The sequence below is a fragment of the Seriola dumerili genome, unplaced genomic scaffold (assembly GCF_002260705.1).
Source record: "Seriola dumerili isolate Sdu_G_001 unplaced genomic scaffold, Sdu_1.0 BDQW01000017.1, whole genome shotgun sequence".
NCBI classification, from domain to species: Eukaryota; Metazoa; Chordata; class Actinopteri; order Carangiformes; family Carangidae; genus Seriola; species Seriola dumerili.
The window spans coordinates 10,705,611-10,772,947 of NW_019174272.1; the positions used below are offsets into that span (position 1 = coordinate 10,705,611).

The window sequence follows — 67,337 nt, forward strand, 5'->3', positions numbered from 1 at the left end:
CAAGGATGGCGTGTAAATTGGGGAACGGTGGCTTGAGCCGCATTGTGATCACTGGACCAGGATATTACACCTGCCGCCTATCTGTTATTTTAGCCTGAAAGACCCGTGGTGCGGTCGGTCCGGACACATACTGCTCTCTGAAGTAGCAGGGCACCAGAGAGCTGCATCAGCTCCGTGATCTGTGACCGTGGTCTGTGTGTCAGCAATCAACTGACAGTAATGATTATGTGCATGGGTGGTTGTCTTTGCAGGGACTGTGTCAATCTAATTTAAAGGATGGTGAGCTGCGGGACAAGGGAATCTAGAGCTACATTTTTGGATGGTAGTAAGATGTAATTTTGAAATGTAAGAATAGTAGGTGGTGTTTCATATCTCCTGTGAGTGGAGAAAAGGCCAATAAACATTTGTTCTGAAATAATAGTTACAAAACAATGGAAATGTCAGGGCCAGGACGTGTCTGTGGAAAGACACTTAAAATTTGAAGTCAAGTTTTTGAGCGCTCTTTTTACTCTTACATTTAGCCCTGTGAAACTTTATTCTTTGGGAATTATGTCTAAAGTCATTTTTAAAAAATGTATAATATACCGTATAACACACATATGTTACCCACTTTAAGGATAATATGGAGAAATTTGTATTCTCATTATTTGACATTTGTAAATATACAAAGCTTTATTTGGGCAGGTCATTTTTTGTTTGCATGTTTGTTTTCTGAAGGGCTTTCAGACAAAGCAGTAAAATAATTAAACTAAATAAGTGAATGGCTGCTGTCCTGTGGGGGCCACTATTCTCCAAATGTAGTGATTTTGAATTTTTTTTTTGGTAGGATTGAAGGAGAGAGTCCTTCCATGTGAGTTAAGATAATTTACTATTTTCTTGGGCCAAACAGACCATTTATCAGCTCACTGGATTACCTGGAAAGTGCATTTCCACGAACTTAAAACAGGGCTGTTTTTCCAAGCTTTAAATCCTGCTGCAGGGCAAGAAGGACAGTTTACATGCTTTGTTGTTCAGTAAAATGTACGATGACACATTCTAAACTGTTGAAGCCTTTTTCCAAACTCATTGAGGAGTTGCTGGACACACACACACACACACACACACAAACACACACACACACACACGTAAATAGCCCTTGTGGATTTGTTTCACCCTCAGCATCAGGTTTTATTAAACCTTCAACATACACTCAATGTCAGTTTATTTGGAACACCTTGCTAAAAACAATCTGTGTGTGTGTGTGTGTGTGTGTGTGTGTGTTTGTGTGTGTGTGTGTGTGTACGCTCACTGATTTGAATGGCATGCACAAAATGATAAAAACTTGTCAACATAACGAATGGCAGTTCAATAGCACCACAGACTCTTGGCTAAAAACACACTTCATTCATCCATAGAATTCATTTAAAGATTATATACAGTTGCCTCAAGAAAACACTGGAATTCAATTATAAATAAATATTTTACTCTTCTATCGCTGCCTTTCAGAAGTGAACTGCATTAATTGAAAAACAAAAAATTGGTGTGTGCCAATTAAATAATCATGCCTGAAGTCATTAAGAATAATGCCTGCACTTTCCATACTCCACACTTAATTATAAGTGCCTCAGGTTATAATGGAGGTTCTTCAGGTTGTTGAGTGCAATCATCCCACACTTCACTGGAGTGACACTGTTCAGAACAGAAGCTCCTTCCTGCACCATGTTGGAAGTGAACAGCATGAGTTGGCTGGTATCAAATAAAAATGTCAGCATCAGCCAGAGATATCATCAAATCTGAATACACAGTATATTGTTGCAACCCTCCAGGGGTGTGTGTGTGTGTGTGTGTGTGTGTAGGGGAGAGTGGAGGATGCTGGTACTCCTTGCTAGTATGTGATTATGTCTTCAATGTGCAAGGCGGCGATGCTGCTGACAGTGAAGTGAAATGATAGTCCTTCAGTTTGTCTCAGGAGACTCATGCTCCGGGATCCAAGACTCCACTCAACTCTCCACCACCTGCCTCCTCTCTCTCTCCCACACACACACACACACACACACACACACACATTTTGACACACACCTGCGTTAATGCGTTAATAATCTCAAAATTAAATGTGGTGTATAGACGCACATTTGCAACACTAGCTTTGTGAGGACCGTCACTGACTGCATGTCATTGTTCAGCCCTGGCCGTTCCAGCATTTCAGACTGAGAAAGTAGGTTTCATATATTGCAGTGGAATATTTGATCAGTAGATTTGCTAGCAGGGAAGAAACTACAAAAGGAGGCAGAGGCAACAGAACACAGGTGAAACACATAAGGCAGGGCAGACAACCAACCTGGAGGGAAACAGAACAAAGACAGGAAGTAAAAACAATTGGACAGACACACAAGGAAAGCTACTTCCTTAAGGCAAACCATGACATCAGCTGCTAAGTGCTGCTAGCTCTGAGAGCATTTTTTCTCCCTTAAGTATTTTCTCTTTATTGAATGAAATGATGTCCAACCAAGAAAACAATAAAATGAAGCACAGAGCATGTGACTCTGGGCTCTGTTCTACATCGAGAAAACCTCATTCAAAATCCAATTATACTTGTAATAACAGAAATAACTAAAAACCCAGCCTTGGAACATTGCCTCACTAAACAGCATATCATGTGGTTGACTATAGTTTTGATAAGGATGGTATTAAATAATAGATAAATATATAAAAGAGCAGTGATTCCCATGAACTGCTTGCCATCTTGGGCTAAATATTACATATTGCGAGTCCATGGTCGGGTCGAGATGTTGGGGTAAATTCAAAGGTCAGAGATGTATCTTATCTACTTGTGAGCTGCTGAAACGAATGAGGACATAACAAAAAATGTCACCGAGGAGGGTTTTTCCCATGTGCCCCCCCCCCTCTTCTCTTCCTCTCCGACTCTCTATCTCTTGTGCATCTCTTTTCTCTTAAGCTCACCACTGTATTTATCCCTCATCTGCCCTACCACTAACTTCCTTCTCCTCCCTCTTCAGTCGTCTCCTGCACTTGTCTCCTGCCTCCTCTCCCCTATCAGCCCTCCAATCTCCTGTAGACTTTCACCTCGTCATTAATACTTTTGATCTCCTGTTATTTTCTTGCCATCGTCTCATTTTGCTGCTCTTCCCTCTATTTTATGTCTCGTCTATTTTAATTGTCCCTCAGTGCATTTGTTATGCAGCCTTGACTAATAGTCAAACACAGGCATCTAATTACCATCCAAAAGCTGATTAATGTCTAAATAATGACTGAACTTTTCAATTACAGAGATGGAATTGTTATAAATTAAAAAAGAAAAAAATGAACCATGTTGTTTTTTTAATATCAGACTGGCTTCATGATTTCAGTAAAGGCTGCTGTGTTTCATTACAATAATATATATTCTATGGTACAACTGTTACAGAGTTGAAAACATCAGCCACATGATGCAGCTTTCATATGATGTGACTTTCTTCTTTCTGGTTCTGAGACCGAGCCAGAGTCAGCAGTTGAGTGAGACAAGATAAAGTGACCTTTACTTATCATCTGCCTTTTCTAAGTTTTTTCATCTTCAGCATTTAGCTGAAGACCAAATGACAAATATCTGGGTGTGTGCAGTTAGAAAGACCTTTGTTGCCTGCTCTTCCCCTCTGATTGAGATGAGAGGATCGGGACCATGAAATTGATCTGTGAGAGATGTCAGTTCACATTGGAAATGTTGACTTTCACATATGTCATGACCCGGCTCATAGGCCATGACAAGCGGAGGGAAATACGCACAATTTAACTCGAACTGAAGAATAAATCCTTTACTTGGGCATGGATGGTCTTAATTGCATTCTGGATGGAGTGGTCAGGTGCAGCCAGTTGCACTAATGCCAACTCTGCCTACCAGGACCTGAAGGGAAACAAAACAGAAGCAGCAACCAAGGACAAGACAACCCTAGAGGCCATGACAGAGCCAGAGGGCTGTCACACAAGTTTGCATTCAAATCGTGCCTTTGATGACATGTGGAATCACAACATCACATGTGAATGTTTCATTTTCACATGTGAAAAGTTTCACTTCACGTATGACGCTATCCTATTCGCATGATTTCCCCACGTGAAACTGCATGTGTGTCACCATCATTTTCACATGTGAAGCTTGTATTCACAGGTAAAGCTAAAAACATGTCTTTTTCCACATGTGAATTTTAATATACACCTGAAACACAAATGTGATATCACAGTTCACATGTGAAATATTGAATTTCAGGTGTGTTTTTTTCATATGGGATAGCCACTACTAACATAATAACACAGCTGAATCTGTACAGTTGAGTGAGTCAACCTGAGTTTCAATGCGGGAAACGTAGGCGCCAGGTTTTCACAAGAAAGTGGAACGCACGGAGACGAGATCTCTGACTCTGCTGCTTTGATTTTGATTTTTTTTTTTTTTTTTTTTTTTTGAATATCTGTCTTCAGTCAGACAGAGTTGCAGCAGTGTAAAACAAAATCTGTGAAATAATCTTGTGATGTTAGTGTATTTAAAAGGAAGTGGATATGATGTCAGTCCCTGCGGTGCTGCTCAGTGTTTCCTTGTGGAAACAGGTGAATTGAATAACTGAAATAACTATGTAGTGTTAGGTTAGAAGAATCTCATATAAAACCATTTTAAGGAAAATGCATGTTTCTCAAAATAGTCAAAATACTGAGGTTATTTTTGTCACATGATTAAACCTACTTTCTTTCAGCCCCCACCTCCTGAGTAAAGTGTTTAATATGGAGAAAGGAGAAGAAGACATGAAAAGAAGCACAGATGGTGCTACCTGGAGGTTGTGGTTCCTCTGACAGACTTTAGACGTTTTGCTCGTTGAATCGCTCTCCACTGGTTTGGAAAACGACAGGAACCAGATGCACCAGAGCTGAACTTCCCGAAGGCTGACAGCAGACGTGATTATTATGACCTTTTATTTAAAAAAAAAAAAATCATACATTGGCTGTGGTCCACTTCTCAAATGATTAGAGTTCCTGCCTGATCACAGCCGGTGATCAGGGAAGGTTATGTCTGTATCATGTGTCTGAATATTATTCCAGTCCTTGGTACCTGCAGTAACATGTCCCCTCCCATGCTTTAATGAGCTGCTTCCAGTGGAGACACCTGTGTCAGCTTGGTCTCAGACAATAACACTATTCTAGTCCAACACTGAGGAATTTTAGGGGAAAAGATGACCATATTTAATTACATCAAACACTAACACAAAATGAATCAGCAGCTTAGATGACTGCACCGGTGGTCTAGCTGTTTCAGATAATTTACTACACATTTTGTAAAGCCACACTACTGCCGTTTTTTAGATATTTTAATTAATCTTTTTCTGTCTTTCCAGGCGGCCAGTGTTTTTCAATTATTTCAAAATCAATGAGGCTCAATGTGCTGGAGATTTTTAATCCATCAGGATGAACATAAAGTCGGCATGTAATAAGCAACCCAGGGATGACTTTAAAGAAATCAACATGCTCTCAAAGGTACAGTTAGAGCTTTGGTGAATTTTGCTGATTCACTTTCTTGCTGAGAGTCAGATGAGAAGATCAATACCACTGTCATGTCTGTAGGTCAGCGGTTCCCAACCTTTTCCATCTCATGGCCCACTTGAAAATCTCACAAACGCTGGCGGCCCACATCCGACTCGGTGACAATACGGAGGCCAAATAACATGTTCTCAGAGCACTTTCTAATTTAATGATAATGACTGAACATTCAGGACAGAACCGAGCGCAGGGGAAGCTCAATTTTTCTTTTTGGTTTGATAGGGGGTCACATGTGGATTCACCATCTGTCTCTTGACTCTCTTTCCTTTTCATTTTTCCAGTTGCCAACCAGCTGCATGTATCTATTTTGATCCTGCAGTTTTTCCATGGATGTAATCTTTTAGCACACAATCAGACTGAGACAGCAAACAAGTGGATGATGTGGTCCAGCTGGTGACAACATAAAAGTTCATCATTGGCTTATAGCTATATCAGTGACAGACTTTAATACGAGAAAGAAACAAAAAACAATGAAAGGACTAGTGAGATCATTTCATTTTAAAGCATTTGAAAACATTATTTACTTTATTATCATTATTTCTTTTATAATTGCAAATACACACGTTTCCAAAAATCTCAAACTAATACTTTAAACTGCATCATCACACGGTGACACTTCAGTTAATAAATCAATGCAGATTTGACGTTCACTGTGAGGGATCACACAACATGAACAAGTAGAATCTGCTAATTGATTTGGATGCAGTGGCTAGCTGTTTCCACCTGCTTGCAGTCTTTATGCTAAACTAAGCTAAGCTAACCATTTGTTGACCTCAGCTTCATACTGTATTTACCATACTGTCATGACAAGTCTCTCATCTAACTGTCAGCAACACAGTAAATTAGAGCATTCCCCAAACTCCTCCAACAATTCCTTCAATTCAAGTATCCAACTTCAGTAACACCGATTTACGGAATTCTACTGGTGCGAAAATATTAATACACAGTCACAAATTCAGGTCATATTCACAACAGACTGACAACTGAGAATACTTTTGGTCAGACGATAGAGACTCAGGTTTAGGAGGACTCAGCAGCATGACTCAGAGACACAGGTAAACACTGAAAACAGTTCACCTTTATTAAGGCTCGGCACGCAGAAGCAGCCAAGGACAATCAGTAGGTGAAGTTATGGCGTGGGCAGTGGCCGGTAACGGACTGGCAGATAAACCAGGTGGCAGGAGCAGGTGAAGGCAAAATCCAAAAATGGGCAGGTAGTCAAAAACAGGCAGGCAAAACAGACACAGAAAGGCATGATAGGTAATGTGGCAGGGGAATGAATGGAGATGGGCCAGTATAAATACTGAGAGCTGATCAGGGAATTGGGAATTGGGAACAGGTGAGTAGGTGGGTGGAGCAGAGAGAGGTGGTTGAAAGGCAAGAGAGCCGGGGTTACTGCAGGGCGTGGCAGGGTCTGACATGACAGCAGTCAGTAATGTAGAAAAGGCAGAGAATGAATCAGTGAATGAACTGTGACACCTCAGAACCTTGACACTGACGCTGGTGCTGTCGAGGTGTCGAGGGGCTTCAACAGTTATTTTCATGTAACTGTTGCTTTTCAAAGAAACAAATTGAAATTCAAGATCAAACTGAATCTTGTCGTTGCACCTTCATGACAGGGAATCTCTCTGTATGACAGAAGGTTCAGCCACATAGAGGCAGCTCAGCTGTGCCTTATTATGCATGCAGTGTGCTCTAGCTGAAGGTCCAGTGCAGCACACAACATGGTTTTATCTGACAACTGGCAACACACTCGCCCTCTGTTGTTTTTCGCCTGTTTAACCACACATACACACACACACACACACACACACACACACACACACTGTTTGCTGTTTCTTCCTCGCCCTCCTCTCTCTCATCTCTGGGCACTCGCACTGCAGGTCAGGATTCACAAAGAGAGAGCGCGAGCCGTGGCAGACACATCTACAAAGTAGACAGTTTTTTAGTGTCTGCCCTCTCTGAACATTACTGAAGCTGAACAGCACTTCCTGTGCCAGATGCTTGTTTCAATCCCTTTGTCACAACTGTTGTTTGATCTGGAGAAGAAAAAAAAAAAAACAACAACAACAAAACCAACCCACACACACACACTCACACACTCACACACCCTGTGTTACTTGAAATGAACATATGTGATGAATTGCAAATCAATGCTTTCATGACTGTTTTTCTTTAATAGAAGACATTAAAATTGATATCCCAATCTTGGCACAGATAAAAACACTCACTGTACAGTAAATGTGACACCACAGGTAACGATCGAGGCAGAAACAGATACACAGTCACCTCAGAGCAGCACTCACATTGAAAAAATACACAAGGTTAACTGATGTTTTCTTTTCAAATGGGTAAAGCATGATTAAACTTTTACAGAAACATTTAAATTCTCTTTCAGGAATAAATAAGCATGATAGAAGCAAGCAAAACACCAATACAAGAGCGGGCTCATACACGGCTATGTCTGAAAAGTCTGTAAGATATTTTAATCCATCCATACAATATTAATGTTCAGCCACGTTTATGATCAGAAATGTTTTTTTTTTCACAGCTCGCAGTATCAGTGAGCTCTTTATCCCAGCACACTCTAATGAAACACTGACTGTGAGGTTGAAGTGCTGACCTTTCAGCTTTAAAGGTGTTTTAGGGATTAAAAAAAAATATTGAGGGAACAGAAGGAATAGTAGCTCTGTACCCATGAAAAATATTAATTCAAAGGAGAGCAAGTTCTGCATGGTTGATTGGATTTGAATGTACCGAAATCACCCTCTAATTAAAGCTGAGAGTCAGCACTTTAAAGGATGAGGCTGTGCTATATATTCTTTTTATTGTCAACAAATCCCCAAAACCAACAATGCATTAATCCTTCTTGCAATACTTTGACTTTTTTAAGCTCTCTGTGGCACCCACTCAGCTCCAAACCTATTTGTTTCTACTGCAATTGTTCCTACAACTGTCCATTTTTTAAAACCTGGTTCAAAAGAAGAAGGTGCACTTTTCTGAAAAAGTTCAGTAATTTCCTAAAACAGCTGTAAAACCCTGTGGCAGTCAGCCTTACTCAAACAGGACTAAACAGTGTATTTGTTGGGGACTATATTCTGTGGATTCATACACAGTTGGTGAGTGAGTGAGTATTTCCAGCAGTAGGATGGTGTCAGGTGTCTGACTTTAGTCAATCCTGATATGAATTATTTAAATATTTTTATTTAGTCAAATTTGTTTCTATTGTTTTTGAATGCTATTTTAATGTCATCTTAATGTTCTATTTTTAATTTCCATGCCTCTGTAAAGCACTCTGACTCGTGTCTGAATGGTGCTGTATAAATAAACTTGCCTTGCCTGACAGTGTGTGTCTGTTCATGGTAATGAAGGAACACGTCACCCAGTTCAACGGTGAAGCTGGTGTGTGTTTTGGACAACAATGACACAGAAGAATGAATTATATCAGAGAGATATAATTAGTACGTAATTAGTAGGATACATTCATTGTTGTTTTTGGTGTTTTCATGAGATTTGTTTAGCCTGGTCCCAGAATGAAATGTTGTTCCTATTGATGGCTGTTTCTGCTGGTTGGAGGGACAGAAAACCAATCAGAGCCAAGTAGGTGTGATTAATAATGGAAACATCATCTGCCCACATACTTTGTTAGAGACCTATAGCAGCCAGATCCATAAAAAATAACTTCACGACAATGGCAACAAGCACGGATGAGACTGATGCAGCTGTACAGGCTTTTGAGACGTACAGAAATGACAACTTGAATAATGTCTAAGTCAGCTGCTCCTAACACTATCACAGCTTCTGTGTTGACTGAAAATAACATTAATGGAATGAATACACCACTCGCTACATAGTCAGGCGAAAAAAAAGGAGAAAAAAAAGAAAGAAAATAACTCCTCTCCAAACAGGAAACTAGGAAAAAAAGGTAATTCAGTCAGATTACCAGACGGGGGACTTGATGATAATAAGAAAAATATGGAACAATGTCAGCCTCATCCTTTAACCTGAAGTCTTATTTCGGAGGAGTACAGAGACAAAAACAGAATTACTTGAACACATATGGAAACACTGACTGTCAGTCTCCTGATTGACAAATAAATATTGTTAAGCTGTAGCGTGGCAAACCCAGTACATCTGTTAAATGCCAAGGCTAAAGTAAGGCTAATGCATGTGGATGTGATTACACTAATAACTGGAGGCTCACCCTCACTCACGTGGCAGGTTCAGCAAAAACAGTGGTATTTAGTTTTCAGACACAGCGTGCAGCGGGGCAACGCAGAGGTATATGACCATTTGTATTGTAACAGGCACTCGCACTGTAAAGAAGATGTCTCTTAATGGCACAGAGTCGGCATCTTTCCAAGGACACACAGTCCAAAGTCCAACGTGCTGCGATGCCATACTGTACATCTTTCCATGGATGAATTAAATTTACAACACAACACAGATACAGATATTTCTATGTCACAATTCAAGGTAAGTTCTCTTTTCAGCTCAAAATGTCACATTCAGAATAAGGTTTACAAAAGAGACCAGGGGGAAAGGTTTGGCATTTGTACAGGATGAGTGTTTTCACAAAGCAACAATACTGAGGCTGACTGCAGCAGTGCACATTTTTACATATATTGCAGAGACTGTTCTTCACTGCAGTTAAGTTTGCAGGGTGTTTATACACTGGCTCACATGATGTATTTACTCTGGATGAAGCGTCATCTTAATATGTAGACATTCTTGTAAATAACATATATTTCTCGCAGTGAAGTGCACAGTTAATGACCCATCGGTGAACATGAGGACACTGAATGACTTGAATGACTCTCAAAAATACTTAGAAAAAAAAGGTCACTGTAGCAGACAAGTACGACAATCTGTTCTCACACATACACACACACACACACACACACACATACACACACACACACAAACACACACACACACAAACACACACACACACACGCTCACTGATGTTACAATCTTCCTATTTTCACCCCATTTAATGATGAGACCTGCAAGCACATGTGTGTGTGTGTGTGTGTGTGTGTGTGTGTGTGTGTGTGTGTGTGTGTGTACACTTGTGTGTGAGGTGCTTGTGTATGCGTTTGGCTGGGTGCCCTCTCCACTTCGCTGCTGTAATTAGCATGATTGGAGAGCGAGGGATGGATAGAAACACAGGAAGAGATGCTGCTGATGAGGCTATTCACCCCGCTGCGTCGCCTGCCTGGCGCCTCTTCTCAGCAACAAGCTGGCATCTTTTGTCTCCATCACTCCATCAACTACATCAGTGACGGCTCTGGGAGAGGGTGTGTGTGTGTGTGTGTGTGTGTGTTAGACCAGCAAGACAGCGAAAGCCTGCTGTACGTTCATTTAAGCAAAACTCGTTGTACAAAGTTGATTACACATTCATTAAAGCCCCAGACTCCCATTCATCCGCTCTACTTGACCTGTCCAAGTGATGGGAGGATGCGGGAAATAAGCTTTGCATTTGGGATGCACGGTGGGGATTATTCCTGGCTTGCCGGTTGTGATTAGTGTACCGCAGTCAAATTAAAAATAAATAAATCAAAAGATGATGAGATAATAAGATGGGTTTTTGGAGTGTACGTTCATAGTGCTCGCTCCACTCCTACATTCCTCTCTCTGGTCCAGACAGCTGATGCCACATTGTAATGGATACTTTGGTCATCATATCATGTTAGGCCTGTCATTTATGCCCATAACAACTTGCGTGGGATTCAGATTCAATATTATTTTAAATCTTAATAAGAGTGGCTGAATCATGTCCTCTGTAGTTTAAAAGAAAACAGCTGCTTTACACTTGCAGGAAGGTTTGTATTGCTATCCTTGTGGGGACCTTTCATCAATTACAGCCCTGAAAGCCTAAACCTAATTATAACCTATCTTTGTTACTCCTCTGATGAAGGCTCTCTGTGAGAAAATCAAACCCTTTAGGAGCCTGTGGCGGTAATCAGACATTTCACCCCCCCCCAAACAAAGTCACAACATTAAGCTAAAAGGTCAGATATGGCCTCTCTGGCAGAAAATAGAAAAAAACAAAATTGTCTTCTCTAATCTTTGCTTTGCTTTCTTTTAACAAGGTAGTTTTACCTCAGGTCTACAAAAAATACTCAAATGAAACCATCTAAGAGGAATCGTACTTCAAATGCTGTGCTAACACCTTCTACAAGTGTCATGGGGGGGGGGGGTTCACATATAAAAAAAAAAAAAACACGTATTCTACCAGTAGTCACTGTACGTGACCACGGCATGAGTGAGCATGTCCTGTCCCGTGGCTGGCTGTGGGGGTAAGTGCAGGTGAGGCACTGAAACAAAACTTAGCTGGCATTTAAAGCAGTTGTATCAGGTAAAAGTTTATGACAAAGTTGTCACGCCGACCTAATGATAAATGCTATTTCATAGTAAAAATATTTTATTAATGTTTGTGATTAATCATATTGTGGTGTCCATGGTCACTTGGCTGGAAGTCTTGCGGCTAATGTTAAGATAACCGTAGGCTAATTATTATGACTGACTGCAGCCCTTACTCTGATTGTGGCTCTGCACACGGCTATAGCTACTGACATTGCTATAATCATTGCTGTGGCTGGTATGACTGTTGTGGCTGTGACACATCATTTTTTTAATGGTGTAACACTAATAACATGCAGGTGCAGTGAAAATGGTTATTTGACTGGGTTGTGGTGAAGCTTTTCCCAAACTCCTGTGGTGTATTAGCAACATCTGTCATATCTGATACAAGTTCACATTCTGGTGGGAGTGTTTGGCTTTACAGCTCTGCCTTGGTCAAGGTTAAAGATTAGTCAGCCAGTAACGATCACAGCAACAGCTGACATTACAGCTACAGCTAAGTAGACATGTAGTTAGAGCCATGGCAATAACTATAATCACAGCACTGGTAGCATCCACTCAGCACCATAGCTTGGTGAAAAAGTTATTTACACATTAATTTAGAGCTAGATATATTTTAAATAAGATATCTTAATCAATATTTACTGATACTGATACTGCTGGGTGCCACAAAACGCTACTAAAAATAGCAAATCTCCTACAATAGAGGATGGTCCTCATCTCATTGTCCTCCAGAGGGCTGTTGGTCCTCACAAGGAAACACAAACAGGAAACACAAATGCTCTCTTGAACACTTACTGCATGAGCTAATCTACTTACAGCATTATACAGACAGAATATTTTCCTATCCAGCTCACTGACTCCACATCATCCCATCAGGGCAGGAGGCATCACGGCTCTCGTTTACAGTGTAAACAGATGAGTGTGTTCTAATAACATCAACCACAATGCTCTTGCTCTCTCCAGGCTCTCTCTCTCTCTCTCTCGCTCTCTCGCTCTCAGCCTCTGTGATTGAACTATAACTAGAATATCTGCATTTCTTGAAGAAAATGCTTGTGACTGCTGCATCTGCTGCTGTTGCCTTTATCTGACATATTGAGGAAACAATTCGACAGACTTAACTTTTCGCTTTTCACTTCCTCCTGCATTATTGATTCAGGGATGCAGCTTGAATCACCCCGAACAGCCGCAAATCTATTCTAAAAAAAACATAATAGTTTTGTAAGTGACCACAACAGTTAGGTGAAGCATTTTACCAGTGGACAGCCGTCTGTCCAATTTCACCTCTTAAGCACTTCTCATTAAAACAATAATAACTCATTGACTGTAAGTGATACCAAGCTGTCTACAATCTCATAAGGACTTGTCATGCTTGATATTCTAAAAGTGGAGCCATGTTTCTGGCCAGCACTATCTGAAGGCAGTACCGATTTGTATTGCTTTTTGTCTTTTTTTGTTATGTCCCTTAGTGGCAAAACTGCATGAAAGAAGGTTGAATTGATTTGACTATACCTACAAAGGTTTGTCAGCCAATCACGGATGGACGGTTGTATGCCTCCGCCAAAACACTTTATGTCCTCTTGAGATATTGCGTTCACAAGGCCAAAACCTCATTTTGTGAGGTCACTGTGACCTTCATGTTTGACTCTGGACCACCAAAATCTAATCAGTTCATTCTTGAGTCGAAGTGAACTTTTGTACCAAATTTGAAGAAGTTCCTTCAAGGCGTTACTGAGATATCGCGTCCACGAGAATAGGATGGACATACGTACAGCTCGTAAACAATATGCCAGTCAATTAGAGAGATAGAGAGAGAGAGAGCGAGCGAGCACTGCAACTATGAACAGAGAGCCATTTCCTCTGCAGAGGAAAGCATTCCGCCATTATAACAGCAATCCGCCAAGGTGCAATCACCTGGATTTTTAAGGGAATGGGAGATGGCACTCTGATTGGTTTATTGCATGATACTCCCAAAACACGCCCATGAATAATAAAGGGACTAAGCACAACCCTTTTGAACCACATGTCTCACACAGCCACAATTTTTTTCTGCCATTAAATGATCAGAAGTGGATATGGATACGCCCTAAATGCACGTGCGCCACACGCTTTAGACCTCGAGCTTTGGACTGTTGTAACAGAGTCCATGATCCTGATGTCCTCATCACTGAACTGACTTGGCCAAGATATTAATCTCCTAAAAGCTCTACTTTTATATTCAAGCCTCGATGAAAAAGTGGAATATCAACTGTGATGATGAAAACATTTTTTACGCCATCTAATGTCTGTTGTATGTCCCTCGTTTTCTCTCTTCACTGAATGCGACCTCCTGTTGTCCCTCCGCTTAGTGTTGTTGATATGTTTCCATGTCACTTACAAAAAGTCCCGTAAGCCTCGTACTTGGTGAATAAAGTGATACAATACTGATCGTCATTGTAATTCCAATGAAGTCATGTAGCTTCGCATCTGCTCTTCGGTTTCATGTCAGCTGACAGTGGAATTTATAACAACAGGCTTTGTGTGCTGAGAATAGACCAGGCGTCAGCAGGGTGAATGTGCTCTGTGTGTGTGTGTGTGTGTGTGTGTGTGTGTGTGTGTGTGTGTGTGTGTGTGTGGAAGGAGACTGATGGGTGTCAGGTGATCATTCTCTGTATGTGTTGTGCAATGCACACTGCAAAGAATATCCATCTTGAAATATGATTTGATTTGAGAGTGAGTCTCATAAATCCTTCCTGATGATGATGTGAGACTATTGAAATTATTTCCAAGGCAAAACGAGTGGAGTTGTCAGAACTTGTTTCCGGAAAAACAGGAGTTTTAGACTTAAATACTTCACCAAGAATAATAATACTTGTTGTCTTTCATGCTTTGTGTCTATTGTTGTCTGATAACAGCTTCACTGTTTAGAGTTGATGAGCCTGTGTGTTTGTTCTGCTCACAGTTAATATGTAAATCTTGTGGATTTAGTTATTAAGCTCACTGCTGGGTTTTTGTAGAAAAACATTCTTACTTCCAATAATTAACTCGACTTCCTTTATGAAATTTAAAAAGCTGTGCTTGAAACGTGGCAAGTGACTATCTTGAAAGAAGTCATTGAAGTTTAAACTATTTGCCACAGTATTAAGACAGTTTGACTCAGAAAGACAGTTGTCCCAGTGGGCTTTCCGTAGCCCCTGTCATCTAACCGTCCTCTTCCTGGACCCAAGCAGAGCGGGCTCCCTCTCCGCTCCCCTCACACTATTACAGACATTATGCTTTAGCAGCAAGGCACATCACTGCACAGAGCTACACTACACAGCTACACAGGCTGCCTGTGCAAAGTCCAGGCTGAAACATCTACGAAGCCCTTTAAACCTGATATTAACATTCACCTTGTACAGCCGGATTACATTTAGATGGAGCGACAGCGAGAACTGATCACTGAAAGCGCCCAGACAGGAGGTCAGAGGTGAGAATACCAAGAAAACTCGCACAAAATAAAACCACGTGTACTGAAGACACATTAACATGAGGTGCAAATGGTAAAAGTTGTAAATGTAATCCAGCTGAATCATATTAAGACACAGAGTGCATGTTAGTGCCAGGTGGAAGGTTTAGAGCAGCTAATGAGAGTCACATCAATATTTCACATTTTGAAAGTGGTGCCTTACATTCAGATCACGACCTGGTGTCGTGGGTCTGATACAGGTGGAGCAGGTTAGACAAACAGGAAGTAGGACATAGTAAATAGGACAGATACTGTTGTGAAGCTGATTTGATCCTGTTTGATCATCCGCTGCCCTTCTGCTGCAGATCAAGCTCAGAGCTACCTACCGGTGTTGTTTGGCTTTAATAGTGTAATGGGGGACTGAATCTGGGTTTCATATTGGGCAATTAATCTTCTGGTAAAACGCTTGTGTTCGCTTCAGGTCTGCTGTTGCCTCTTCAGCACCTCTTCATTTCAGAGATGATGCTCCCAGCTGTTGAAGCCAGTGTCCAATGTGTAGCCGGTTGAAAGCTGAGCCAGAAGCTGCTGTCGTTTCAGGTGATTGCCAGAACTTTTTAGCAACGGCTGCAGGAGATCCTCAGAGCGCCTCGTCAGCCAGACAGGCACCCGTGTTGCACAACGGATTGCTGAGGAACTCCTGCTTGGGGGAGATAGACTTGGCATCCTGATCGGCTCTTACACACACATGCACACGCTCACACATACAAAGTTCAGGGTTTATACTTTATTATACTTTTTTTCTGTCTTGATCACCTCTTCTGGGAGAGCCTTTCAACTGAAACCACACATCTGCCTGTGTTTTCAACATGTTTTCTCTGGAGAGAGAGTTCCTGTGAAAACCAGGTTTTCTCTACAAGAGGTGTAGAGAACTGTCTGAAAAGCAGAGCTCTCTCTTCAGCAGAGTACACCCCAGTCAGAACGAGAAGCTGCTGTGTTCACAGCATGCTAGTCTCATGTTATAGCTCCTCTCTAAATAGACTGTGAAGTCACACAGCTTGTGTGATTGAGGATGTGTGAACCTTCTCTGCGCTGAGAGAAGGCTGGTGTGACAAGCAGAAGCCGTTAAGTTTGGAGGCGCAAGCGTCTGCTTCAGTTTAGCTTTTGAACTGGAATGTGCTCATGTCGTCGACATGCTCATCATCACTTTTTGGCACAGAGCAAACTTCCTAATGCGAGTTTATCATTAGCTGTGAGAAGCATTAGTGCTTTATACAAGGGCATGGTGGGTGAGGACAGTACTCAGTGGACTGGGATTTAGTCTCACTTGCAAATTAGGTAACATGATGGTTCCAGTGAACACACTGGAAATGTATTCATCCAAAACTCAGCCACAGTCACTTGCAGACAACTCACACATTCACACTGTACTTTTGCATGGATGCAGGCAAAAGGAACAATGTGAACAGTCAACTCATACTCACTCTCTGATATCCAGCAAAATGCCTCCTGTGTTTGAGGTCTATTCCTGCAGGTTGTTACTGGAGTAGAAACTGGACGTCTCTGATACTGTTTTGGAGACGCTCCGGGATGATGACCCATTCGAGGTCAGGTCCAGGGAGGAGCTATGTGGCCTGGCACCGACTCCAGCCCCACCAGGCCCTTGACCTGCTGTTGCCTTGACCTTGGGCTGCTCCATGTCGTCCCCAACCTGGAGAACAGTAGACACGGTTGTCTCCATGCGGCTAGCCTTGTAAACACTGGTCTGGGTCTGAAGGTAGCGAGTGGACTTGAGTTCCAGGCCTTCGTAGGAGCCTTGAAGGATGCAGGGGCAACAGCGGAAGGCTTGTTTAAAACCAGCACGAAACCTGAAACGAAAGAAAAAAACAAACAAACACACACATTTACTGCTGTGGCAAAAAAAAAAATACTTGCCACAACAGTAACCCACATGAATGAAGGCTCCGCTTTCATGCTGATTACCTCCCTTTACAGTCATCTGAAGGCATTAGTGGCTCTTTCTTACATCTGACACAAAGCAAAACACAAGTGTCTTTGCTAGTTTCAGACCGACGCAGTTGTTGATTTTGCCGCTCTGCACCCACGTTATTTGAAAAGCAAATAAACTTGCGCCCCTCTGAGCGACCATGGGCGTGTTGGTCTTAAAATGAGGTGTGGTCAGGTGCATTGCTGGCGCATTGCTATCTTGAGGCAGCAGACAGTGACTTTAAGATTGACCAACAAAAAATCTGGCGCAGTATTTCACTTTTATTTTAAATCTTCATCATCAAGAGAGTAACATGTGTGTGCACAACATCTATTATACAGCAATATCTAGAGTAAGTTGCTAACATTAGTTAAAATTAGCCACTGTAAGCCAATGGTCGGAACAGATCAAGCAATTTTGCTGTGGCATCATTTTGAATTGCTTTTACGGTGCTTTTTATTGCTTATAAACTCAGATGAAGAAAATCTGATATTGTCTTGTCAAATGTTTACAAGTAATGGGAAAGGTGTTACAAACTCATACATTTATCACCAGACTCTTGCAGTTCCCCTGAAGCTCATTGTTTTGCTTTTACAGCCCTAAACCTTAATGTTTTGGTTGACTTGCACCGTTTTCATCAACCTGGTTCCAACTACAGCTGTTTTCAATGAAAGAGTTTATAAACCGAGGGGGAGCAGCAGATTCAGGTGATAATTCTCTCCCTTTGACATTGACATGTTTTATATCGTCATTTGAATCACTGATATTATAAAAATATCATTTATAGCTTTTACATCCAATAGGAACAATCCAAATGCTGAAAAGATCCTCTAGATATTATAGATACAAAAAACATTAATGGGAGCAGACTTTAGCTTTGGATTACTTTCAAACAGCATGCACATGACACCTGTGATATTAACATTTATTGTTATACATCAAAGGGAATACAACATAATGCGCTCTATAAGCTCATCATTATCTGTCAGTATCATGCCGGGGATGAAGATCATATGAATAGGGATGACATAAAATGCGTCTATATTACATTTATATTATAAAATGAATGGCACATTTGCTGGTGAAGTGTTATTCTGTTAGATGATCATAAAATGCAGTTCACATAAATCATAGTGATCCTAAACCAAATCAGCGTTTACATCTTCAGCTGAAAACATTTTTTTTTCTTAGTTCACACAATCAAAGGCTGCCAGTTTGGAAATCTTCCCAATCTGACAAGACTGTTTACTATGTGCTGCAGCTTGACAGAGAACCGCAGTAACAGTGTGGCAGACTGACTGATACAGTATTAGTATTCTGATTAAGGCAGCACAATGGTTAATACAGATATAATGTGAAAAACAGGCAAAGCGCAAAGACTGTGTAACTGAGGTATTCTACTGTTAATTAAAACAAAATGTTGCATGAGGTATTAACTGATGACCTTCACTGATTTTACCAGCTCTTGGTGTGTTGCAGATGTTTGGCAGGTGTTAATGTAGATGCCAAAAGTATTTTCAAATGTTGCATTAAAACCACAGAGAGAAGAGATGAGAGAAATAAGCATTTTGCATCTGAAATGTAGAAATTACAAGGGACTGGAAACTCATAGGAAACACTTTCCCTCAGTAAACACACAAACACAAAACCCAGATAGAGAAGTGACGGAGGTGGGAAAAGGGAAAATGTCAATCGTTGACCAGGAGAGAGATGAGAAGAGACTGATAGAAAGTGAGGACCATCGGTCACGCATTTGAATTTAAACTGGCTGAACTGATAGACACAAAAGCCAGTCAATATCCTGTACCAAACGATGACTGAATCTCAGCTCATGGTGGTCCAACCCGCATAGTTTCATTTGCAGTACTTCATGAATTTCAGAAGTGAAAACACCCAAGTGTGAAATCTCATTTCCCTGACAGCACAGAACAGGTGGCTGCGATGGGGAGACAATGGGAGATGATTGATTACAGACAATAAGCAGAGTTGACCATCTGTCTTTATTTTGCCAAATAACCATCTTTAAATTCATTGACATTTTGTTGATGTGTGTGCGTATGTGTGTGTTTGTGTGTGTGTGTGTGTGGGTGTGTGTGCGTGTGTGTCTCATTGGCTACAGTCCTGAAGGACAATAATTGCTGCTCACCAAGGAAAAAAAACATTTTCCCTTCTGTGTTTGATTTGTCATTTGTCTATTTTAAAAAAAGTTTAATTTTATTTTGTCTAAGGACAGACATTACATTCAACATCCACATTTCTAATCCTTAGAAATGAAAATTCTTCTTTATAAGTCTATATAAGAAAAGAATCCCCAGTGAGGGGTCTATATCGGAACTGTAATGAATAAATGAAGATAATGCACTTATGAATAGTATAACCAAACTGTATCTTTTTCCCTTTGAACTAGAAAATGTAGACTCAACTTTGAAATACTATATTTTCTAAAGAGTAATGTTGTTTTCTTATGTTTTGTAAGTATCAGACGGAAGGCAAGGTAGCTCCGTGAGTCACCACCATCTCCTGGAGAGGGGCCGGAGTTTGCCCAAGGTGACAGCCTCTGTGCGGGTGTGTTGTGTGTGCTATATGCACCGAACAGTAACTCGGAGTATCTGGCCATTGAGGTCTCTGGGTGGTGTCCTGGAAAGGGTTCTGCCTGGCGACTCTGTAGTTCGGTGGGGGACTTCAGTACTCACGTAGGGAACGATAGAGAAACCTGGCGGGGCATGGTTGAGCTCCTGTCCGTGAGGTCTTCAACTCCCAGCTTAAGAAGAATTTCTCATGCATCCCAAGGGAGGTTCGGGACATGGAGACTGAGTAGACCATGTTCAAAGCCTTCATTGCAGTAGCCGTGGGTAGGAGCTGTGTCATCGGTACTTGTCGAGGTGGCAACCTAAGGAAAGCCATCAGGCTGAAGAAGGCCTTTCAGGGTTGGTTGGCCCAGGGGTCTCCTGAAGCAGCAGACAGATACTGGGATGTCTGGTGGAGGTCAGGAACAAGAGATTTTCTGGGTACATCCAACTGGGAAGAGACCCCGGGGTAAACCCAGAACTCACTGGAGGGATTACATATCTGGGAAGGCCTCGAGATACCCCAAGAGGAGGACAGGGGAATAGGAACATCTGGAATACCCCCGGAATACCCGACCACGGATAAGCCGAAGAAAAGGGATGGTTGATGGATAAAGTTTGAATGAATTCAAAATAACATAACACAGTTCTAAGTAATAGGTAACACGATTGCGTTAAAATACGGATCCAATAGTGTTACGTAATAACTCAGGTTTGAATGAATTCAAACACAACCAACATGATGCTGTTACATTCCTTTGCAGTTGCTCTGCATTTCCTCGTCAGTCTAACTGAGACGGCATTAGATGAAAAAGTCAGGTTGCTTGGGGCCATAAATAGCCTTTAGCCTTTATTAGAGACGATTTGGAAAATAACCAGAAATGAAGGAGAAAGAGGTCCAACAAAGATCCCTGATCTGACTAACAATGGTCACAGTTTGTAGTTGGCGTCTTAAACCCATGTCAGATGGACAATGCATTTTAGGAAAGCTCCCGGTTGGAGTGCATGGCACAGCTCATTGGGCTCATCCACTGTAAATATTGAACTGGTCATTAAAGACTGAATAGTCATCTCCTCCCATGTTTGAATGGTAGTTCCAATTTTGAATAAAAAGTGACAGCCCTACAGTGTACTGGAGAATAACTAGACACCGCTGGTTGGCAACTAGCTGTGTTAAAATGCAGAATGTGTTCTGCACTTTCTTATTCACAGTATTTTGAAAATGAACAGAAAATGTTATGTTATGTAACGCTATGTTATTGTGAAATGTACATTATTCAGAACTTAGAGACGGCAGGAGGACATGATGTAATTGGAGTTTACATAAACAGCAACAATAGCAAAACAAAAATGAGATAATATCTTGTTTGCGTCTCTTATCTAATATCATCTCTACACAGGAAGCACAATATTGTGTGTAGGTCACCTGCATTTTAGTGGCCAACACACAATCACTGTAGTAAGGCACATGAAGCAGAGACTACTAGACTTCTATTACGCTCTCGGTCAAGTATATGAACATGAACCGTTATATGAGCTGTGTAGACAAATGGAATAATTGAAAGAGAAGTGTGTCTGTCACATGCATCAGATGGACAACTGGAAAAACAAAGTCCTCCACAGAAAATAAAGACCTGGTTCATCTTGCTAAAGTTCTGAGTATTTCAGAATTTGCTGTAAGTGAATAATGCACAATAACATAGTGACATATTTGTGTGTGTGTGTGTGTGTGGGTGTGCTGACTCACCTGTCGTTGAGGCAGCAGTAGATGATGGGGTTGTACATGGTGGAGCTCATGGCCAGCCACATGATGGCCAGGTAGACCTGCTGGATGAACGTTTCCTCAAACATGTCAGGGAAGAACTGGTGCAGCAGGAAGTAAACATGGTAGGGCAGCCAGCAGATGGCAAACGTACACACCACCACGATCATCATCTTCACCACCTGTTGGACACAAGACAGCACCGCGTTGTCTTCATTTCTACTGTTTTGATTACCCACTTTTTTTTTTTTTACCCACAATTCTGTATTTCATCAGTTAAACCTGCGTCAGAAAGGCTAATGGGTCAGAGTATGACAAATAAATAAGTTAAAAAGAAACTTATTTACTGTTTATTGTCAAAAGACATCTCAGTACAATGAACCTGTCCTAAAAAGTATAACATGTAATTGCCTCATTATAATGTATAATAAATGTAAAAACCTGTCAGAGAAACGCATCAATCACATCATACAGCAGGTATTGTGACTTTTAAGCTTGTTTTGGTCATCTTTTGATGAGACATGCTGCCCTGCATTGATTGTCTCCTCCGAGGACTCAGCGTTCATCTTCATTGCTATAACAAGCCTCTCTGTCGGCCACACAAATAGCAACAACGCTGTCCGTTCAGAAAAAACTCAGCAGCTTTGAACTTTTCATCTCTCAAATGGGAATGGACATGCACATACAGAAAATCTAACAATTATGCTTTAGGTCTTTTAGTGTTTTCGCAGCTTGTTTGTTCTGAAATGTTTTTCTATCAACCACCAAGGGACCAGTGGACAGGTGACTGGGGAATGGAGCTGAATATCTCAGGGGGAACAGCCTGAGGACTGGGCGGGGGCGGAGCAGGGTGGCCCGATGGTAGAAGAGCTGAGAATATCAGTCGATTGGTCCCGAGGCCGGACAGACAGGCGGAGGCAGGGAAAGGGGCAGCACTACTCTGGTGGGTTGTGGCAAAGGCAGGAGCGAAGGTTGTCTGGAGGTCTGGAAGTCAGGAGGCTGTATCTCTGGGTGACGCCAAAGTAGGTGGGATCACTCTGGAGGCCGGCAATGAGGCTGGAGGTCCAGAAAGGGAGCTAGCTGTCTTGGAATCAGGCTGAAAGCTAGCTATTGGAAGAAGGCTGGTAGAGCTAGCTGACTCTAGAGCTGGCAGCAGGTTAGTAAACACAAACGGCTGGGAGACAGGCTGGAGGTTAACAAGGCTGGGTGTTTCTAGTAGACTGGGGGGTAACTGGCTGGGAATCAGGGATATTAACAAAGTCCTTAAGCCTGTCAACAAATTCTTTAACAATGGTTTTTTTGACATTTCCCTGCACACGCTGCTCAGAACTGCTTGTTAGTATTCTATAGTATTATAAAGATGTGTCTGCTGGGTCCATATTTGGTGAGTCCAAACTGTTACAGTTCAATAATCTCTTGACCCAAATGCAGACACACGACGATACTTTAATGATGAAAACAAACAAGCTCACGGGCTGATGAGTTGATGGGCAGGCAAAAAGGCAGGAACAGCACACAAAACACTGAATAACAAGCACATGAGGAACTGACAGGGAGGGCTACACAGAAATACATGAGGAAGGAAAGGCTAATTGGGAACAGGTGAAACTAATTACGATGGCGCAGGCAATCAGAAAGGTGGGAAACACACAAGGCAAAGTAAAATAACCAACACACACACAAAGTAAATCATTTCAAAATAAAACAGGAAAAAGGGCAGAGCACGGCACAGGGGGACCAGGAATGTCACTACAAAATTGCATTGTTGTTCATCCAGTAGTAAATGAGACATTTCAATCTGGAGCAAAGTGGTGGACCAGCTCATGTGTCCATCTATAAACTCGTATGGTTAAAAATAGATGAATGAAGAAACAAATTAATCAAAGCAAGGTGTAAAGTGAAGGAGCAATGTAAAATACAGAGAACTAAAGTAAACAGAATGAAAGAGAGTAAGTGGTATCAGCGCTCCAAAAACACATATCAAATGTTCACAGACTGACCTGCGGGGCTGATGTAATCAGTGGAAGAGACACCTTAGTAAATATGTCTGTTAAACCTCATAGGATTCTCATTTTATATTCTAGTGTCAGAGGGGCAAGTCTCTGCAATGTCTTCATGAGGAGAGTATTTTCACAAAAAAAATGCAACACTGAAGCTGTGAACACACCTGACAAACAGGGACCATGAAAGATGGCTGAACAAGTGAGAAACAGGTAGAGGAGGAAAGCGGGTGGTGAAAACGGAAAGTGAAGAGAGACTACAGTTTGTCTGGAGAACCTCCAAAGACCAGAGGATAGGAGGAGAGACGGATTCAGGTTCATGTTGCTTTGATTATTTCATCAACGGAGGAAAAAAAATTTTTATGAGACATGAAAGTTGTAGGGTCTTCCTGTTCAGGGCTGCAGCGTATAAAAGTGAGTGCACGTGACAAGGTTGGACTAATCTGAATGGCAATCCAAAATGCTGTGGCCCCGCCATGTAAAGTGCGCGTTACCTTGCGTTTGGCGGTCAGCTGCTCCTTGTAGCGATCAGAAGAGTCTCCAGGGATCTCACTGGCCCACAGGGTCAGTCCCACCACCAGATAAGCACAACCCATCACCAGCAGAGGAAGGAAGTAGATCAGGATGGCCACACACACATAGTACCTACGACAAGACATACATACATACATACATATTTTATAAATGGGTTGCCTGGAGGAACAAGGGCTGAGCTGTAGGAACCACTGCCTCCCCTACAACCTGAGCATAAGTGTAAGCTGTCCCACCCTAACAGGTTCAACAAGACCAACAGAAGGTTGAGGGAGATGTCAATCAAAACATCCACACCTTGAGAAGCACTTTTATAAGGTAAATAATTAAATTTCATTCAGCAATCCTCAAATAACCTGGTTATATCAATGCAACGTAAATGAGAAAATCTCTTTTTCTTCTAGTTTTACATGACTTCAGAGGAATGTTTCGGGCATTGTTCCTTGGCCTTCGGCACTGACTCTGGATTCGAAGAGGATCTATAGCAACATGCATTGACATCCGGAGGTAGGTAACAAAGTTGATAACACTGCATTGGTGCTCAGGTTATATCAAACAAAACTATTTGTAGGGATTGTGGAGATTATTGTGTTATTTTGTCTTGTTTTGTCCAGAAAATGATGATGTAGTCGACAGGCCTTTAACCACCTTATTTAGGAGACACGAGGACTCTCCATGTTCAGGGTTAGAGTTCGGCTCCTTTTTCTTACTTTCTGTGATTTAAGTGAACTCATGTTACAATGGACCTCAACGTTGGGCATGGCTGTACCCCGCCTGAGGTCACCGAGGTTCGGACCTCTGCATTTTTTCTGAGGTGTATATAATAACTGCCTAAAATAACTCTACTTTGGTGCTGCAAAAATATTGTAGACCAAGATCACAGACTTCCCCATCTGATCAGCAGCGGCATTGCTTGTGTGTGTGTGTGGGTGGAGTGAATGATCTTTAGTCAACACAGTTGTTCTTTTTATTATGTCAACAAACTGGACAGGCGGCTGAATCCACCGCAGCGTGATACAGGTTGCAAGAGAATTTTACTGCTTGTTGTGCATTACCTTTCAAGGCGTCTCTTGGCAGCTGTTGTACAGTTGCGCTACGTTACATACGCCAGCTAGTTAGTTTAACTTGAGTGAATTAACTAACTAGCTGGTTTATATTATTGCCATCCATCATATGTCGGACTGATGAACTTTCAAGTCAGTTTATGTAAAAGGTTGAAACCCATGTTAAACCCCTATATGTTTTTTTTATTTTCATTACAAGATTATCCCAGCGGAGGCCGGTAGTATTTCTACATAGATATCAAGTGAACCAGTGTTTACTTTCGTCTGTGACAGATGAAAATTAAATGACTGCATCAATCAAAGCTCAGGTTTGGGAAGGAAAGAATTACAGGACAAGATGAGGAGACAAAGAAAAAGAAAGAGAGAAGGTGATGAAGAGCAGGTATATAAAAAAAAAGGGAAATCTAAAATCACGGCATTATGTGCTTGTTTTTTGTCTGACAAGATATTTATTCTTCTATTTATGTTAGAGCATTTCACTTGTTTTAAGTTTATTATTATTTAACATCAGGCAAGTGAAAGCTTCCTGTTCTGTTGGCAGATAATTTTGCTTCTATTATGTAATATTTTATTTTTATTGCATTCCATTTTATTGCTTGTTTTTTCTTGTTTTTAGAGACACGTTTTTGCAGTGCTGAGGATGGGATTAGCATTATGTTCTTCTGGTGTTCAGCACAAACAAAACCTAACTGACCTGATCACATTCAAACAGTGTGGGCACAAAGATATACCACAGAGATCTTCTTTGGTAATTACAGTGGAACCCATGGGCTCAATTTAACTTCAAAACAAACCAAGTATAATTATAGTGTCATGATATAGTATTATTATTAATTAGTGTATAAAACAACAAGCTGACAAGCTCTTGTTATCCATTTTTGGCCTTCAAACCCTCCCTAGCGAGCTCAGTTTCTGGGCCTGTGTATGTCTCAATCCTTGTGTATACAGCAATGGTAATGGGTTTATAAAGTTTTTTGCAGATGTCCTCAAGAAAAAAGAAGAGGGGTCAGCAGTACTACAGTCCAGCACCAGGCCTACATCTAGCATCTTCAACACAGAGAAAAAACTTTTCATTAGAATCCTTTCATCAAGCACTCCTCCACGATACCACAGAGAACAACCCATTCCTCCATTAAGGGCTCCATCCACATCTTTCAGTATTTCTGGTTTTTATTAGGACAGTTTTTGTGTGTTATTTGAAATAAAAAGTTTTAGATCTTGCTCTAATTTGTTATACTTATTATTACACTTGTGTACCTTTAGCTTTATCTTGCACGTTATGGTATAGCCTTAGATGCCTTGTTTATGAAGAGCTACTGTGTGGCAAGTCGACTCAAGAGGTGGAGGTGCATGCATGGTCACCTCATCATGATCTGCCCCTTGTAGTGACTTCATGCCTGGGCTCTGTTTAATTATTTCTTCTTTTATTTTGAAATGACTTTACTTATGTCTTTGTTGTTGTTTTACTTCCTGCGCCAGTTTGTCTCCCATCTCTTTGATTACCCGTTCCATCATAATGTGTTGCACTTGCATCTTGTTACCTCCTCTCCTCCTGCATTGAGTCTGTGTTCCTCTAACTCTTTGTCAGTGTGTCTGCTTGTGTTTCCTGTTCAGGTCCATCTGGTTGCCCAGAGACTTTCGAGTTTGGATCATCTGGTTTGCATCCAGTTCTGCATATGCCTGCTTGTCTGCCAGCCGGAGTACCTGCAACCCTGTCTTTTCATTAATGTTCCTTTATTGCATTAGCCTCTGAGGTTCTGTATTTGGGTCCATCCCCTTATGTTCCTGACTTGGATCCAGCACACCAACTCCATTCACCTGGGAGGACTTTGACATGTTTAAGAACACGTTTATTGGTGCGTTCGCTCAGGGCACCATACAAGCTAGAACTGCCTCAGAAGCACGGGCCACAGAAACATTGATCCCCGAAACTGCCAAGCACCACAGACACTCAGCTGCAACTCTGCAGCCAAACGCAATGATTGACACCCAGCTGGACCCTGAGTTGGCCACCCGTGCTGTCTGTTCATGTATCGGGGGTCTCGGCTGACATCTCACCTGTTCCTGCATCGAGGGTCCCACCCAGCAACTTGCCTGCTCCTGAGCCTGTCCTAGCCGACTTCTCATGTGTTCCTGAGACAGCTGATGCCAAGCCTGCTGCCGAGCTCCAGTTCACGGTCTGACTGACGTTCCCGGTTCCTGGTCAGTGATCCAGCCAACAGCTGCTCCTGATCTCTCATCATTGGCCTGCTTCTGGTATCCAGTCTGTGGCCTGGCCAACATCTGCCCCTGATTCACAGGGTCCCTGTACCAGTTCCTTAGCGTTCCTGTGCCTGTTCCTAGTATTCCTGATGTTTCTGCGTTCCTGTTCCAACTTACTGGATTACCTGTTTTTTGGATTCCTCTTTCTGCTTGTCAGTTTAGCTCCTTGTAAGCCAGTTTTGTTCATTTATTAAAGTACCTTCATTGCACCTACTTGCCGTGCATCTTACTTGTGTGTCTACATTTGGGCCCTGAAATCACTGACCTGTAACAAATCTCAGAAACATCCACACAATCACTTTACATTCAGTGTCAGTTAATTTCTTCTCTCACTAATCCTTGCTGCACATGTGAAAACTCAGACAAAAAGACAGGCGCATATCAGTAAAAGCTCACATTTGTGGCTTGTTGGATGAAAGTTTTGTCTTCTGTTGGCAATAATCAATCTCATGTACAGGCCGGCAGCTAATGTTGTCATTTTGAGAAACACTGCTAAAGAGAAACTTTGCAGCCTGATCAGAACAGTCCATTTTACCATCATGTATCTCTGTGGATGAGCTTAAGCGACACCCTTTCCCTTGAATGCGACAGATCAGCTTTCTGCGGAGTGCATGTGAGCTATTTTTGAGTAAGCAGGTTATTGTGGTGATTCAACTTGTGTTGCAACCTGTGACAATGAGCCAGCATGTACAACACCAGGACCATGAAACTGCTGTGGCATGTCAAAATGCATTCTGGGAAAAATACTTATTCTTCTATCTTAATCACATAAAAGCTTGACTGTGTTTTTTTTCAAGGCTCTTTGAGATGTAAACTGAGGCAACAGGCTTATCATAGCTGTGGGTGTGCTCTTCAGATAGGAACATTGCTAAATGGAATTTTTGACCGAGTGAAATAGTTTGATTATGGAGGAGCATTAAAATGCTTTGTATAACATAACAACAGGAGACAATGAAGTAAAGTATATATGCTCTTTTAGTCTACACCAATTCAAGGTGGAAGGATTCAAGCACATATGACACATCTGTCATCTTTTGTTAGAGACCCACTCTGATGAAAATCAAGTTTTTAACCTTGTTAACCTTGTTCACATGTCTGTTTTTATATGATACAAGACAAATCATAAGTTAAATAAACAGTCAACAACGTGACTGAGTATTTCCACAGTGCAAATGCAGTGAACCAATGACAGTCTCTGGCTTCAGACAGCCTTGGGTTCATATGCCACAAAACCAAAGGATCCAATCCCATGAACCTGCAGACTGGGGGTGGGTATGAAGCTTGATCTAGAATTTATCAGTCAGGAAGTAAGCACAGATATGCTTCCAGCCCCTTTTCAAAGTTTTTTTTCTTATTATGTTAGACAAGGAATTAATCTTAATTTTTACAAATGTGTCTGGAGGGGGACCTTAAAAAAACGAAATGTTGATTATAGAAACTTTAAGTAAGGATTTGGCAATACACAAAAAATAAGTGCTGTCCTTTATGCAGTGCCCAGAATGTTTATTTTAAAGGCAATTCAGTGGCAGTGGGCACAGTGTCCTAGTTAATAGCCTGTGAATCAATTTTCCTGCCTGCCATCCTCCCCTAGCCCTGAAGCACTGACGCAGCAAGTAGTAAAATAAAAAGTTACTCATTCGAGTCGGGCTGACTTAATTATCATTAATGTGTTTTCCAGAGGAATGTAGAAGTGATCTTGCTTTTAACATGATGTGAGGGGCAGCAGCCAGACCTCTGCTTCAATTACTGTCCAATAAATCTAAACCCTTTAAGAAATAATCAAATATGACAGTTTCAATATCTGGCTAATGATTTACTAATCTATCACAGACACAGTGTTTGATCTTGTTAGCGCCTGTAAAGTGTTTGAGCAGTAATATGCCTGTTAATATGCTTTATGTTAGAACATGTGTCTGTCTGTGTATAAATGTGTTTGTATGTGTGTGTGTGCGCATTAATGTCCATTAAAATGTGGAAAATTTTATAAGATGACTCTGAGCTGGGTATAGTGAGTGTGTATATTGTGTTTGACTGTGTTCAGACAGGGATGACCCCCTGACTCCAGCATCCACCAAGGGACAATGTGTTTTCCCCTCTGTGAATGTTGCAGATGAGCCGCACAGACCACTTTCTTGGCAATTAACTACAATTATGTTAATCCCACTGAATACCCAGGAGCACAGGAGCTTTCATCAGAGTGAAAATGAGACCACACACACACACACACACACACACACACACACACACACACACACACACACACACACACACACACACAACCAATCATGCTTATACTCAACTCAACCTCTTCTTCTGAACTCTTTCATCCAAATCTAGTAAATACTATTAACCTGCTTCAACACTGAGTGCATGTAAAATATGGAAAAAACAGTGTGTTGTGCTTATTAGATTTGTCCTTTAGGAAGCACTTTGTTCAGGAAAGTAAAAAAACAGAAAGGCTCACACAGGTGTTTTCAATCGACCTGTGCTCAGGTTGAAGTTGGGTTCAATCATGCTGAGGATCACAGGATGTCATGTTCTAGTCAGGATGATACAGGTGAAACCTATTCCACCTCAAAGGCTCTGTCACACCAGCATTTCATCAGCAAACATTTGTGTCAAAATGAATCACTTTTGGGGGAATTTGCGTCGAGGGCAAAGTAAATCAGGGCTGAGTTCAAGTAGATTTGAACTTTGGCATGGAACTTTGTGCTGTTGTCCAGTAACAACAGCCGTCTGGACACTGTTGAGCTGTTGGCTGGAGTCAAACAGAGCAAGTAGCTTATTAGCTGTTGTGCCTCGCATTTTTATTAAACCTCCACTGGCAAGAGCGTAGAATGGTTTGCAGACATTTATGAGACGGGTAAAAATGCGAATAAATAATAATTAAATATTGAATAAGCTGTGTGAACTTATTATCCCATTAGGAATAAGCCAGCTTTGAGAGCTATTGTGGTCACAACTTCGTCTAAAATCACTTCCTGTTTACTTCGTAGTGCACTATATTTACCCTCTGCTCTGAGTATCACAACTCTGAGGGTTCTGCCAAATTCATCCACTTGAGCGGGTGCAAAAAAATCTCACAATGAACCAAGTAAAGTAGTGTCTACAGCAAAACACTGATTCCTGCTAACAATTCCACACGCCATACATCATATTTTATAGAAGCGAAAACTAAAATAAGAGTGGGAGTTGGGGGGTGAACAAGAATTTGTGTTGTAGTTTTGGGGGAGAATGTCCCAGGGTACATCACCAATGTTTGGGGTCAAGTAAACAGAGTTACTGAATTTTCTCTGGAAAAAGAAAATAACTCTGTTGCAATGAACACACTCAGCGTAGTAGGGTGACTGCACATGTAATTTACTAACTCAAATAAAGTGGATTTAGCGTTATGTTATTTTTCAATAAGTATGAGGAACTGATACCGGCATGAGCCCATGATTTTGACTTGTCTAGCTCTAACTTGTCCCCAGGTGGCTAGCCTTACGCAATAGCTCTCCAGCTACATAACTTAATTGTCGTGCAAGCGGTCTTTCTGTCACCAAACTTATAACCACTTATTACCTTCGCTGTGCTGCTTTCAGGTGTGAGCCGGCACTTCACAGGTGCGACAGCAGACTCAGAGAGAGGTCTCAGTCTCTACACACCCACACACCTGAGAAGAGGTCTAATCAGGTAAAGTCAGTGAAATCACCTGTGAGTTAGGAGGAAACTGAAAGCCCGACAGGTTATAGATATATTCTTTCAAGGCGTATAGAGATATCTGATCCCGATAATAGTAATATTACATACAGTGGACACTTTGACGTGTAAAACACACAGCTATGGTTGTGATTGTGTCTCCCAGCACAGCTAAATCCAACAGAGCAATTGTTAATATTATTAGTGACAAATTTCCTTTTTTTTCACATTCTTGTTTTCCCATGGAAAAGTGGAGTGGAGAAGAGAAATGCAGTGAAACCTAATCTTGTCTTTAATTAAACCACGAAGTCAAGCATTTTGCCACACCGGTGCAATCAACTACTTAAAGTGTTAACTAAAGCAGCAGGAAACCGAAGACACAGATAGCGTTTACCATAAAGCTGAAGAAAATCAATTCAGCTGCCACAATCCACTTAGAAGCAGAAATGTGATTTGTATTCACACAAGTGCACATAGGAGTAATGAGCTGGAGGAAAACTCTTAAGCTAATCCTTGTGTGTGTGTGTGTGTGTGTGTGTGTGTGTGTGTGTGTGTGTGTGTGTGTGTGTGTGTCCGTATGTTTCAGATTTGAACAAGAGACAATATACTGCTGTCATCACATCTATTATCACATCTGTTACATTTAATTTTCGGGAGCAGAAGAAGCAGAAGTAACCAGATTAATATCATCTTCTGCTCTCTCTTTGCCACCCTTCATTGGATCTGTTGTAAGAGAGGTGTGAAATTGGCTCTAACAGCTCACTAATACCTTTACATGAAAAAACAGAGTGGAAACAGGCTTAATATAAAGGAAAACAAGCACTCAACATTTGTAATTCATAAGCATCACCTAAGATAAATGTCTTAGTTTCCACAGCAGCCTAAAGGAGGAGAAGTGGAAGCTGGTTTATCAGTCTCGTGAAAGCTAAAAGAATGTGATCACTTTACAAACTGGGACAGGAGAAGAAAAGGCACCGGGTCTCACATCTCCATTCTTGGCTCTACTCTTCTCTAAAGCTTGTGTGTGTTATTTCTCAACTCTCAGACTGAAGTCATCATAAAGAAACCTAGTTTTCCTCCTTGAAAACTTCAGGCATGTCAGAGTGTCTTGCCAGGATCAGGCTGTGAGTAAAGATGTTGTCATGGTCAAAGAGGTCCACATCCTCCCACCATGTTTCAACACTGCCGAACAGCCACACGTCTGCACTGCCGTATCCTCTTTACCCAAAGACGCTACACATAACCGCAATGCTGAAAACAGATGCCATGTCCGGCTAAATGGACTCTTTCTGAAGTGCTCCTTCCTCCTAACTCCTCCAGACAGTGAATCATGAAGCAGAAGTGTAAATCATGCAGAGAACTGATGGATTGATTTATTTGCATGATTAAAGTGGCTTTGTAGGTGGTATGATGGTTTTGGTTCAAGATCCAGCATCACAGGAAAAAAAAAAAACAGTTTTTGCTGGGATTAATAAAACAATGGAGCCATTAAGAATTGATCCAGCAGCTGAAGTGTTGTAATTGCACAAGCACACAACTGCTGAAAGTGTAGGGGTATTTTCATAATCACTTTACAGTTTGGAAAATATGACTAGTGTTCAGAGAAAAATTAATAATCTGGATAAATGTGTGCACTTCTGACAGTGGAAACAAATGTAGGTCAGCATTTAGAACAGTTATTCCCAGACCTCACGGCGTCTTCTTAATATGGTTTGGTATATTTCACAGTTTCAGCCCTGGTGTTTTTTTTTTTAATCTAGTGTTAGGGGTTGCTGTATGTATGTGTGTGTGTGTGTGTGTGTGTGTGTGTGTTTCAAAAGCAGAAAACAAAAAAACTGAGGGGAGCCAGTGCCATGTTATATTTATGAGACTGAAGACAGCTGTGTGCTCACTGTTGATCAGTTCAGAAAGATGGAAAACATGGAAAACATTCCTCTGCCAACATGTCCTGACACATACATGAATAAAAGTGAAAAGTTTACTATGATGCTGCTTGCAAACAGACACCGGCTTCATTCTATGAAAAGCATCCAAAAACAAGAGTATATATTTTCTGATGTACAGTACCAGTCAAAAGTTTGGACACACTTATATTTCCAATTTGCCTTGAATTGCTTTGGGTATAACTGATTTAACATTTTGGCAGCAATGAAAATCAAGTTTTTAACCTTGTTAACGTGTCCAAATAAGATGTTTTTTTGAATATGATAAAACGGGTCAAGTGGAGACAGGGTGTCATACATCGAAAACCTCAGGAACCAATCCTGTCAACATGTGGGGACGAGGGGGCGGGGCTAAATAAACCTGAAACCTTGTCAGTACAGAGAGAGAGAGTTTGCATTAGCACAACCACTAACACTGTGTCAGTCACTATAGTTACAAGCTAATTAACAACAACCAAATAAAAGATGCTAATTACGCTAACTGTTCTGATCCGTCTGCTAGTCTCTGATTCTGGTCTCAACAGACTCCTCATCTGAGTCTGGGTCTGACTCAGTCTCTCTGATGTTTCCTGCTCTAACCATCTTGATACTCTCTGCTCTTCCACCTGTCAACCTGGAGCAAGCAGCGTTAAACATGTTAAACAAAATATGAATCATAGCAGAGCATTTTAACAAAGTTTAAACATGTCTGGAGAGGAGCTTTAAGTATCAATATTGTTGCATCTAAGCAGAATCTTGCTGCAGGGAGCTGCTGGGATATTGTGTGCAGACTGTGTCAGACTGATAATGTATGCTCCTTTTGTAGTTTCAATAAAATGTTAAACACTCTCATTGTCAGAATCTTAAAGCCTGAGGAGAGTTATTCTGTTGTAATATCAAGTCAACAGAGGTGACCATCAGCCTGTAAAAGTCCTCTCTATTATTTTTTATTTTTCAGTGTTAGACCTCAGCCAGGCCCCAAATGATTATTACCAGACTCTTCTATATTCATTCAAGAGCTTTGATGAGAATTTAGAGCAGGTTTATATAACATCGCTACAACAGACAGCTATGTGAACATGTCAGGACTTAAGTATTAAAACTCACACAACACAGTCCTGCTGCTGTTTTAATGCTGTTCCACTGATGGACATTTGGCAGCAATAATGAGGCAAAAACAGCAACAACAAAAAAAAATCAATAAATACTCCACTTCAAGTAAAAGTCTTGCATTGAAAATGTGACTCAAGTAAAAGTACTAGTTTTTTATGTCTCTGCACCAGGGACGGACGTATTATGTTTTTGGTCAGAGGTCAAAGGTCAAGGTCACAATGACCTCACAAAACATGGTTTTGGCCTCTTGAATGTGATATCTCAAGACAACCTTCATACACTAATTATGACATCATTTAACTCAGATATGTAATATATGAGGATGAAGTGATGAATTGGTGACATTTTATTTCCAAAAGGTCAAAGGTCATATCACTGTGACATCACCATGTTGATTGATTGACAGTTCAGGTCATTACTCAAAGCTGTAACACAGGAAGGAGAGATTGTGACCATATTATCTGCAACTTGGCTGGTTGGCAAAGGAAACAACCGCGAGGCAGTGATTCTAGTTAAGAAAATATACTCTTAGTATAAAAATAAAAGTACTCAATGCAATAAATTGAGCCAATGAGTGTTACAGAATATCTACTATTACCTAATAACTGTTCCAAAGCTTTGGGGCGAATGCCCGATCACCCTTTCCCTTACACATTAATGCTACTTATATATTTCCCTTTAATGTGTAAGTAGCATTTTATTGTCTTAGTTGGTTGAAGTGAAGCTATTTTAGTAACACCTTATTTAGTAGGTCCAACAGCTTTGTGTAATTTCCTATAAAGGATCTGATATGGAACTGTAAATCATTCAGAAGATTCCTGGAAAGAAACTATGCAGCTTGGTATCAGTTATAAGAAAAATGGACACAGTATTCAGAATTAATTAATTCCTTTGAACTGTTTGTGTAACCCAGTCTTGTGATCAGTCATTAAGATTTGACTCGCTCCCAATACAACTCAGTTAAAACAAATAACTGTAACCTGCAATGAATTACACTGACCTTTCCAGGAAATTCCTTTTGAATTAGAAGCGTATATTAGAAGTTTCAACAGTTTTCTTTAGTTTAATGTATAAAGTGTATATTCTTATATGTTTTGTATGAAAAATCCTGGTGAAGTAACTGGTAACTATATCTGTCAAATAAATAGTGAAGTAAAAAAGTAGAATATTTCTCTCTGAATTATAAAGTAAATGGAAATACTCAAGTAAAAAGTGCAAGTATTAAATGTTCACTTAAGTAAACACGAGTACTTCAGTACTCATGTACAAATACTTAATTAAATTCCACCAACTAAATTTGTTGGTGACTCCATGTGAAGTCTTCCACGACCCAGGCTCGAGTCTCGTCCCAGACAATACACTGGTCCTGCTGCATTTCAGAAAACCAAACAATTTGCAAAGTTCCTAATTTACAATGAGGCAGCTGTAGTCGAGCACAGTGCCTTCCTAAAGGGCCTCAGCGGACCATTTGCTCCCACTGATGGATTGTGCTTTGGGGAATAGAGGCTGTACTGTGTCACCTTGCTGTCATACAAGTTGAATCAATAAAACCACACTCAGTGGAGGCCACTGACACTGACAAATTATACGCAGTAACGTATATTGTTTTCATTTCTTGGGCTGCTGCCTTTTTTCTTCCCCCAGCCGACAGTTGTATATCAAATGTCTATATTTCTTGGCCGTGTAAACAGCAAACATGCTAAGCAAATATTTAATGCATGACAAGAACCAGGGAAGGCTGAGCTCACCCTCGGTTCAATACCATACCATCAAATGAACTGTATCAACATACAGCAGTATTAAAGTGCAGGTTATGTAAAGGAAATGCATGTTTATGTTCATAATCAAATTGTGCATGCACCTGCTTATTCAAACGTGTGTGTTAGTATCGGTATACATAATTGATGAATGTGTGTGTCAGGAAGGAGGGCAGCTGTTCCTTTGACTCTGCCTGGCAGAAGAGGCAGAAGAGTGCTGCAGGTAACAGGACGCCTCGCTCCACGCTGCCTTACTGGCACTAATCACAGGCTCATGTCGTGCAAAGCCCAATTTAGTGGAGAGAGCTCACTGAGGACAAGGTGTGCTCTGTCTGTGATTTCCTCTGTGTGTTTGTGTCTACTACATGTGTATCCACACGGTGCTCTTGTGTGTGACTCTTCTTCAGAGTAATCTATCTATCAATCTATCTGTCTTCTAAGGGGTTGCGTTTCTTTTCTTATGAATAGCAAATATTCTCACAACGATAAAAAGATGATGAGGGTTCTTCAATTTTGTTAATTCTCACTGGGTAATGGGGTAATTGGTGTGGGTTTTATTGTTAAACTGTCTAGTCATTCAGTTTCATCCACCTGAACGTTATCAGATAATTCCTGGAAGACTCTCACACGATGACAGGAAGTGTTAAAAGTCCTGAACTCCTTGGCAGTACCAAAAAAAATGGCAGTACCATAGTATGAAATTACAAGTTAAAGTCCTGAATCAAAAGTCTACTTAACTAAAAGTAGAGAAAATGTACTTTTAGTATCAAAATTTCTAATTGTGCACATGACACCATTTAGGATTGTATTTATAATATTTGGAATAATATGTGTGCAACATGCAAGCATCATTTTGATTTTGTAAAATGGAGCTACATTTGAACTTTATTCCATAATCTGATCATCATGTAAAATCTTAAAGGTCCATATTTTACACTTCAAGTAGAAGTATATTGTATCATAAAATGAAAATAGTCAACTAAAGTACAAATAAATAAAAACTGTACTCAAGTACACTACTTGCACTAAACTAAATGCACTTAGTTGCTTTACAGGCTTGAGATGTGCATTGTCTGGTCTGGAATTAGCTGTTGTACCTCCCAGTGGGCCTGTAATTTAGTTCTGTGGACTGGTGATTACTTGTTACTGCTTCTCCTTGTCTAATGAGAACTGCCTGCTACATAGTGATTCTTCTTCTTACCTTGAAAAAAGCCCAGCAGCTCTTCAGCTATAACAACACTGAGGCCTTAAGTGACTTGGCAGCCATGATGATGTCATTTTCAAAGTTTGGTACATCACTCTAAGTAATCAGTTTACATACAAAGCTAGTGTGGAAATGAAGTTGCTGCTGCAGGCTCCATTTGGCTCCAGACACATGCAAAAGTAATATAAAGAGAGGGCATGGGAGCGTTTCTATTCCTCTGCTCACTGTGTGTTAGTGTGTAGGTGACTGCGTAGGATGGAGGTGGGCTTCGTGTGGTGGGGTTGAGCAGTTATCTATGTATGTGCATTCACGAACAGTGTCATCTATTAATGAGACCCAGTCTCTCCGTTGGTCCACAGCAGAAAACGTATTAGCTTCCCAATAACGCCTCTAAAATTGTGAGATGCTTAAGTTTTTCTATTGCTACTTCTTTTCCACTCAGTTTCTCTCTGTGAAAACAAACAAAATGACTGACGTTCCTTATATTTTCAGTAGAAAATGCAATATATTCTAAGATAGTTTCTGCATTAATTTTCATTTTGATAACATTTCTAATGAGAAATATGCGTGTTATTTTCATTGAATGTATATGATCTTTAAGCTGGGCATAACAACACAAATTACTGCTGAAACTATCTTAAAATATTGAATTTTCAGCCATTTAGTTTGAAGCTTGATAGTTACATGGCAAAAAAAACAAACAAAAACGGAGGCATCTCACAATTTTAGAGCCGTTATTGTGAAACTAATATGTTTTGCGCTGTGGACCAATGTAGCAATGTGAGACTGGGTTGATACCTTGCTTATAGTTCCCACTGACAGTGGGAAGGCCGCACATTGCCATCAGACGGCGTGTAGAACAGCAACAGCGGTGATGGGGAAAAATTTGCAGAGAAAGTCATGTGGGACCTGACCCAGGGTCAGCCTTAATCAGATGTCTGATTTTCGGCTTTAGTGGCAGAGCTGAATGATTACTGTGCTCGCACTCAGCTCTTATGTGTCACTGATTAGAGTTTCATTAAAAAAGTAATATGTGCAGCAGGCATCCCATCATGAACAATAAAATTGCTGTTGCTCCCTTCATAACAAACTATATTTCCATGGAGAAATGTGACAGAGGCAGGAGAAAGGGGAAGGCAATAGCAGGCTGGCAGCAGAGCAGAGAAAACAGTGTCGCTGATGAACTGAGAGGTTGCCATCAGCAGAGCTGTGATCAGAGCTGTGAGGCTGCGTGTCTGAGTGCCTGCATATGTGCGTCACTGCATGGGTGTTTTTCTGTGTTTGCTGAGCTGGTATTGAGTGCACCATTTGTGGAAGAGAACCTGTGTTTGTGCCTTCGTCTGTGTGTTTGCCAATGGGATTACAAAAAGACAAATGGAAGAAATTGGAGGTTACTGGGGGGAGGGGGGGGGGGGGGCATTAAGCATGAATAAATCACTTCCAGGCATGCTGCATTTATGCTGTTTTTCTCAAGCAGCTTCAGAAGTTTGTCTTGCACAGCAAGGTTTCAACGTGTGCAAGGGGAAGATTAACACCTGCATTTACACAATAATACATTTCCTTGCCTTTTCTTTGATTGTAGATCACAGGGCAAGGGGAAATGAAATTGGTGCGCTTCTTTTGCTATTTCCTCTGCACAAGCAAGTAACGCATAAATACAGAGAGTTAAAATGATACACATTAATGTTTAGTCACTGTATGATATGAAAGGCCCTTGGTTCTATTTTAGCCGCCCAAGGAAAGATGATATCTGGAGGAAAGGTGACCAGTCAACCCTGACTGTCACTGAGCTGCCTGACCAGGGTCACACAGTGCCTGAAAATCATTCTTACTGCTTGTTGTAACCTTCTTTCACCCTGCTGCGTCACAATAATTCAAACCATGTCTGGCACGCATCTTGTCACACTAATTATATGCAAAGAATACTTGAACAAGCTGATGGGAAACATAATACTAAGGTTTGTCTAAGTTCTCCACTTCACTTGGATGTTTGAGCTTTTGGCACGAGAAGGTTATTTTCATATTTCGTTTCTCTGTGCTGTGCTTAAATTTAAGTTTAATACATGAATGTACGAGCATGATTTGTGACACATGACACATTTTAAACTATGTAAAATGATTCTGCAAAGATTAATATTCTTTTAACATGGTTTTCCATGGTTTAAAAAGTGAAATAAAACAGGGGCTGCTCCACTGCTCGAGTTGGTTTGACAGGTGAGAGTATGATGGCTAGACGAGGAAACATCAGAGAGAATCAGGAGTTTTTAAGGAGTTTGTTGTGACCAAAATCGGCAAATAGAAGACGTATCAGAACAGTAAGCTACTTAATTCTTGTTTGTTAGCTTGTAACTGGCAGTGGCTGACACAGTGTTGGTGTTTGTGCTCATGTGAGCTCTCGCTCTTTGTATTGACAAGGTTTCAAGATTGTTTAGCCCCCCCTCCCCTCCGTCACCACAAGTTGACAGGATTGGTTCCTTAGGTTTGTGACGTATGAAACCCTGACTGTCTGAATCTGTTTTTATGAGACTGTCATTGGTTCACTGCAGTTCCAAGGTAGAGATACTCAGTCATGGCCTTGACTGATTATTTCACTCATTATATGTCTTGTATTAAAAAAAACATGATATGGATGTTAACAAATTTTATAATGTAATTTTCTTTAAGCCCCTTTTTCACTATTGGAAATCCAGATAAGCCTCGCAACATCAGGACTTTGTTGGCAATGAGAATCAGCATTCACACATGGGTCAAATGACTCTGCAGTAGATGTGGGTATTGCTCCAATCTGCATTGATGTAAACACAACATCTGGGTGAACCCGCTAATTTTCACCCCTTTTCCATCTTTCAGAGCACAAACACTGTAAACAGACCTGTCACCTGTCGTCAGCACGGTGCTGCTAAACCTCAGCTACACTGTGCTTGGGGGTGTGAGAGTGAGCTACAAGTTTCAAAAACAAACCATCACCAAGCGTCTCACCCGGAGGCTCCGACACAGACAGGAGCACCAACCTGGGGATGAGACGCCCATTTTACCAGTTTGCACAGAGGCTAGTAGCTTACACCTTCTCCCCTACGTATGAGTGTGTGTGCTCTGTAACTGCATGTGGTGACACTGTGTGTGTCCTCCCCGGCTGGCAATGTAAGAGGAATCAATCGCCTATTTTTGGCATGTTTACCCATGTTTAAAAAAAAAACTATGAACGGACTTCACAGTGAAATATGAGACATCTCATGTCCAGTTAAACTTTTGAAATAAACAATATTTGCATATTTATAGATTCAGGATATTTAAAAAAAAGCTGTCTGGATGATGTCTGGATTCTTCCTTTCGAGGCGTATAATTTCAGTATTGTGTTGCACTATAGCTTCAAGTTTCAGAGCTATTTCTTATAAATGACCCGTTAGAGAGCACATATAGAATGAACCAAAGGAAGACACAATTTTTCAGCATGAAGGAACATGAACAGCAGAAACAAAAAGCACAAACAATGCTGTAAACCAAGAGAGAAAATGAGCTATTGATTAAACAGTACGAGATCAGACTTTGACCCTTCATGACTGTGAATCAGAAAAACACTCAGTTTGCCTCAAGAGTGAAATACCCTCAATGTTACTTATAGTATAGAAATTAGCATTCTGTACAAGCCTCTGCCTGAACTCTGTCAATCAGCTGCTTCTCAAAGCACTAACAATATCAAATCAGGTCTGTATTTGCCTACTTAAGGGGATGGGTTCAACAGGCTCTTTCATTCATAGATTCGAGGCAAAATTGCAAAGTTGGATGGTTGGCTTTTAGAGAAGTAGGAATCAATAGTGCAGATAAAACATGGCGCCACTCCTCTGGAACACCCTGCTCATCCTTCTTCTGCTGTGGTTTGATGGAACAGCTAAAGCCGACCTGGTGGGCAGCAGGCCTCTCTTCACATTAGACTTTTACACAAATATAAATCATATGCTGCCCTGGTGTTACATGAGAGGTTCGCCTGAGTGCTGACGGACTGAATCTTTTTTATTTTTTTTACAGCTTTGCTAAGTGATGGTAAAAGCTCCAGACACATGTAAGTGATCTAACATAAGTGTGAAAAGCTGAACTAAGTGGGAATCATTGCTCTCAGCTTTGATCTGAGGAGCGCTGCATTTATAAAAAAAAAAATCTGAATAGACGAGGAATCATATGGAACCTGGGCCAAGATGATGCTGAAACCTAACATTTCTGATCAAATACTGAAAACTAAAAGTGTCTTCAAAAAGTGTCTTTGAACCTTCCACAAATTTCTTTTTTATTCTTTAAAACTGCTTTTTAAAACAGACTTTTCAAAACCATTTGTCTCATGTTATATCGGTGGTTTCTTCGTCTTACAACTATGACAACTACTGTCACAGTAGAAAATGAACAGTGTAGTAAGTCCTCAATCAAATCTAATCATCCTTTTCTCTTGAACAACTCGCAGTAGAAAAAACACAATTCCCCCATGATGTGGCTACAAAGCACAAAAAGCTTTACAGTGAATACAAACAGCTTCCTCCCACATTCGCTGTCAATTCAAAAGTAATTAACAACGCTTGCTGACTATTGGAGGAGCTGCTCCACAAGAGAGACTCACATCTTTTTGAAGTCGCACACGGTGTACTCGGGCCAGTCAATGTAGCACACCACTCGACCGGGGAGCTCGTCCGTGTCAGAGTAGTAGTACTGAGGGAAGGCCAGCAGCAGAGCCAGCACCCAGATCACTCCCACCACCACTTTGGTCTCAGTGGACGACATGCGCTGCTGCAGAGGGTGGATGATGGCCATGTACCTGCAGAGGGGGCGAAGGGGAGAAGATTCAGTGAGGCTGAGAAGCTGTTGTCATTTAATATCATACAATGTCCCAATCAGAGATAGATGTAAAGACTCAGTGAAGCACTGAGCCAAATAATGGTTACAAAGAAATTTGAGTGCGCTCACATCTGTGGGTCGGAGCCCTCAGGCCGTCATTGACTGCAAATGATTTCACACCAAATACTGAATATGGCGACTTATTTAAATTCATATTACCTGATCCAATTTTTTTAAAGGGTGTTGTGTGTTGAACAGATTGCAAAGCTCCTTCAGATGTATAAGGCTGTTTAAATAAAATTGACTTTGAGGAAATAAATAATACACCAGCGGTTCCCAACCTTTTCCAACTCATGGCCAACTTGAAAATCTCACATGTTGGCAGACCCCATAACAATACAAGTATACAATGTGGACCAGCGGTAAAGAAGTCATAAAAGTTCCTATCATTGGCTTATCACAGTGATGGGGTTTAAAACAAACAAAAACTAGAATTAAGGCATTGTGCTTTTATTCCTCCACCAACCAGCCAAATTGCAGGGAATATGATTACAATCTCTCCTTCCTGAGTTACTGCATTGATTAATGTTTTTTGCAGAACATGATGATGTCACAGTGAAGTGACCTTTGACCATTTGGATATAAGATATCATCACTTCATTTCATCTTTATAGACATTTGAGCTAAATTGTGTCATAGTTTGTGTATGAATTTGTGAGTTGTGGCCAACAACAAAGGTTGTGTGAGGTCACAGTGTGACAGAAGTGATGCAGTTCCCTCTGGGCATTCCTGATAGATTATATATATTGCATATTGAGATCACTTGACTAGTTTCATTAAGGCATTACTGAAATATCGCATTCACCAGAATGGGATGGACAACTCAAAAACAATATGACTTCAGCGCTGCATGGCTGTTGCAGGCAGGAGGCATAACAACAATAAAAGGAGTTTATAATCTTTCTTAATGTGGTTAAAGATCATTTTGTTTTTAAGACATTTACAACAAGACATTTGCAATCTATCAAGAACGCACTCTATCACACTGTAAATCATCTCTAACCTAATAAATTAGATTTATATATGTGTTTGATTGTTCATTGGAGGAGAGGGTAAAGATCTGTGCAGATGGAGGACTCATTGTTCAGTGTGCGATCATGTTATTTAGGTCCTTGAGTAGGTTGTAGTGTAGAAAATCTGTGTCAGAGTCATAAACTTAAAATAGTTCCTGAAGGGAAACTCAGACTACACACTGAAACTCCACCAGCAGGATGTGACTATTCACACGCACTCACCCACACAGCAGCATCTGAACCATTTTAAAGGGAATTTTATTTTTGAACGAGTACAGGTCAAACCACACAGTAAAGCTCTGATTTGACAAACTGGTAAAAAAAAAAATCATTTTCAGTCACAAAAGGATCCTGCTCTGGTTCTAATACAAAGTGCGTCAGCCATGAAGTAGGAACGATTCCCCTCGACATTTCAGTAATCATTTCACATTGTTATGATCAGGCTTCTAATCAGAGACAGCAGAGCGCATGATTAACTTAAAATTACCTTGTATGTAATTACCAGTAAATCTCACCACGGAAATGGTTTAAAACACCTTTGCTTCAGTAAAGAGAAAATCATTGGTACTTCATCTCAGGTCTTTTTGACTAAAGTTCATCAGAGATGTGGTTCTATTGACTTTAATTTAAACCCCTGAAACTGTGTTTGCTCTTTCTAACAACCCAATTACCTGGAAGCTATATTTATCCAGCAGAGTGCTGGTGTTATTTGAAATCGTTTCTTATAAAAAACCCCTGAACTCAAATTGTATTATTCCGATTATTTCATACTGTATATACAGACTGTATATGGTTGCGAAACAAATACGGTATGCTATGTGTATCAATGACTATAAAACATTAACATCTGTGTTTTTATTTTTTTTTGGCTCCTGTCGAAGCAAAGCTCTCTAGTAAAATACCATCCTGAGCCAAAGCGGTCTAATTAAAGGCTTAATCCCACTAATAACCCAAATGAATCTGCTAAATGGACTAATTACATCAGAGACAAGAGGAGGCCTTTGAAATCAAACGCTCCCAGCGGCCTGCTGAAAATGGGAGATCACAGTCTCTGCTTTACTTTGGCTCAGCTTCAAACAGCACTGGAAGCCGTGTGGCTTTTCTTCATGTAGGTGAGTCAGACTCAGACTGTTGATGTCTGAATCAAACGCACACCTGCAGAGGGACAGCGGCCTGCTCTCTGGACAGCCCAAATCATCCTCAGCCCTGCTGGCACGCAAACACTGGACTCACATTTAATGCATCCTGGACACCAGACCAGAGAACAGTAAATGTTTTAGTTATTAACATCTGCACTTAACCTGTCGTGATTGAAGACTGCTGTTTATCATGACTGATAACAGAATCTCGACACGGCTGCACACGGAGTATAATGTTATTTAGAGAGATGTTCTTCACACAAGAACTGTAACCTTATTGTCTATAAAGGATGGTCATCTGCAGATACTTTGCATTAGCAAACTGAATCCTTTCACATAGGTTATCAAATCTAATTAGCATTAGTTTTTAACCTTTTAACAAGGAAACTTCGTCGGAGCAGCCCACTCTGAAAAGATCAATATAGCTACAAATCCTCAGGGCAGCAGTTGGAGGAGTGTTTGAAAGTGTTATGTGCAGACTATGTCTCTTTTTCCTTGTGCTCGCCTGCATTTTTCCCTCCCTTGTGTATTTGTTTATCCTAAGTTTCTATCGCTCCCTTTGTGTGTGTGTGTGCGTGTGTGTGTGTCTGGCTGGAGTTGGTTAAAAAATGGTTACCTGGTTCATCTCCTGCCGACTCACCTGCACAGCTGCACCTCATCAACTCTTCCACCAGCTGCAGTATTTAAACCCTGGCTCGTCCCTCCAGTCGCCGCCATTTAGGCTACCACCCGTTACAAACGCTAAGGCCAAACTCTACTCTATTGTTCCTTGTATCAGTTTGGATGTTTTCTAATCCTGAGTTTCCCTGTGCTCCACGTTCATACCTCCAGTCTACCTCAGTGGCCAGGCTGTCACATCCAGCTCTAACCTCATCATCTCTCTGTCTTTTAGATCGTCGCTTCCCCTCCAGTTCGTCTTTAGTATAAGCCCTGTCCTGGTCACCTGGTCTCTGGTTAGATCTACATTAGATTCTACTGTCCCACCTGCTCCACCTGCCACAATCTGCCATTCACCTACATAAGGACTCAAACCCATTACTCTAAACCAGACTGTTGATATTAAATCTTCTTTTAAAAACTGCTTCTGACTCTGAGCCTGTGTTTTGCATCTTTGGCGCCAAAATGTGAGTTATTCTAACAGAAAGTCAGTGTACTGAGAATAACATGCAGGTGCTTCGTGATTGATGTTTATATTCAAACACTATTTCTCTTTTCATCCTTCCTCTTTCCTCTTTTCATCCCTCCACTTCCATGTGTCTCCATTTGAGTGCATCAGTTCTGTTCGATCAACTCGTCTGCCTGCAAATAGAGAATAATCTATGAAACAGAACTCAGTACGAACACTGCTTTTATTCACATATAAAAGTCAGTATCTGCATTCTAATGTCCCAGCAGCCCCTGCTACAGCTGTGAGGTATTTCATTTTTATGGATTTGTTGCTATGGAGCTCTGCTTCCCTGTGCTCCCCTGCCTTTCATTTCACATTTTGAAAACCACACCTCTGAGACTTTGGACTTCCAAGTATCTGTTTGTCGGGAATATCTGATTTCTCTCGACAGGACACCTCTCACAAGGTGGCAGGCGGCACGGGCAGCCCGGGCTAGATTGCATGGGTGAAATACGTCTCCAATTATCCACAAATGTCCCCCAAACTGCCATGGCAATGCAACGGTTCAATATAAACACCATGAGGTTGCTGCAATGCTTTCCTGAAGAGAAATAAGTGATTAAGAGGGAAGCAGCTAAAACGACAGATGAAATTGCTTGCCTTCCAGCCTGCCAGTGATTTTTTTTTTTTTTCAAATTGCATTTGAAAGTCGGCTGTGGTAATCTGATCATGAATTTGTTTCAACTGGTTTATTACCTTCTCAGGGGGTTGTTGTTGTTGTTGTTGTTGTTGTTGTTGTTGTTGTTGTTGTTGTTGTTGTTGTTGTTGTTTTGCAGAATGTTACATAAAACTCCCATCAGCTGCTGGGAGGAGATGGGGTAGGTGAAGGTGGAGGAGCCTGAGGTCTCTCTCTTTCTGTGTGTGTGTGTGTGTGTGTGTGTATGTGTGTGTGTGTGTGTGTGTGTGTGTGTGTGTGTGTGTGTGTGTGTGTGTTGGGTAATTTGAAGGATTGTCACTTGTTGCCATTATTGTCCACATGCATACATATGACATCTTCAGCCCCCTCAGTCTCATTAATAACCAGCAGACACTCCTGTGGCCTGTGGAAAACCAATATCCACCTGCTCACCACACTGTCACCTCTTCCCTTATTGGGTATGCACATAGAAATGCTCCTGGTTGTAGAAGACGAGCCTGTTTGTTGAGGTCGGCCTGATCTAGTGGCAGATAAAGAATGTCCTGGTTAATGATTGAAAATATTAATAAAACTAGAAATTGCTAAAAAATAATAATGATGATGAAAAGATGAAGAACTTGCAAATATTTGCAATAATATGACTACAATAAAAATTATGGTTGACCGATATTTGACTCCATGTTTCACAAACAAAATGGAAACAAACAAACGTGTCCCAGGTGTGTCTGGGCATGTTCATCACTCTTTAGTGCCCCCTGGAAACAGTTGCTTTGTTACTAATTTCTGTTGTCATCCATGCGTCGTGCAGCATTTCTGTAATTGGTTGTGTTTTCTCTTTGTGCAGGTTTTTTTTTCTTAATGGTGCGAATTGAGATTTCCTAATTATAATAATATGATAATCTTTATTTAAAGAGCACTTTTCAAAATCCATGTTACAACGTGCTTGACTAAAGCAGCAATAAAATAGATGACTACTCTACATGAACAGGGCCACCACCAATCTTATGATTGAAGATATCACAAGATAAAATAAGAACACTAAATAAAAGATAACATCAATAATAACAGCAGCCACCAGTCGGCCAAGTGCCCTCAATCGAGGCACATCCAGCCTTGCAGCCGTTTTTCAGGCTCGAGTTGGAGTTGACGGGAAATGACAAGTGTTGATTAGAGTGTTGTTTATTCATTCAGAGGTGCTGTGGCTCTGAGGCAGCTGCTCAAAATTACCTAAATGTCTGACACTGACTGCGATGGAGCATAATGTGACATTAGAATTGAAATGGTCTCTGTTACATATATTATATTATAATAATGGACCAGCCTCTCTCTTGACGGTGTTGTTGCTAGAACTCTAGAACTTCAGTTTCTGTTTCACAGTAAAAGACATTTTGACATTTCTTCTATTAATAAACCTCTGGTATCATTATTAACAGCATGTGTGGCGATGCAGAACAACATTGTTCATTTTTTACTGAATGTGTCTCTGTCTCTGTGTTGGTAGAGCTGATTTCAGACGTGTTATAATTAATGGCCATTATCCTGAATATTTGTGTTTGCTTATAACAGTGGTTCTTACTCAACATGGCTTTAACATAGAACCAATGTGTGCTCATGTGCCAGAAGTCCCCAAAGGTCTTTTTTTGATCCCAGTGTTAAAAAAACTTCTGCTATTAATCATTTTTTGTTATTGTTTTTTTTTTTTTTTGACTTAGTTTGCACTGATGTAGTTTTGATTTTAAGATTCTATTTTTTGTTCCAGGCTAACATATCTAAATAACTACTGGATGGATTGCTCTTAAATTTTGTACAAATATTCCTGATCCACAGAGGATGAATCCTAATGACTTTGTCATCCTTTAACTTTTACTCTAGCGCCATCATGAGGTTCAAGTTGCACACTTGGACACACACTTAGCTAGGTGAAGCGCTCTAACACACAAACTTCTCTTGTTTAATTGCAACATAAATCTCATATTTACATTTGCTCATTACTCTTGCACACTCATTACACCTGTCACTTTGTGTTGCTACTTTTATACATCTTTCTACAGCTTTTGCTCACATGGAAACACCAGCACATCGACATAACGTGGCTGCACTACTGGGGCTACTGAGTGATGCGTGTGTCCTCCTGTGTCTCACCCCTAAGCTGCCCGAAATACCTAGTTTTACTCATTGTAACCATAAATTTACCTACTAAAATATTACAGTTGCTATTGCACATGAACATATATCAGGTGAACATTAATCAGATTATGAATGAACAAAGTATGTTAGCATGTTGATGTTAGAACTTAGCTCAAAGCTCAGTTGTGCCTGCGTACAGCCTGGCTGTACTCTTGTTTTACATGCTTTATGTGTCTTTAAACATCTTGGGGCCATGTTGGAAAATAAATGTTTTCACTTTAAAATCTACAGCTCAAACCAAAATAACCCTGAGGACACCCTCAGTGTTATTCAATCAGTTTCCTTTCTGCCCTAATTTTCATTTTTCAAGTTTAATTATGCCTCCATGTCAGCGACAGCAATGGCTGCAAGCATTACATTTTCAGGTTGTCCGTCAGTCGGTTCATCCCGTTCCTGTGAATGTGAATGTTAATTTGGTACAATCAAATAATTCGACTCAAAGATTAACTGATTTTAACACATAACACAAATTTTCATTGTGAATATGATGTCTAGAGACCACTTTCAGGGAATTTCCTTCTTGGTGGTCAAAGGTTAAAGTTCAAGGTCATGGTGACTTAACATTCTTGTAAACATATCAGGAACGAGCAAACTTGTACTCAAGGATGAACTGATTGGAATTTGATGGTCAAAGGTCAAAGGTCACTGTGACCTCACAAAACATGTTTTAAACCATAACTCAAGAATTCACACACTAATTATGTCACAATTTAACACAAATGTCTAATAGGGTAAAATGATGAAGTGATGACACTATATACCAAAAGGTCAAAGGTCAACTTCACTGTGACGTCATAATGTTTAGCAAAAACACTTCTGACCTTTATTCAACACTGTAACATAGGAAGGGGAGACCATATTTTCTGTAAGTTGACTGGTTGGTAGAGGCGGTTATTCTACTTTTACTATGTACTAATACTTCGTAGCATTATTCAGGTTCAAGTTTCATAAGAGCAATGGGTGCAAGTTAGCTGTTAGCTGAGCTAAACCAGGCACACTGACGTAGTTAAAAGTCACTGATAGATGATAACAAATAAACAACCAAGCAATCTTTAAGCAGCTCCCTCCAGTGCCACAGGACACATCCAACAGCTTTCACACTGAGTTCTCCTCATGACAAGGAGACTGAACTCCAGGTCTAAAATCAGTGGAGTGTTCCTTTAACATGTTATCTCCTGGACTGGTGTGTTTTTGTAGATCCATAGATAAATAAATAAATAAAAACAACATAAAAGTAATGTGCTTGTGGTTTGAAAAAGGTTTCAGTCAGGATTAAATGAGGAAAAACTTGAAGCTACAAAGGAAATTTTCACTCACAGTTGAGATTTTATCTTATAATTTGAGGTAAATTTATACATCCAGCCACATTTCCTTTCTTGTCACATGCACCATTGGCTACTTCTAGTCATGTCATATAATCCTTCCCACTCCTCATGCATAAAGCATGAATCACAGAAATAAGCAGAAAGAGAAAGGTGGAGGAGGCCGGACTAGCTTGGCCATGATGAGCCCTCTGGGGAAACAGATGGAGGAGGGAGAGGGGGAAGTGGAAATTGGAGGAAGCAGGCAAGAAAGCTGGAGAGTAAGTTGCCTGCTGCCATGACCTAGTGCGACTGGGAAAAGTTGGCTGTGTTGTTCAGCTACAGTAGGTGGATATAAATGGGCCCCGCAGTGGGAAACCTCAGCTGCCATGGTCCAGTCGCAGCCAGTCACCCTTTCATTTGTTACTGAATTAGCGCCTCAGTCGAGTGAGGAGCAACATGTAGTAGATCAGATGTCAGAGATGCAGGCAGGTGGTCAAAGAGATTGCAGGTTGGGATTCCCTTTGGTGAATGAGTAATGCTATTTATTCTCCAAACAACTACCACTGAAGTGTCCACAAAGGAGCAATCCACTTGTAAGCACTCTGATATATATCATCACTCTGTGACACTCAGCACACTGGAGGAATGACAAAACACTGTACATTAACTTTTGGTGTATCGTCTTCTGTCTGCCTCTACAGTATTTTCAGATGCATTTCAATACAAGGATTTGCTACTTTTCTATTTTTTTTTCATTGTAAATTGAACATTTGGGTTCTGGACTGTGAATTGGACAAACCGAGTTATCTGGAGACATCTCCTTGTGCTGCAGGAAATTATTTATGGGTATTTGTTACAATTGTCTGACAAATGAAATGCAATCGATTGAGAAAGTAATCAGATTATCAAGGGGCAGGCTTTGTTCTCATAAACATACTAATACAATGTTCTCCCATTTTTAGGATATTGATTCTGGTGCAAAGAGTGGAAATCTACATTATCTGCAAGATGCTCAGAGAGGTGTGGAAAGTGGGTGTATGGTCCTGCTCGGGCTGATCTACAGTTTAAACCTGAGGAACTCCAGGGACCAGAGAGAAACCTTTGAAAGTCTTAAGAAAGTGTTGATGAAGGTGGAAGAACCAGCGCAATGTATGAAATTCTGAACACTGGTTTGGGTTAAGAAGACAGCCTCAGTTCTTCATGGTATGGATTCTACAACATGTTTAGTAAAGATTTTGAGATTCTTCTCCATGTTCACATGACTGCATTATATTTTTTTTGCAGATTTCTCAGCTGCAAATTCATGCTGCCAATCTCCTGCTCTACCACATCTCAAAGGTGTTCTACAAGATCCAGGTCTGGAGATTCAGATCATTAGAAGATAAACTGTAAACTGTGGCCATAAAGGGATGAACATCATCAGCAACATTACTCAGACATGATGGGCCCAAGGTGTTTCGAAGAAAACAGAAAATATTCCCCACACACCACAACACATACCATGCAGATTATATATATATGAATATATATATACATAGTCTGTTTAAGCAGAAGCAGAGTCTGTCTTCTGCTTCTGGGTCCACTATTCATTACATATTCAGTTAGTATGAATGAAAGTTTAACATTGGGGCTAGACTTTTTTGATTGTGTCAGGGTCCCGACCAAGAGACCCTTCTGTTTCCTGTGTCCTCTCTCTCTCTCTGTCTCTCTCCCCCTCTCTCCCCCTGTGTGTCTGTGCTTGTTTGTCTGTCTCTGTCTCTGAGTGTGGCGATCCACTCTGCGCCTCATCATCTCATTAGCTCTGGAGTAGTTAAACCTCAGTTCTCCTGTTGCTCATCGCCTAACTGTCCACAGTGCAGCAGGTGAACTGACGATATTAGATACGTTTTTACTCACCGAGCTTCAAGTTCATTGAATTCTAGCAATGTTGACGTGCAGCCGGAGGCTAACGTTAGCTTGATTGGCTATATTCTCAATAGAGAACAGTAAAGCCCGGGATTTGGACTTGAGCGCTGTTGTTGATGACTTTGCTGAGCGTGAGGCCCGGCGGATGAACTTCTGATGGAGTAGAGGCTTCTCTGTTTATGGAGCGGGAACAGGGATTTAATTCTGCAGCAGCGTCATTGTTACCTCTCATATGTTGGACAATGTGCAGGTACTGTAATCTCTGTGTGTGATAACATGCAGTCACTGCGCCAATGACTGGTGAATTCTGTCAATGCAAGTGATCAGGTGCCGTCATCCATTCATTCATACTGTGAAGACCTATAACGAGTTGTTCTTGATGGCTATTTGTTCTATACTTACAGGCACACTGTGCAAGATACCATTTACCTTTGTGTGGAAGAAATGTATATGTATGTATATATATATATATATATCTTACAGGTGCTGTGGGTGCTACGTCAAGGCCTCCTAGTATTTGATTCCTCGTGTTTTTGCATTTTGTCCAACACATTTCTCCGGTGCTTCAGGGTCGCACCCCTCTTGTCTGCCTGCCTGCTGCTCATTCCCAGCCCAGCCTTCCCTCACCCCCGGTCTGCCACTCATTGCATGCCTATCTCTCATTCATCTCCCCTGCTTTCTCCCATCCGCCCTGCTTTCCCATCAACGGATTCACCACCCTATTATTCATCTCCTGCCTGCCTCTTATTCATCTCCCAGCCTTCACCTTTACCTGTTCTGCTACAAATCCCTTCATAATAAATCCAGTTCAACTTGCTCACCTGAGTCTGTCTTCTGCTTCTGGGTCCACTAAACAGTCATGGGTTCTAACACATCATCTGCTAAGCACCTCTTTCTCCTGCTGTCATATTGAGCAGACTTGTCTTTAGCAGGCTGCCAGTCTCTGTGTGGTGCTGCTTTCTGTGGCTGTGATTATGTCAGTGTGTTTAACCGGTGCTGTCTTTTTTGCTTTTGTAAAATCAGGAAAGTGCCGGTACAGTGCTGTGCACTAACCTTCCCTTTTAGGCTACTGCCAGAACTGCAACACTTTACACAGCTAAGCTCAATCCACCCATATGCCTTCAAAACGAAATAACAGGTGCCACCAGTGCTGCTGATGTAAGCTTCACAGAAATATCTTCAAATAAGAGCTACAATCTGACTTCTTTTTATTATTATATATATATATATATTGTGGATGATTTTACTATCGTTTAAATTTCTTTCTGTATCTGCAGTCTAATAGCAGAGTCTGAGTCAGAGTTTACTCATAGATCAGTGTGATGCAAGTCAAACTGTTTCACAAAAATAAAAACTGACTAATTTTAATGCGAAAAAATTAGACACCTTACCCCAGGCTAACCCAGGCCTAAGACCAGTGGCAGTTCTAGCTTGTATGGTGCCCTGGGCAAATACCATCATAAATACCAAAATAAAGTAACAAGAATAGAAAGAGTCTCTGAATTATTAGTACCAAAATTATATACAATCATGAATACCAAAATAAAGAATGATATGTCTGTGAAACTACAGGTATTCATAGTTTGAATTACTAATTGCATTACTACAGAGATAGAAGTGCACTATTTGAGAGATTGCCCAGCTCCAGTGAGGAGACCCCCCTCCCCATCTACCACCTCTGAGAGTGAGAGAGGAGCCCTTCTCAGCAGAAGCCTGCACAAACTAGAAAGGGCACCCGCTCCAACCCACACGGTGACATGTTATTGATGTGATGTGCAAATTAGGGATAGAAAAACAGATTGCGCAAATATAACTTTTTTTCAGCTGCCCATGTCGCCCGGATCTACATCCGACATGCAGACCAATGTTACCATGGGAACATGGTAATCAGTGACACCTGCGTTGAGCAGTAACACCCAGCAACAAAAAACAGGAAAACATGGCTCATAATTTGTGGTTTGTTAACATTGTTATGGAGGGAGCAACAGGAAGTGAAAAAGTTTTTAAAGACCAAAATAAGATGTTTTTATTGTTTCACTCTTTGCTGACTTTCCCAAGTTAATGTCTTTGTAACTGTTGAATTCTTCAAATAGACAAACTGAGTGGTTGGATGCTGTTCCTTGGTTTGCCTTTTGTCTTTTTTTTTTTTTTTTTTTAAGTCTTAATTTACCCAGAATTTATTGTACCACAGTCCGGCTTAAGATATTCAAGAGCTAAACTGCTATTTCTCTCTCCACCTTCAATAAATCTAAATATATATTAGTCATCTTAATCTATAGCAACCCTAAAAAGCTGTCAGTAGTTTTCTGTTATGCAATGTTATGTTATGTTATGTTATCACTTTCTTTGTCTTTATCTTGCTTCAAAAAAAAAAAAAAGGACTAAACTGCTTTGTGCAATGGATGTGTTTAAATGTCTATCTGAAGTCTGACTATTTGTTATATGCCCTGGTCCCATGATGCCAGTGCATTTACAGGTTTTAGGAGACGGGCTTCTGGTCAACTTTTTTTCCTATTAGCTGGTCCATACATTGCTGTTATTCAATTAGATACCATTATGCTAATTTGATGTACTACATATACATATACTAATTTCCATATGTGTCTCATCCATCCTGTCCAGTCCTCCTAATCAAGAGTTGCTTGACACAAATGGGCACTTCTGCCTCCCAGATAGCTCATTCTGAATGATCAGCTCAAACTGTCTCCACAGAGCAAAGTACGAAGTGATCAGTTTAAGCATCACTAAAGACTGAATATAACGGAAAGTGATCATCAGTGATTCATTTGAAGGACCAAGAGAAGCTATCAGCAGCAGCCACGCAGAAGACCGGAACTAAATGAAACAGAAATTTAGCCAAATGAGACAATGAATTTCAGTCACACTGCACTGAGCACATTGATACATGGTCTCTGTTTAAAATATATCCATCAATCCAGTCTATCTCTAATCCCTGAAAGCTGCAGCATTTTACAATCTGTTGCAGGACTAATGTATTCTGTATACAGGTAAGTATATTCACAAATGGGGATTCCACTTCAGTTGGGTCGCATGTCTGTGGATCACAGGGCAGCGGTTCACCTGCAGAGACCAACACAAACACAGTAAGAGCTCCTGGATGGGTTTGCATCAGCTATTCATAAATCTATCAGTAAGTGTGTTTGCTAATGTCCTCATTTTCTCAGGTGGCACGATTAATGTTTTAGCTTGTAAATAATTAACTAATGTGCATATCAGTGGCTAAGGAACATCTGCAGTGGCATCCAGTCAAAAGCAATCAACTGTCACCGCAGTGTCACAAACTGGCAGCTGTAGGAATGCATAAAGTCCATGGAAAGTAGACACACATTCGCTTGTGGTGGTGCAAACTGATCCAAAGACACATCCCTGTGAGTTGAAATGTTTCATCTTGTGAAAAATATTCACACACATCCCAGGGCTTTATGAATCTGCTTTATAAACGAGATTAAAGGAAACAGGAGAGAGACTCGAGGTAAGTCACAGAACTGAAGTTTCTGCCACCAACACACATGCACACTCCCACACACAGGCTCAGTGTGTTCAATGCTAGTTAGCTTGCAGCTGGCATCTGTACAGCTGGTACAGTACTCTGGGTGTCTGGGGTGAATAAACACAACCGGTCCAGTATTTGAGCTTGAGTGAATGACGCAAGGCAAACATTCACTTTGCATTCTGACTGAACACACTCAGAGTCAGCAGTCATGCTAGCAGCTGTAAGTGGTACTCAGAACACAAAGTAGTTTTTATGTACAGATTAGTTGCTACACTGCAAACAAAGCTAGGCTAACTAAACCAAGTGAAAAACCCATATCAGCTTGATAACCTGTTTCAATTGAAAAATAAATGTGACATCTGACAACACCCAATAATGTAAAAAAAGAAAATGTTAGTGAAAGACAACAAAAATCATTAAGGAAAGTAAAGGTAAAGGTAAAGTCAGGAGAAAAAAAATCAACCAGTAAAATAATCAATTAAAAGCAAGGTCATAAAAATAGGCTTTGAGCTGTTTCTTAAAATTGTCGACTGAGGTTGCCTGCCTATTGTGAAGGGGGAGCATGTTCCAGATCCTCAGTGCATAACTACAGGGGGCTTTAAAAACAAGTACAAGAATTTTATCTATCCTATCACAATAACTATCTATCCTAAACATTACAGGAAGCCAATGCAAGGACGCTAAAACTGGGGTGATATGATCCCTTATCCTGGTTTTAGTTAAAATTCTTCCAGCCGAATCCTGTACAATTTGCAACCAATCAATAATTGTTGTTTTTTTTGGTAAATCAGAAAAAAGTGTGTTGCAGTAATCTAAGCGGGAGAAAACAAAGGCATTGGTCAGTTTCTCTGCGAGGGAAAGATACGGTCTGACTCTTGCAATATTTCTCTGGGGATAAAATGCTATCTTAGTAACATTGCTGATGTGATTTTCAAAATCAAGGACAGGGTCAAGTGTAATGCCCAGATATTTCACACGTGGTTTTACTGGTAAGGCCAAGTTTCCGAGTCTGCTTGTTAATTTGTGTCTTTGTGTGTTGTTGCCTATGATAAGGAGTTCAGTTTTGTCCTCATTTAATTTTAATGAGTTGCCACTTATCCACTGCACAATGCTGGAGTAGTAGTTTAGCAAAGGGCTGAGGGCATCCTTTTCATCAGGGGTTATAGAAAGATACAACTGAGTATCATCAGCATATGAATGGAACTCAACCTCATGGGCACAGACAATATCTCCAAGCGGGAGCATATAAGAAAACAAAATCAGAACAAGTATCAAGCCGTGGGGAATACCATAGAGAAGGTTGTGCCTCTCGGAGACATAATCACCAAGGTAGTGAGGTAGGTCTTAAACCGGTTGAGTGCAGTTCCTGTGAGACTAATGAGGCTTTCCAGTCTGTACAGAAGTATTTTGTGAACAATGAGTCAAACTCTGCACTTAGGTCAAGGAGGAAGAGGACACAGACATCCTTGTGGTCTGTTCTTATTCTAAGGTCATTTATAAGTCAGTGCTGTCTCTGTGCTATGTCCAGATCTGAAACATGACTGAAATTTTTCATATGAATTGTTACTGTGTAGAAAAGCCACGAGTTGATTCAACACTACCCTTCCCAAAATCTTGCTTAGAAAGGGGAGATTGAACATAGGCTTGTAATTGCTCACAATAGATTAATCAAGTGTTGGTTTTTTGAGTAGTGGCTTGACTAGAGCTTTTTTAAGTGTCTCGAAAAACACCTGTTTCTAGGGAGTGGTTGACAATGTCGGAGCGTCAGGAATAAGACTATCTATAACGTCTTTGAAAAAGAAGGTGGGGACGGGATCGAGAGAGCAAGTGAAGGATTTCAACTGCAAGACTCACATTATGACTGAGAGGAAAGCTGTACAAGTTCGTCAGGGCGAGGGCGGTTTAGGAGACGGAAAATTGTTGAGAATAGAATTTTTGGGTTATTGGCATTTTGCAAATAATTTTAGAAAAATATGCCTGCTTTTCACTTCGAAGGGCCTTGTCATGATGAAATGTGAGTTTGGCTTTCCTCCACATTCACTCTGCTACATTCCCTCTTAAGGACATCACAAAAAACAATGTACAACAACATACCATGAGCTTGCAGTTGATTAGTGTAATGAGATATTCCGACTTCTTCTAAACGACATGAATAGCACTACTGGCTCTGAAACTCAGTTCAACTCAATGCAAGGGATTGGCAGTTAAACACCTGAAACTGTTAGTTCAAGCCATGCTAGCTGCATGACTCAGAGAGGGCAAACTTGTTCTGTCAGATGAGTGAACGAGTGTCGTGTAAACAGAACTGAATAATAAAATATGTATATAATACAATAAATAACTGAATATTTGACTTATCCTGTGAAATATCTCAACAGCCTTGGACCAGATTGACAGAAAATTATGTATAAATACTCATGGTTCTTCTCTAGTGCCACCGTGAGGTTGGCATTTAAGGTTTTGGGTTTAATGTCTCACCAAACACTGAATGCACTGGCATTAAATTTAGGACATGCATTCATGTTCTCTTCAGGATAAACTGTAACAGCTTTGGTAATCAATTCACATGCCAAAGTCGTATAGTGCTAATCTGCTGACGTGGTAAGCTGTACCTCTAAAACATCAACATTGTCCTTGTTAGCTTTTAGTGTTAATTAACCAGCTTTAATTTAGTGATGTGTAAATATCCACTTCTTAAAACACTTGTGTTATAAGTAAGTTTTAACTTAGATTGAATGGCTGGTGCAAATGGCCAACTGGTGGATGAGTCATGAAGGAAATGATCATCTTAATTTTTAGTATTTATTGCTCCATCCATTTTAATGTTTACTCACTGCATTTATCAGGGATTTTAAGCCGGCGCTTCCAATCACCGAAAACTCAGTTTCATCAAAGAAAACCAAAAGGAAATGAAATACAAAATGATATCTCCAAAGGGAACTCTATTGTGTGGGTTGAGCTGAGGTACCGTATATATTTCTATAGAAATATGTTTTCTCAGTTTCCTCAATACAATCAGCATCGGAACCTGTACACTGATATCAGCACTTAACTGTGCAGGTGATGTATGGGTTGTGCGGTGGGATAGCACCACGGGAATGATCGCTGCAGTGATGAAGATGGAAAAAACGTCTTATCAGCTGCAGCATGGTGCTCCATCCCCAACCACCTCCCCACCCCCACCCCACCCCTTGAAGAGAACCTGCAGATTTGTTCTATTTTCCAAATTTATATGATGTCTAATCTAGTAACTAATGGGAACTGATCAGCTAGCACAGGAAGTGGTGAATGAAAATTAAAAAGTGAAATATTGACCAGTGCCTAAACAGCTGTGAAAGATGGCTGCAAGTGATGGGTCACAGTGGATGAATCTCTTCCTAACACTCCCACACCAGCATCTTTCAAAAATCCATAAATACCTTCTCCTGCCACAGCCACAAAAGTTTGACGCCATCAGTGTGAATTTAATGCTTCTCCACAGGGTATTTCATAACATCTTCATGTAGCATGGGGGCAGGGGTCAGGGGAAAACAACCTATAGCTCTCTTATGCTATAGTTCCTCAATGGTTAACTGGGCTGAATGGCAAAATATGAACAGAGTGAGTGTGTTTGTGTGTGTGTGTGTGTGTGTGTGTGTGTGTGTGTGTGTGCGTGCGTGTGTGCGTGTGTGCCATCTTAATACCATTCTCACTTCCACGAGGTCTAAGGATTTAACCTAATATGAGAAAATGTGTATTGTTCTCTTGCTGAAACAGAGGAAATGCAGAGGAATTGCAAGCATTTCTCACCTGAGATAAAGAGGAATAACAGACGCAGATATAATATAGATACAGCCTAACTGTTACAAGTGGCAGTCTGAATCAAACACAGGGATGCACATTTTCTCCCCCTCTCTCTCACACACGTTATACATAAAATAATTCACATATGTGCTTACAAAGATGTACACACACACACACACACACACACACACACAAACATCTGGGCAAACAGAGACAGTTGCAACCACAGAAATGCACATACAGAACATACTGTTCAGATATGCATATAGAGGCATACACAACCACACATCTCACCACACATGGACACACACATACACACACATGCTGAAACACATGAACATGTAATGATACACACTCAGAATGTTACCCGTAAAAAAAAAAAAAACGGTTTGTCTCACACACACACACACACACACACACACACACACACACACACACACACACACACACACAAAAGAGAGCAGGGCTTTTTATGTGTACAATTTCAATTCAGCCTCACTGTCATAAGGAGCCATCACATTGAAGAATGAGGCTCTTACTCACCGGAATGTTCACAGAGAGGGAGAGAGGCTGTATAGACATGAAGATATAAATCTCACTAACGTATTTCGGTGGAATAGAAAGTATGATATGGACGTATGAAACTTAACAGTTAAGCCACAGTGTGAACAATTGTTGGTTGCGTTTTTTTTTGCATGAACAACATGAACAAAAAGACAACCGGGTTGTTCCACTCACTGAGCATCACACAGCTTCCTTCAACATGTGGAACAAAGAAAGGATCCTCTGATGATCACCGAGTACAGAGACTTTTACAGGTGCACTTTTACATTAACTTACGGCTGCAAAGAAGCAAATTAAGCAAAAGTTTCTTGATTATTTATTCGAGGGGGAGGGCGAGGGGTCAATCTTCAACCAAGGAAACAAAGTAAAATCACAGCCTGTTCTCCATCCCCTTCGGAGGAACTGAGGTTTCACCAAAATGCTTTTACTTATCAGCTGTTTTTTCTTTTTTTTTCTTTTTCTTTTTTTTTTTCAAGCAAATCAATAGCGACTCTTCTGCCATGTGACAGTATCATACCTCACTTTGGTTTTTATTCGGCATCGCTGTTACATTTATACATTCCGTGTTTTCCTATTGATGATTTAGGAGAATAATGGCAACAACAAAAAAATTCCGCAAATGATCTTTTTTTTCTCCTTAAATTCCTTCACATCAACGTGTTTTGTAAATGTGATGGAATAGACTGGATGGTTGGAAGGTTGTTTTATTTTTCGGTGATTTTGCCATTTGTCGTGCTTTTACAACAGATCCACAGGAGAAGCCGCAGCTTACCTGTCCAGAGCGATGGCAGTCATGGAGTAGATGCTCGCGAAGACAGCCGCGATCGGAAAGAAGTTGTGGAAGCGGCAGTAGACCAGTCCGAAGTACCACTCGTTGTGTACGGCGTAGGTGAAGTTGATGACCGTGTTGAAGGCGGACATGGAGGCTTCGGCGAACGCCAGGTTCAGCAGAAAATAGTTGGTGACGGTCCTCATGCGCTTATGCGCTATAATAATCCAGATCACAGTAATGTTACCTACAACGGACACAATAACTATACAACTGTACGCAATGGCCCAGAGGACGATTCTCCAGACTGGCTGCACAAACTGGTTCCAGTATACAGTCCCGTTATTGGTGTCGTTGTAGCTGGTGGTCCAGTTTGGCACATCGGTGGAATTGAATAAAGGATCCATTTTGCTGTTTAAAACCGAAAGTCACACTAAACCGCTGGATCTAAGCCTAAATCATTACACAGCAAAGATAAAGATCCCGCGCACAACGTAAAGAAATGAAAGAAAGTTTCAGAAAGCTTCACCGCTGCAGTTTACATAACTGTGCTCTGCGGAATGTTCACTTGAAAACGTCAATGTCGTGGAAATCATAAACTCAGGAATTCAGTAGAGGTAATTCAAGTGGAAATTTCAACAGCAAGCTACCTATGTTGAAACTTTTACCCGTGCGTAAAAACGAAAACGCGCCTTTTACGCACATTTCAGCACAACTGCAAGTCTGCGTCCCCCCTAACCGGTCACTCATATCAAAGCCAGCGAGCTCTGCTCCTTCCTCTCTCCCTCTGCGGCTCTGCGCTGATCGTTTGCTCACCAGCTTATGGAGTGAGCGCTGCGCACCCGTCCAATAGGCAGCCTCTGTCATTATGACTATGGATGAGCCCAGGTACGTTATTCATCCCGACCGAGAAGACCGCACGGAGAAGACAACAGGATTATCATGGCTAAGTAGCTGTTATCCGATTAATTTTGCTTATAATTCCTTTATTGGCAAGAACAAACGCACTGGCAGGAGAATGAATGAACGAATTCAGACTCATGATAGATAATTACAATGATAACATGGATATAATCAATCAAACTTCATTTGTATATCACCTTTCATACAGGTTAGTGCAGTTCAAAGTGCTTGACAGATGACACATGTAGACTGCAATAGTGAGTCACAGTCATACTGATGGCAGCAGTAGTGGCATCGCTGATGTCATTCATCTTGAATAAATAGATTTAATGTCCAAACACAACTTGTTGTTGGTTTGTAATGGTGGTGAGCCATACTGACTGACTGCCCCCTCTTGTGGCCTCATGGTCTGGACTTTGTGTTGTTATAATAATCTCTGGCGCCTCGTAATGTAACAATTTAAATCATTATTACTTGACTCATGAGGAAAAAAAACAATGTAAAGACATGCTCAGTACACATACTAGAGACAGGATCACTTCGAGCAGGGCAGTGCCTGATATTTTCCTGTTATTGTTTGCAATATCAAGCTGTATATATTTTATCAGAGCCACGTTTGCGGCTCCATTTCTCATGTCTGGATCTGCAGGGATTTACCCAGAAGAGCCGTGTGAGAGGATGAATGAGCTCATTAAGAGCCATACTTCCAGGTTCCCCACCAGACCCCTGACAGCACTAAAAGGTTGCAGAGTGAAAAGTCACTTGACCTCAGTGAACTAACTTTAGCCACAGGTTATGATTGATATGATTGATATTTATATTTTAGCATAATGTTAGTTAGTAGGTTATGTAATGTGCAGATAATAATGCTATGCCTCATTACAGCCTCAAAGAGCCATTATCCTGCCTGTAGACTATTACTTTTGTTAAAACACAGTGTCATCTACAATACAATGAACTTAATGCATCTGCATTTAACAACATAAAACAGCTTCTGGCTGTTTTAAATTCCCGAGAGCCTGCGAAAATATGTCCTGAAAATGTTGTAAGCGACATGCAGATTTTTGTATGGAACAGTTGGCTTGGCTCAGACCACCTGTGGCTGTACTGCATCAATCGTGCTTCAGAAATAAAAAAATATAACCACATGCCATCCAGATATGACTGGATTTTATCCATCATTTAAAGCAGAGTTGTCCACAGCAGCCTGAGGCAAGCTGCTGATTACCAGAACAATATTCTCATGAATAAATAAATGAAGTTACATCAATAAAAAAAATAATAAAATTAAAAAAAAGTAATGCCTGCACACTGACTCCAAGCCACAAAGTTGATTCAAAAGACAATGTTTTGATCACAGTTGATCTGACTTTGTCAGGTCAAAATTCTTGAAAATAGACACCACACCCAAAAATACAGTGTGTGTATATATGACACACACACACGCTCTTTGGTGACAGGTGTTAATTACCATCCAACCCACACAGAATGATAAACATCTCAAAGCAATTAACAGTTGAAGGTACATCTCAAACAGTAGACACACTGTATAAAGGCAATACATCATATTAACAAACCAGAAAATATATCAAAATATCAGAAATAAAATTATAAGCTTGAGAAAGTGGAACTAAAAATGTTTTTATAACCCAATAAGTCACTTCAGAAAATCTACACATATATACATTTATTATTTGTATATTATTGTATTTGACTTTTAACACGGTGTGTGTGGTGGCTGAAGATCTGCGGAGATATCAGGAAGTGTTACCTTCAATTAGTGAAAACAAAAATTAGATTTCATATTCCTTATTAAACACTCATGGTATTAGGGTTTGGAGAGGGTCCTCTTCTTGTAGACCTACATGCACCATACCAAAGGATCACAGAGATGATCTGCCTCTCTGAAACTTATAAACAGGAATCTTTCATTTACGATGCTTTTAAAAAGCCTCACACCTGTACCTTGAGTTAATCTACTATATCACCAGGTTATATAGTTAAAAACAAATACCACCATAAAGTAGAACCAGAGTAGATCACTGTAGAAACACTGCAGCCACAATCCCACAGAGAGAATCAGACACACTGTAGGGTTCCTAAGGATAAACTCCTCACATCTTTGAATTTGTTGGCGCAAATTTCCAAACAGACATTGGGATAAACAGGCCACATATTTTAAATTTAAATGGAACCTCTTATTTGAGAAAAAATAAATAAAAATTTTGTGGGTTAGGTACATATGCAAAAGTTTTCTATCTGTAATGTTGCTGTGTATCATTATCAAGCCTGAGCATTTGCAGTGTAGCAGTTCTTTTTGCACATTTTCCCTATTTGCACGTGGGATTTTCTTCCATTTCTGTTTTTGGAGCACATTGCCCTTAATATTTGAGCTTTCTCTCATTTGTGTTTTGTCCTCAGTGGGCACCATGTTATTGGAAAAAGAAAAGTCAGAGGTTTTTTGTCCCACGCCAAGGCCATAATTTACTACAGACTCACCGAGTGTAGAAAATCATGCAGGTCACATCTTTGACAGTATTTTGTGCCTCTCTTCTTACAGCTCATGTTCAGTGCACTGCAGGCTGTGGCTTTCATGCAAGCCTCTTCAGTTTTAATGCCAAGTACCCAGAAACTCATGTACCTCTTGTAGGATCATTTTGTGGTTTGCAGTCTTGAGGGCTCACTTGAAAAAGGAGAAGGCTATTTTATGTATCATAAAATATATGTGTATAACATCTCGACAGCTGTTGGCCAGATTACCATGGAATTTGATATAATCTTGCCTTTTTTCAAGCGTTAGTCAAAATTATCCCTTAGTCTATGGCAACTCTAACAGCTAAATATATATTTTTAAAAAAATCTGAATTCATGGTCTCCAGGGTGACCCTGAACTTTCCTTTAATGATATCAGGTAAAATTGCACAGGATTCATCCCTAACCCCAAGAACTGACCTCTGAATGCCTGCCTGCCCCCCAACTCAATGACTCCTGCAGACAAACCAAAAATGTTATCTCCTCTAACAATAATTCAATTATAGATGTGTCCGGCTGTGTCAGTTCTGCTCCTCCTTCTCAAGGACATTGTATTTCTCTTGGGAGAGTCTTCGAGCCACTCTGAGCCATCCTCTTTGTCACAACTGTCAGAGCTCCACGCTGGAGAACCAAGTGCTGCAAGCAGAAGACCTGAACAACACCAGTATCCAGCAAACACAGTAACATATTCAGGCTTATTTCACATACACACCACATTTCCAGGTTCATCAGTCACACTACTCTACTGTAGCCATGAAATCACCAAATCAACCACTATTTTTAATATATATATATATATATATATATATATATACACACACACACACTATCTGCTAACAGGGTGCACAGAATTCTCACTCAATTTAATTAGGCTGTAAATGAACATGTGATGACCTGTATTGCATAAAATTAAATTTAAATTTTATTAGCATATCTCATTATTTGTCTCAATGTGTTGTTGACATTTCGCTTAAAACTACAGATGTCAACATCATGGTGATGCTAGAAGAAAACACATGGTATCACCAAGTCAGTAGGACTACAATCTTCTGGAGACATTGACGGTTTCAATAAAATTTCATGGCTATCCATCCCATACTGATTGAGATATTTCAGTGTGTAACTGCACAAGGGAGTAAATGCAAAATGTCTGACTGGGAACCAGAATCAGGAGTCAGCTGGGCCGCCGTCAGCCAGGGCGGTTGGCGAAAGGCTCCTGGTCACTGGAGAGCAGAGGTTCTGGATAGTGGGGTAGTTGGGGCTCGTGCTGGAAGCTGGAGTTCTGGGTCTGAGGCTGCTTGGGGAACCGGCGTCTTGGTGACCTGTGTTTCTTCCCAGGTGGCTCCCTCCCCTAGATACCTCTCAGAGAAGGCCCGCCGGGTTGCCAAAAAGGAGACGGCTCAGGGACCTCCAGAGCCGAATCAAACAGAGGGTCAGCCAGCGTGCAAAGGGGCCTGATGACCAACGGGGGTGCTGGCTGACCGTGAGTCAACCTCAAAAAAAAGCCATGAAACTGGCGTATGCTGCTGGGTCCGTTCTTTGGTTGGTTCGTTGCAACCGCACAAGGGAGTAAATACAAAATGTTTTAATAACAAAAGAACTTACAAAACACTGGTGAAGCACAGGGAAACACAGGAGATAACAACAGCAGACACCGAGGACCATTACAGCAGACGAACCGACACAGACAAAGCGGATCACAGAGACTAAATAGACTCAAGGGAGGCAAGGGTGATTGAACACAGGTAAAACACATCAGGGCGGGGCAGACAATCACCACACAGGGAAACAGGACAAAGACAGGAAGTACAAACATCAAGAGACACACAAGGAAACTGACTACAAAATAAAACATAAACATAAACATAAATTGTCCGTCATGGTAAACCATGACACCTGCAGCACCGGTTTTGAGTCAGGGATGGATGAAATGCTACAAACCTACAAATGTGAGTTCTGTTTGGTTATTTCCAAAGGAAAAGTCATAAGTCGCCTCACATCAAACAGACATTTGACTGTTTTCATGCACATGTGACGAAATTAGAGGTTACATTGTATTTTGGTACGAACATTCAGTTGTCTATACCCGAGAAAACAGTACGTGTAGAAGAAGAAAAAAAAAAGGAAAAAAGTGTGTATACGATCTCTTTCAATGCTGTGTATAAGATTATCTTTTTATTCTTCTTCTATTTTGTGCAGCAACAAATTTCCTGTTTCAGTTGGAGACAGGTGAGGCTGTCCCAAAGCTTGCCGATGTATTCATACCATTCCCCCTAATATGAGACCCTCCACAGCCGGAAGTGTGACTCCTCAGAGTTACACTTCATCACAGAGTGGGAGGGTGGGAGGGTCACGCTGAGTTAAGCACGTGCATGGGGAATATAAAAAGCCATTAGCAATGGAGCTTCAATTAAACGATTCACCATGGTAACGGTAAAAAAATATATTCAGCGTCATCGACTAGACCGCATTATTCATCAGACTTTCATTTCCTTAATGGATGTGCAGAGCTGGATACTGTTTGTTAGATTAAATGTTTAAATATATTTATTCAGCTGTGACCTGAGGGGGACAAAGTTCTGCCGCAACAGAAGATGAAGATATAGATGAAACTGATCAGACAGACGTTTATTTATAGATCTATGATTGTAACCTCAGATTCTGACCAAGCAGCAACTTCTGAGGCTAAAAAATGAAGCCAACACAGAAGTACCTAAAACTGCAGTTTATCTAATGGCCGCTTGAGTCTAGGTCCAACAGTGAGTCAATCCCCATAGACTCTCATGTTAAAATGTCCAACTTTATAGCAGAAATAAACCTGTTCACAGCCTGGAACAAAAATCATTTTTGGTCTCTATAGCTAATTTCCTCCTTCATGACAACTGTACAGGGGTGAATTTATATAACTCACCCGTTTGAATTTTATTAAGGCTTAAAGTTTTACATAATTGAGGGCGTAGCCACTTTGAGTGACAGGTAGGTGAGCGTATGGTCTCCACAAACTGGTATGCACCGAAGTCTCCACATATGCCCCACCTCTTTGCCCATTTAGATTTGCCTTAGTCAGGCACTGCCAAGATGGCAACAGCAGAGTAGCCCACTATAAACTTCAAAACCGTTCTTTACAAACCTATGGGTGAGGCTCTATCTTAATTTACACTTTCTGCTTCTGACCTAGTAACAGCCTCATGGTTTTGGTGATTTTCAGTTGAAAAAGCATCAAGGTTAAAGTTCACTAAAGTTTCAGACATCTATTTTACATTTAAAGGTCTTTCTTTGCAGCATCTAGTGACTATAAACTCAGACTATCTGTAGCCTATATACAAAAACTCACTTAAAACTACATTGAATTAGTTTTTGAATGCGTACGTCTTTTCAGCTGCACCACTGTCGTCCTCACTCAGAAATATAACATCATCTACAATATGATATGGTATCTATGATGGGAATGTTTCATCGCTGCAACCAATCAGAACATGAGAAATGATTCTTCATAGATCAGAGTCTGTGTCTAAAGCTTCACACAGATTTGATTGATGATAAAAGAGGTAACATTAGTAAAGGCAGTCTTGGGTAAGAATCTGGATTTTAATCTTGTCCCAATGTGAACTTCTTTAAAAGAATTTGATCTGCACTTTCATACAGACAGTATGAATGAGCAAATGAAGCTCTGGGTCAAACAGCTTCTTCATGCTCAGCAGGAGGGGAGGAGACAGATAAGCTGCCGGTGAGCAGGTTACCTTCACAGAGTAAGTTCTGGAGCTGAAAACAAAGAGTTTCCCTCATCTCAGATTTAAGAAACTCAGAGTATTCACTAAACCCACTTTCTGGACCCCCCCCCCCCC

The 67,337-nt window shown here is 40.8% G+C and overlaps 1 protein-coding gene across 1 annotated transcript; it reads right to left on the bottom strand.

The window, feature by feature from the left end:
• Window positions 1-16,865: 16,865 nt before the first annotated feature.
• Window positions 16,866-60,739, bottom strand: tacr1 (tachykinin receptor 1). The gene is made up of 5 exons (XM_022756508.1): window positions 60,061-60,739; window positions 41,800-41,994; window positions 24,154-24,304; window positions 21,645-21,841; window positions 16,866-17,211 (listed from the first exon to the last, which is right to left on the bottom strand). Exons 1-5 carry the CDS (start codon window positions 60,462-60,464, stop codon window positions 16,866-16,868), a joined length of 1,293 nt encoding a protein of 430 aa, XP_022612229.1. The 5' UTR covers window positions 60,465-60,739.
• Between the last annotated feature and the right edge of the window lie 6,598 nt (window positions 60,740-67,337).

What these genes read in the sequence shown, in the direction of transcription:
- tacr1 (XM_022756508.1), bottom strand. Translation starts at nt 60,464, where the DNA reads ATGGATCCTTTATTCAATTCCACCGATGTGCCAAACTGGACCACCAGC. An exon ending in ACTGCCATCGCTCTGGACAG is followed by an intron (nt 41,995 to 60,060) that starts GTAAGCTGCGGC and finishes CCCCCTCTGCAG; the next exon opens with GTACATGGCCATCATCCACC. An exon ending in AGCTGACCGCCAAACGCAAG is followed by an intron (nt 21,842 to 24,153) that starts GTAACGCGCACT and finishes TGTGTCCAACAG; the next exon opens with GTGGTGAAGATGATGATCGT.